The sequence below is a fragment of the Falco cherrug genome, chromosome 8, assembly GCF_023634085.1.
Source record: "Falco cherrug isolate bFalChe1 chromosome 8, bFalChe1.pri, whole genome shotgun sequence".
Taxonomy (NCBI): domain Eukaryota; kingdom Metazoa; phylum Chordata; class Aves; order Falconiformes; family Falconidae; genus Falco; species Falco cherrug.
In genome coordinates, this window is record NC_073704.1 from 37,085,713 (window position 1) to 37,157,801 (window position 72,089).

Consider the following 72,089-nt stretch of genomic DNA (forward strand, 5'->3'; position numbering starts at 1 on the left):
GAAAAGATCTCAAGTCTTGTTTCCTGGGAAGTAACGTCGGCTATAACAGAAGATACAAACCTGACCAATACTAGAAGATCTAAGCAAACATCTTAGTGACTTTAAGTGGTGGTGGTGGGGTTTGGCCATTTTTTATTTCAGGGCTAATTTAAATAACCTCCAAGTCTCATATTTCACTATTCTCTTTCTTGCCGATTTGGAACCAATTATAATGTATCACCTTCCAGGAAGATCACCAGCTTATGTGGAGCTGTTAAGATAAGGTAGCCAAAGCTTAATTGACTGCATAATGATGAAAGAGTCATGTACTGTCTGGGAATGAGGCAAGAGAATAGAGAAAACGGGATTTGCATCCGAGGGGGCTAAAATGTAGAGCTGCCAAGGGCAGATGCGCAGGGTGATGACTGAAGCACGAGATGCTAGTCTGGGATCAGGCTGCTAAGAAAACTGCCTTGTTTCCCAATGGCAGTTCAAGGTCAGAGGGGCAGGATGAGCGGTGGAATGTCAGACATTTTGCACAGCTTTTGCACAGTTGTGGCCAAACGGCGTTGTGGCAGTGCTTGCCTGCCGCAGTCAGCTTGTGTCCCGTGGTGTCCTGGGCTCAACCTCTGGGCAGGAGTCCCCAGCCCTGCCTGCTGCCGAGCCAAGGGACCGTGGTCCTCCTGTGTGCCGGCCCAGCGCTTCCCGCATCGCTCCTTTCCCTGTGGCTGGGAAAGGCAGCTGAGCCTTTTGGCTTAAGCAGAGAAATGCTTAGCGTAGTTCAGCTTCCCGTGGCTGGGTGAGGAATCATGGATATGTGTTTTTCATGGGACTCTTTAATGTATTTTCTTCACCCTAACTAGTGGTTTTTTTTCTCTGCTTTAATCTGAGGGCAGAACCAGGGAGAAGTGTCAGTAATGCAGCCAACTGTGTCAAACAGTTTCAGTACCATCAAACGGGAAGGTGCTGATACCTTTTGTGGTCTTGTTTTAGAGTTCTGCCACTCTTTATGTAGGTAGAAATTTTTTTCTTTGCAGTAAACTGTTTCACCCTGAATGTAATTGCTTTTTAATTGAGCTGCAGCTGGTGCTGGGTTTGTGCTGAGTTGGAGACTTAATTACATCTTTGGAAAAGCATTTTTTTTTTGTCATTTACACCCCGCCCCCCCCTTAAAATTTAGTCTGAGTGAGGTTCTTCCTTGAGAGTACCAGCAACTGGAGGCTTGCTGCTGAAAACCCGCAGATATTTTGGAGAGCTGGGATGTGGCGGATGGCAGCAGTCCTGGTAGGCAGGTGCTGCCACACCGTGCCGCTGGCAGCATCCCGTGCAGTATCCGTCATTTCTGATGGCACATCTGAGCAGGCTTTGCAGACCCGTGCTCAGTGACCCTCCAAGTGAGGCGTGGCCTGATGGAAGTGGGATGTTTCATGACAACTCAACTCTTCTGTAAAACCAGTCCCTTGGATCCCTCTGTTGTGGAGCCAGCGTGTTCCTTGCACGTGCACTGAGCTGGGCTACGTAGGCAATAGGGAGCTGCCTGGTGAGATGTGGTTTAACTTCACTGGCTCCAGAGACCTGAATCCACCAGGGCTGTGACATAAATCTGCGATGTTTGTTTTTGTAGACCTGTTGAGGGGGTTACTCTAGCTCCTGGACTTTTGTCTAACATGGTACAGGTGATAGCCTGTAAGTACAGCTTAGTGCCAGTTGCCAATATGTGAGAACTGTCACTTTATTTGCTAGTTTTAAAACAAAAAAGGAAGCAGCTTCCAACGGATGCTTGCAAGAGAGATGGAATGGTAAAGTCTAGTTTTTCAGATGAGACACGCTGCAGCTAAAAATCTACTTGATTGATGTGTGTTTTATTGAGCTACTTAGTATATTGTGACTTGTTACCATCTCTTCAACTGTGCATATTTGAATAGGGACAGTGGTAATGACAAATCATTATTATACTATAAATAAAACATTACCCAGATTATGCTGGTCAACAGAGCATAAAACAAATAGCAAATTCTAATGTCCTTGAATTACATTTTTTAAAAAAAAAAAAAAGGCAGCACAGGATGCAGATTCGCATTGAACACCTTTGCCCAGTTGCTATGAGAGTTTTTCCGGTTGCAACAAGATTATGCAGGGCTTTGCTCTTCCAGTACTGCCTAGAAAACTTCCCCTAAAAAGAAAATGTAGCACCCCCAGGGAGCTCAGAGCAAACAATGCTCAGCTTTTGGCTTTTTTCGGTCTTGCTCGCTGCCGTAGTACAGCATGGCTGGTTGATGTAAGAGCTTGGGAATTGCCGGGCGGGCGGGGAGCCCCGGGTCCCAGTGCAATATCACCAGCGCCATGATGATGGAGAGGCTGCGGAGCTCATGGCAGGATCTGACCACTGGCTAGCGCTATGAGATGGAAAGGCCGAGGATCCAAAGGATGAAATTCTTGAGGGGAAAAGGAAAAGGAAAAAAACCAAACGGAGTTACTTCCCTGTTCAAGTTGAAATGATGACAAGAGAAAAATACTGACTGCTGGTTCCCGCAGCACCGTACAGTGTGCTGTCTGGAGGAGAAAATCTGATGCTTATTTGTATAATGGATTAGCTTTTTATTGGGATTTTTTTAATATGTATATCCATGGGATGGGGAGAACAACGGCAAGTGTATTTAAGGAGCTTAAAAACGTATTTGCATTGATATAAATGCATACGAAACTATAATGTTGAGATTTGGATTGAAGTATGTCTATTTTAGATTAAGGTGCTGTGGTCATAAGTCATTATTGCCCATTTGGGGCACTTTCAAGAAACAGTATTTCATCTTCAAAATTTTTTATTTTAAAATCTTTTGAATAAGAGTCCTGAGAGGAAACACCATGGAAATTTGAAATTTGTCTAAAAATAGTCAGCTTTTACACAGGACTTTTTTTTTTTTAAATATGGCCTGTTCTGTGTGAAATTATATCAAATTTAGTTCTCTTTACATGGCCAGTGTGAAATTTGACCTAACAAAGTGTGTCACTTTGGGTCATTGAATTGTATTTGGCTTACCTTGCTAGGTGTAAATAACTTATTAATCTGTTTTTTGATTGTGCTAAGACTGTAAACACTTTTTTTTTTTTTGCAGTGACTTTCTCAAAACTGATCTGAGAAAAGCCCAGCATAATGCTTTCAAGCTAATTTTTAACATATTGTGACTGGAACAAGCGCAGCGGCAAGTTCTGTGGCATGGTGGGTTTGGGTGCCGAGCGTCCCTCCTGCTCCGGGGGGTGGGCAGGAGGAGGGTGCTGCGAGCTTCTCCCATCGCCCCGGCATCAAAGCATGGGAATGCTGGTCAGACGCTGGTGCCGGGGGTTAGCTTCCCCCTGGGAAAACACTCGGACCGTGTTAAAGCAGCCGCTGAGTCTCCTTGGGCTTTCGCTGAGCCGTCCCATGTCGGCCAGGCATGGAGTGAGCCAGGCGGCTTCTCCATTGTTAGGTTTGGGGGCAGGGAAGCTCCTTGGTGGGACTTACTGGTGAGAGATGGCAGCTCTTCCCACTGCTCTGCCAGTTGGAGCTGTGTCCAGGGCAGGATGGGTATGGTCTGGCTTAACCCTCTCCTCCTCCTGCCGTCACAGGCTCCGTTCCTCCGCTGCTCCCCGTACCCAGCGCTGCAGCCATGGCGTGCTGGCACCAGCCCCAGCATCGCTCAAAGAGCCCGAGTGTTGTTTTAAGCCAAAAGCTGCCGGCTGGATGCATGTCTTCGCAGTGTCCAAGAAGCTCAGGTGCTAAACCTGTTGAAATACTTGTCCCTTGATTCATAACAGCTTTTCCATCTGAATCCCCAGGTGGCCCAGGCTCCGAGTGTTTCCAGAGCAACGTTTGGTAGCTCAAGGCCCTGGTTTGTCTTCCTGAGGTCTGGAAACCTCAGCCTGGGCCCTGGCTGGGCCTGGCGCCTGTTGTGCTGAGGAACTGAGCGAAGGCAGGATCGGCAGCAGGCTGCGCGTCTCCCAGCATCTTCCTGCTTGGAAACGTTTTCTAATTTGGAGTAACCTCTTTACTTTAAATGCACCTTGCGTAATTATTAAACAGTTTATGATTCTCAAAACATGTACTTCATTTCTCAGATATCGTGAAACTCCCTTGAACCTGTCCTGCCTGGGCTTGTAGCACACCTCAACATGGTGCGTGCTTAAATATCTCCTAGAAAAAACAAATTCCAGCTGAGGAAAAACGTTCAGTGGTGTGTTGCAGTGCCTTCGTTTTACTTTGTGTCTTTATATAGACAACATTTAAAAAAACCAACCAATATGCTACAAGCAAGTGCCAGATTTAGCAAACTCTCTTTATTTACATACAAATACATGTACACATATATTCTGTATATGTACACATATTTAAGTGTATATACATACATGATTTCCACATACTCTACAATAAATAGCATGTAGGGTTTTCTTTTAATTGCCTACAGTGCTGAGTAAAAATACATGGCAATAAAATCATGGCTTACAGCTAAGTTACAAAAGCACCAACCACTGAACTCATAGCAATAAATCCAAGCTTATATACAGCCAGAACGAGGACACGCTATACAGAATACAAAGTAGACCATCTTGTAGGAATCAACAGTAATAGACAAACTAAAAAACATCATTTAGACCAGGAGAGACTCTGTGTAAAATAAGATGAGGGAAAATATTTAGATTATTGATCAAACTAAACCACACATTAGAATTTGTCACCTAAAAAGAAAAACAAATTAGCCAGTTACTTGTATATTTTTAACAAGAGTAATTTTTTTGTATGACTCTTCACCAAGGAAATCAGAATTAATCTCATGAGTGAGTCCTTCTGAGCAATCATGGTCATTTGTCTGGGTGCACACCCCTGGAACAGAGTATTTTAATAGTACTTTGCTTAAGCTGTAACTTCCTGGACCCTGCACGTAAGTTTGATTGGAGGCAATATAAAGCACTTCCTCAGCCAGCTTCTCCCATGGGACCTGCGACATCAAACTGTCACAAAGGACTGTGACAGCAAATGGGCGGCAGCAGCAGCAGAATCAATACCCAACGAAAGCGTGGGGCGTTGATGCTTGAAGCGGCGGTGCTGGAGCTAACCACCGTGGGCTGTGGTGGGAGCGGCATCTGTCCTCTCGAAGCCAAACCCCAGCTGGACCCTCTGTTGTTACAAGTAAGGGTGGTGGAGGGTTCCTATTCTGTGCCTAGGGGAGAGGCTGGCTGAATATTTTAATATTGATAGTAGTTGTTGAAATCTGCTTTATGAGGCGAAGCTGCACAGATTTGTAGATTTTTGTTCTCTTTATCATTGCTTCTGTTTTGACTTAAGGTGTGCAATGCAGTACTGAGGAGGACAACCGGGTGCCGTTAAGCAGAAAGCCTGTTGTTCAGGTAGCATCCTTATGCTGGCACGTGTTTTTCTTGCTGCAATACAGTGCTAAGAGGGCTAGATAGCAAAATAATTACTTGCTTTTGCTGAAGCTAGACCGTGCTAAAATTCTCAGACTTAAACAGAGATTATCTTTTTTCCAAGGTATATATATTCTCTATCACTGTAAAACTAGTACCAGTGTATACGTAAACATTTGAGAAAAATCAAAACCAGTGGTGACCACAGAAGGAAGAAACGTACACCAAACCTGCTCACCTGGTGGGGCTAATGAACTAAAGCTCATCAATGTCTAATTACATCATTGCATATCCACGGGTAAGAAGTCTGAAGGAAGAACTACTCACTCCTCACTTCAATGAATACGTACAACTACTACAAGTCAAAAATGCAGATTCCTTTTTTTATTTCTGTCCTAGATATAGCACTTTCTCTTCGTGTTTGGACTTGATTCCTTGAGCCCTGTGTGTCTAACATTTTTTAGGAAACTAGTGGAAGAGCTGTTTTATTTGGATTTCGTATATAAGCACCTGGGATTCCACTTCATCATTTGTTCTTTAGATTGTCATCTAAAGTTCCCAGTAAGAAATAGGATCCTGCTAAGTGCTGCCGAATTCAAGTAAGACAACCTCTCTGCCATTGAGTCTAGTGTAAAAAAACCCTGATTTTCAAGATTGATGTTCATTACAGACATAATTTTGTTTGATTTTTGTTATGCATCTGCCTAGTAGTTCCCTTATTGATGACAAGAGTGCTAAAATGCAATGGTCTCAAATGAAAATGATCATTACAGAAATAGTTTGATTATTTACGATACAGCACAAACACAGCTACAGTTTTTAAAGACTTTTTAACCTGATAGGAAAACATATTCTTCTCCAAAAGGTTAATGGAAATGCTTATTTTTGTGACTGATGCTGTATCTCTACCATTACCCACGATCATATCAGCCAGAGGACAAGTATGGAGTCTCACTATGGTAATTATAATCAGGACAGACCTTTTGCACCAGTTTGTAGTCTACACTGTAAAAAGCAATGTAAATGCAGATGACTTTAAATGGTTTGGAACACAACCAGGAGACATGGCTTTGGGTCTGCTCTTGATAGCAGATCTTTGAAGGGTCAAAATTGCACAAGGCAGTTTTTTTAGCGCGGTCTGTTTTTTCGTACTCGATTCGGCAATTGAAGGACTTGGATTCCTTGGTCTCCAGTGTTGACTGTGGGGATGATTCAAACTCAACCACCTTGGAAGGTGGCACCAGGCTTACAGAAACATTGCCCAGACCTGTGGAGTTATGTCGGAAATAAACACTGAAGGTCCCGTTGCCGTGATCAACGATTTTCCCTGTGATCAGGAGGTTCAGCTTAACAGTTTTGATGTTAGAGTGGAAGTCGCCCCATCCAAACATTTTCTTGAATTTCCCAGTTTTTACTATAGGTCTACGTTTAGTTCGTGCGAGAGATTCCTGAACCTCCGTGATGTTGGACAACCAATCCCAAAAGTTTTCTATGCTGTCTGAGTAGGACACTTGGCCGTGTTTCAGTACTGGAGATGGCTTAACAAACAGGCGTAAAGGATTGATGATCCTGGAATGGACCACGTTGTCAACCAGTGTCTCTGCAGCATCCTTGTCTTCCCAATCCAGCACGTCTGTGGCTTGTACGACTTGATTAGCGTCACAAAATACCTGTTTCAAAACAGAAGGAAAGAGTTGTATAAAGTGTGAAAATAAAACAGTCAAGATACAAAAGGAGCCATTAATATTTATTCTCACACCAATAGGGTCTGAACCAGTCCAGTCATGTGGACTACTCTAGTGCGTAATTGCTGCCCCACGAAAGCTCAAGGACTTTACTCAAAATGGCTTGTAGAGAATGCAAAAAGCTCAGTGGAAGCCATCCACTGGGACAAATGGGTAGACCTCTGGTCAGGGGCTGTGATGTGCGAGGGCAGACGGGCACCCTTTGCTCACGGGTGTGTTAGATGAAAACATGCTGAAGTAAGCTGGAAAACCTGAAGAGCAAAGTGGCACCACTGCTAAAAGACGGAGTGAAATAGAGTAGCAGAATTTTCCATTCCCCTTTGTTTTTTTGCCCCACTTAACCTCCCAACTGGTTTAGGCTTGAAAACCCTGTCTTACCTAGCTGCTTCTGGTGGTGTAATTGTGCACCAAAATGTTTATTACACATTTGCCTTTTCGGGTGTTGTCTTTTCCTTTTTTTCCACACTTGGCACACCCATTTGTGCTGTTAGTTTGAGATGGATGATGAAAATGACCATATTTTTGGTGTGTTGGTTTCAGTAGCTAAACTGCCTTCCTAGAAGGCCCAGCCTTCAAGAAGTGCTGAGTGATCCCAGCTGTGCAGCCCATCTCATTTTTCAGAAACATGGCTAGGCTGAGCTAAGTCTAATGCAAAATTGGCTGTAATCAGAAAGCAAGTAACTACTTCTGGTAGTGACAGAATGGTGTTAGTTTCAGAATCAAACGCGCAGGTCTCAGTAAGTAGCAATTTCCAATTTAATGTGGAGAAGCCCATGTGCATTCTAACTGTATGCTCAGAGATGTCCCGTTGAAAATGCAGAACTTGAGTGTATGCGCAAGGTCAGAAGCAGGATCCCTGTTTCAACAGACTAGAAATGATCATCTAACTTTTTCTTGTTAGGTCCTTTAAAGCTTGAATGTAAGTTTTAGAGAACGTGTTTTTAGGCTTTGTTCTGTTCAGGACTGTCTTATGCTATCACCCTAATGTACAAAGAAAAACTTTTCCAGCTGCAATTATTCTTATAAAATGTGTGAACAGAATGGTGCTTAAAGTGGAAAGAATAACGAGCGGTGCTGTGCTGCCCTCCCACCCAGCAAAAACCAGCTGCTGCCTCTTCCTCCTGGCAAAACGCTGCTCCCGCTTCACCATCGAGCTTGCGGTGCCAGGACCCGGGTGGTCGGCTCCCAGCATTACTGCCATGCAGGATGATGTGTTGACTACCCAGGAGGCAACCGCAGCCAGGCTACGGGGAGGGAGTTTGCCTAAAGCAGCTGAAACACCAGGCACTGACACTGAATTCATGGGGTGGGATTCTGTGCTGCTTGTCTCACTAGGGAAACTGCAGCGCTGGGCTTGCTTTTCCCTCTGCTACTGCTCCCAAAGGCGTCTTTCATGCCCTAGCAGTACTTAGTTTCTACAATATTCAATTGTTACTTCTGTAGTTTTTGATTTTTCGTTTCCTCATCTGGCAAAGATCAGAAACTCTAAAGCCTTTATCTTCCAGCGATAGGCTCCAAACGCGAACCCAAACCCACTCACCGCATCTTCTTCCTCATTAACCCTAATGTGGTAATTAAGATCCAATGTTGAAAGGCGGCCACCACGGCAACGGGCACACCTCAAATGTTGAAAGGCAGCCACGGCTATCGCTAAATCAATCGGCAGCTGGATGGGAATGTAGTGGTCAGGTGTGTCTCTGCAGAAATACGTTAGTTTCTTTTTCAGATTAGAAAGAGGGGGAAAAAAGACAGCAGTGATCAGTCTCAGCCCGAGACCTTGCACGTCAGCTCCCTGCCTCCACGCTGCATTTTTTATGGCTGAGCTATGAACCCAGAAAAATAGGAGAATCTAATGGAAACAGTGACAGATGTTTATCTGTACCAGCACAAATAGCGCTGTCATAACGATGCTGGGGGAAGCATCGTTTCCGCTGTGATGGAAAGCTCCTGGTGAAGCAATGTCATGTTTATGCATGGTTCTTCAGCCACTTCTGAGCCTGCTCGCAAGCTCAAAATCAGCTGGGTGATGCTAGGAACAGCTGGCCATCGCCACTGCCAGACATACAGCTCCCCTGCTGCGGAGAAGTCACTCTGTTCAGATGAAACAAGAACTGATGCACACATTCACCCATCCTTCACCCCAAAACTGACCTGAGGCCTTCAGAATCACAAAAAAAAGAGGCTTTGCTGCTGCGTTTCTAGATCCTAGCTGGGACCGGGGGCCTGGCAGTGCTGAAATAGCAGAAACTTTTCTCTGTGTTTGCATGGCTAAATGCTGTGCTGCTGGAAATGCCAAGGACCGTTCAAAACCGTGGGCACCTATAGTCAGTACTGCTGTTAGCCACTGAGCCTGGGGCAAATGGCGACTGGAAATTTTAAGGAGAAATCCATAGAAATCAAGCTGGTTCACAGGGGGTTCTGACTTTTCTTGTGTCTGCACCCAGCTCTGCCTGTCCTCTGGCAAGGGCACAGGAGCGCACACACACACAATTGTCCTTCTGGGCTACTTTTCTTTTGCAATGTTTATTGAAATCCGTGCAATGGCTCTTTGGCTTTTCTCCCCTCTCCTTTTATGAAGAGATCTAGAGGGCATTGAGTCATGTGTTACTGGTAATACTCAACGTATGTCTCTTCAGGGGGCTTTCACTCCAAATGAGATAGCAGAGCATTGCATTCTGAACTGCTTTTTTCAGAAGGCTCTGATATAAAAAGAAGAAATATGTAGGTATAACGTTCGGGATGGCTGAAGGGTGGGAAACAAACGCACGCTGGAACTGGGTGGGCTGATTGCATTGATAAGGTATTAGGGCACAACTATTTCAAAACCACGATGGTGGAACTGCAGAGTTGCATCATGCTAAACTACTACTTTTAATTATCTATGTGTTATACCGAACGAGGTGTACTCACAAGATAATGAAATGTCCCGGAGCTACAGTGATGTGAACTATTTGCGTGGTGACGAAACAACTTTCATAATATGGGAACATGAAATCATTAATATGTTGAATTATAAAGTTGTAATATTCCTGTTTATGGCTTCGACAGCAATCACTAGCCACTGTTGAAAGTTGTATCCTACGCTCAACCTGAGCAATTTTTTCCTCCTCCTCTTTGAAATGGTTTGCAGACTGTAGGATGCTCGTCTTGTGCAGCCTTAATTCTTGACTCTGCTTCATCCTACCGCTGTCTTGTTTCACTGACTTCATTATAGGAATGGGATCCAGAGGCTGACAGCATTGCCAGCTCAGTCGGTTGCAGGGAAGGGGACTTTACAGGCTCCGGGTAGTACATTTGTTGTGTTTTGCAAATGTTCAGTGAAATGGTACCTAACAAAGAACCACCTGGTTCTGCTCAGTGCCCAGCGCAGGAGCAGGAATGAGGGTGCATTGTTCAGAAATGTGAATAATATTTGTGCTTTTTTAATGTAAAACCTTTTTTGTGCACGTGCAGATTTGATTTTTTTTTCTTTTTGTATTTTGAATAAAGCTGTCTGCAACATAAGAGAATTGAACTCCAACGCTTCATTTTTCTCTGTACCTTGCAAAGGCCCTTTCCTTGATGACAGCTTTTTGCTATTAGCAAGGATGGGCCGATGCTCTTTGTTCAGCTGTTTATTCATGTTGGTTAGCAATTTCCGGGCAATAAAAAAATCTGTATTAAAAGAATGCAGCACATGCTGGAAAAAAATTACTTCCTCAGCATCTTTCTATTTCACTATAATGCTTCTCTATAGTGGAAAATATTGCTAGCATGGTATTTGAAAAATACTAGCTTAGGGAAGTTAGTGTATACATTTAAATGGATGGCTATTGCTGTAGTTCTTCTCTGCTGCACCTGCATTTTCCCATTCCCTCCAAACCATCAATTTCCAAACAGAAGAAATCACCTAATCTTTTTGCATATTGCAGAGGCTGTAAAATGTCACCCCGTTACCCTAAAGTTTCCATTCGGCTGTAGATATTTTCCAGTAAAAAGCATAATCCTGGACCTGTTGAGAAGTACGGGATCCATGACGTGCCTTGTTGTTTCCTTTTGCTACGTTAACCACAAGCACAGCTCAAACCAAGGATACTGGCGTTTATATTTATGGAGTTTTAAACTTCAAACCATTGGTTCTTCCTGCACGCTCCTCTGAAAGATGCTGATGGCCCTTCAAAACCTTTCTCTTCCATGGGTGATCCTGACCGTGGTAGGACAGAATAAGCTTAAATAACGTTCCCTGTGAAGTATTTTTGAGAAATGAGCCTGCCTTGATGAGACACCGGTGTCACTAAATGTGATATTTTCTCTAATTGCCCAAATAAATTTGGGTTCATCTGGAAGTTGCTCCCGTGCCTTTCTCTGTGGGCAAGGCAGTAAATAAAAGCAGGTGTACCTGTGCAGGAGTTAATTGTTTTGATGCTTTGAGAATTTTATCCAGGTTATTCATCAATCACCAGCAATCATTTCTATAGCTTCACCCCTGCCAGGAATCATTTAAAAACTCTCGGCAATTAGCTGAAATAAATAGGTCTGGTGGGATAAACAGCTCTGAAGCACCATGTAGCCACTCCCTGGTGCTGCTGTGAGCCTTTTATCCCACCAGTGGGGCGGAAGGGGTGGCAGGAGCGAGGTAGTACCCAGTAACCTCCTCCAGCCCCCAGTTTCACCAGTGAAAAACTCATACTGGGGGAGGCTTCCAGTGGTCCCGCTTTCTGCTACTTCTATCCCTCAGGCTGTATCTCATGGGTTTATGTTTGTGTCACCGCTGCAGCAGCCCAGGATACTTCTCTGGCTTCCTTGTGCTAATTTCAGCTCCTTACAAGCTGTGTGCTGCACGGATAACGCAGCATCATTGAGCAGCTGCACAAAAACCTCAGTCTGAAGGGGGGGGGGGGGGGCAGGGGCGGCAAGAGAAATAGCTCTGCTTTGTCTGTTTGAAAATTCAACGATTTCAACACATTTATCAAATTTTAAATAATTTATGCCTTGACAGCCCTTACCAATTTTGCAAAGCACACACATTAACCGGATACAATGATCTCATATTAGCTTTTTCAGCATCTTACACTGGAGCTCAGAAAGATTAATAAAAACTCAGCCCATCATCAATTAAATGGAAAAACATAAAATTGTGTTCCATTATAGCCTTTTTTTTTTTTTTTCCCAGAAAATGATGACAGGTTCTAATAATTCATCACAACAAGCTGAGCTTGAACTTTACTGATTATTAAATACGTTTTTCCCAAAGGCAGAGGCCATGATGGGTTTTATGGCAGCAGATGTGATCGCTGTCAGGAATGCTTCAAGGAATTCAGGAATTAAGCAACATCTTCTTTCAGCAGGACTGTATAAAAGAGCCGTGTTTGTTCCATCTAGTCACAGCCTTATTTTTCAGGATAAGCCCGTTTGCTTTCATAATTGTAAGGTGGATTAACTTTCATTTAGCACTGCAGCTTTTCCTGGGAATGAAAGCTGTGAATTAACAACTTGGGGTACCACACACAAAAATCCTTAAGGATGCCTCGATCTTCAGCTGCCCAAACACAAGCTCAGGTTTTTGCTTGGAAACTCTTGGGGTTTGATCCCTTCTCCCAAGCTTTTGGATTTCCCTTGAGGAAACAAAATGGTGCAGGTCAGCCTGCCCCAAGAAACAAGGCATTGCTTTGCACTGAATCAAAAAGAGTTTCATTTCCAGACAGGTCCTGGCACTTGCATTGATTCTGGCTCCCCCTGACCTTGCAGTCAGCTGCAGCCCCCAGCCCCCTCGTGCCAGGGTGAATTAGATGGCAGTAGCTGCAGCAGGTGAAAATGGGGTGTGCTCTGCTTTTAGGCAGCGTGCAACATCCTGCCACGGTTTGGAGTTTGTGGCTTTTCTCAGAAGGTGTATTTTAAATAAGATAAATACAGAGGAGTTGATATAAGCTACTTATGAGAAATTGTTTTTGTAAGGTAAAAAGTGTCTGTGAATACCTGAAGGCCTGACAGCAGGGTAGGTGGCTCTCATACTGGGAAAATAACGAGCTCCAAAGAAATACGACTTCTGTATTTTATTTCAGTTGTGAAGAAAGTGGAACAATGACTTGAGATATTTGAGATGAAGGTGCTGCTAAAACATATTTGGCTGTTTGCTTTACTTCCTGAGCTGAATTCTTCTGCCGTGGTTATGGTGCAGTTGATGAAGGACCCTGAGGTGCTCAGGGTGACTGTCCCCTTCCCGGTGGGTGGCCAACTCCCAGCCAGCCCAGGGGGCTGCAGGCTGCCGAGGATGCTCCTGGTGATGCCACCTGCGTGGCAGCCCAGGCTGACCCGTGAGGGGTCTGTGAGCCTTCCATGTGGCACTAAGCTGGTGGGAGGGAACAGGGATTTACTTTTGCCAAACTTCAAGAAATGAAAGAAATGACAAAAGACATCTAGACATCTCAGCTGGAGGTTGAGAGCAGAGTCTTTGTGTCCTACATGGCTCTGAAGCAGCGCTTGCAGTTTGCAGCCTGGAAGAAAGGAGAGGTGCGAGCAGCACATGGGCAAAAGCAGGACCTGAATATTACTGAAGGTCCTGCCCATTAGCTTGATTAGTTGAACAGCCCCAGTTTCATTATGCATTTGTCAAAAGCTGGGAATTAATTATTTCTCCATGTAAATGAAGAGGCTACACAGAAATTGCCGTCACCATTTACCCATGCTAATGGGGACAGTGGGATTTGAGTATTTGGAAGAGCGGCTGAACCTTGTAATGGAGAGTGCCCTTGCTCTCCAGGCACCCGAAACACTTTCCTACAGTTGTACAACCTCTCCCTTGCTAAACTGTAAATAAATAAATACAGCTCGTTGTTGTGCCTGGCTTTCTCTCTCCTGTGGGTAATGACAGACACTTTGAAATACTCTGGTGCAAAGATAAAATTATATTGGAAACTCAGAGTTCACCTCCTTGATTTCTGTCTCATTTTAAAATGGATCCTCAAGAAAGGCTATGGGGTTCTGCCTGCTGATCGCAGCAAAGATATCCTTTATGGGGGGAACTGCAGAGCAGGGAGTGTGTTGTCAGAAGCACTGCTGATCTCTAGCTGGACGGTGGCAGTGTACCCCGACTTCTCAAAATCCCTCTATCATGTGAGGGAGGCTGCAATTTGTAAAGTTTTAAAGGATCAAACAGCTGTTGCTACTTTCTTTCACTCAGGAAAGGTGGACAGAAATCCCCTGTTCAATAGCTAATATAATTGAATTGCTTTAACAATTTTGTCCTGTCTCCTGTAGTTGAAACGAAAATGACAAGCTGCTTCAGCAGACAAAAAAAGCCTTCATGATCGAACCTTACAGCCCATTAAATTTTCTGCTTGTAAATGTATCCCACAAAGAAATTCCCCCCCTGCAGAGGGATGCTGTACTAGAAGGGGAGTGATCGTTGCTGTACCGCTACATCCTGCCATCAGTGACTGGTGATGGGGCTTCCTCCAAAGCCATCGTGCTTCAGCATCACCGGGAAAGCACCCAAGCGGTGCAAGTGGAAAATGACAGAAAGAAAATGAGGAATGGCAGACTAAAACTATTTATCAATATATTAATTGTGAATATTAATACTTTCTGACATATCATTGTCTGAAAGTCAACTAATCCTGCTAAACACAAGTACACACTTAAAATACCTGAAAAAGAAGTGACAATAAGGGTAAGGTTGAAGCTTTCACTGATGTTTTAGCCTTTCACCTTTCAGGAGTTTCAGACTGTCACAGAAGGCAAGTCAGAAAACACAAATTGGAAACATGAAAGCCAATATGCGACTCAGCACTATTTTTCCATCCTATAACATGGCAAATTCCTCTTCTGCTCTCACGGCAGGTGCGCAGGAAGCTAATGAAGTGTGGTTCACGGCACACCGCTGAAAGGTGCTTTGCCATTTTTCCTCAAAAGATCTGAGAGAGGAAGATCTCTATCTACATCTGTACATACCTAAAGGCTAGGCAAGGTGACAGGTAGAAATCTTTAATGAGAGTATGAGATGATAACATCCAAATAACCCACAGACAAAAATATGAATCTAAAATGCAGGGTATGTTGGGAGAAGTTCCAATTCAGGAGATGATTTCATTGCATATTTTTCAACAAAAGATACTTCAAACTCAGTAGAATATTTTACAGGGGGAAAAAGCACTTTAAAATTCTCCAATTTGTGTGAGAAAGCGAAAAAGTATTTTACTAAAGCAGCACTTTAGTAAAGAAAAAAATTGGGAGGAAGAAGAAGCAGACAAGAAAAGAGTGAAAATTTAAAATAAAGCCTGCAAAGATTTCCTTTTTGAAAAATATATTTGTGGAAAGCATGTGCCATCTTTCCCACAAACCCGACAAGTAGTTTTAGCTTATCTGAAGTGTTCTCTCTCACCTCAATTGGATAAATTGCTTAGAGCATAGATAGTTTTTAAATTATATCCATGCATTGAATTGATCTACCTTTTTGCTGAGAGAACAGAAAATTTGTTCTGAGAAATGCTTCTTGCCAAAAAATGTACACCAGTTCTATTCTGGAAGACTTCACTTCTTTCTACCTGTTTGTTTTTTTCCCCCCTAAATTTAAAAAAGAGATCTTCCAGATGAAAAATAGGTATCTTATTTGTATGTTTGTAGAGGAACAACTCTTATAAACTTGTCTGATATTATCAAGTAGTTTTTCTCTTTGCTGTATGTGAGGCATCCAGCTCCTCTTGAAGGGTGGAGAAGTAACATATATGTAAGCCATTCCGTGAATGATCTGAAAAAAACTGTTGTACAAAAATACCTAATTAAGTTATGATAGATATAAAATGCTTAGGTTTATATATATATATATATGAAAATGTATTAAATTTTAGAGAATATTTTTTGGTGCATAACAGGACAGGCAAGGAAATGCTGTCGTGGAGTGGGGCAGTGACCTATCTAACTGGCTAACCGTGTCTTGAACCGTGTTAGAGATCAACTGTCCTTCAGCAAGTACAATAAAAAGGTCATTGAGTCTATGCCATACTAATGGAATAATCTCGATAGGGGGGACTTCTGAAGGACTTCTGCAGACAGATGGCTAAAAGCTGAAACTCTGACTTCAAAAATCAATGTGCGTTTATTTCAAGAACAGTTTCTAAGCCCTGTAACTGGAAGGGGTAAGATGAAACCTGAGCTGAGCCTGTGGGTTCCTGTTTGGCAATGGCTTGTGTCTTCTGGCTGTCCGAGCGCGTGTCAAGGCTGTGGTGTGAGGGACGTTGCTTTTGGCAGGGGTCTTCAAGCAGGTACCTCTAGGTTTTTGTTTCTGCTCTACACACAACCCTCTCCCTAGACCTGGTATGACCATGGTGCCCGATGCAAATGAGATCAAGGTAATTGTCCATCTTTAAGAAGAAAACGCAATTCATGTTCTGACAACACATATAAAGGAACTGATTTTCAGGTGGTTTTTGAGTCAATGGCTACATTTCCTTGACATTTAAGCTGCACCCTTGGTATCTATTTTGCACTAAGCTTCACTGGTGCTATGGACATGTATTGTCTTATGAGACTGAAAATGGTGCTTTTGGGATGAAGAGCTGGCATTTAGTTATTTTTAGAAGACATTCCTGTTCTCCTGGAAAGCTTGTGAGATGTCCCAGATGTTTTAAATCTCGCCATCCCACTTGCAGACGCTGCTCATAGAATCATAGAATCATTTAGGTTGGAAAAGACCTTTGAGATCACCGAGTCCAACGATAAACCTTACGCTACGAAGTCCACCACTCAACCACGTCCCTAAGAACAGTAGCATCTTGCATGACCAAAATCTGAGCAAGCCTCCTTTTACTGCAAATTGAAACATGAAAACTCAACTCCTTCGCCAAGACAGCACCTGCTGACCATCCGTCTGTTGAACTTTACAGTTAATAATTTTCCCTTCTGCTTATTTCTTTAATGCCTGGGAGATTTCGCTTTACGTTTGCTAAGATCAGTTCATTAAAATACTAATTTCAAGCTGTAATTATCTGTTGGTGAGCACTGCCGCTTGAACCAGCGGTAGCACTCTGTCGTGGCTTAACCCCAGCCGGCGTCTAAGTGCCATGCTCGCACACCCCTTGGTGAGATGAGGAGGAGAACTGGGAAAAAGGTAAAATCTGTCATTGAGATAAGAAGAGTTTAATAATTGTAATTAAATAAAATATACTACTATTACTACTACTACTACTACTAATGATGATAATACTAAAAGGAAAAGGGAGACCACAAAAAGAGAGAGAGAAATAAAACCTAAGGAAGAGGAGTGATGCACAGTGCAGTTGCTCACCGCCCGCTGACCGATGCCCAGCCAGTCCCCGAGCTGGCAGCCCCCAGCCAACCCCCCCAGTTCATACCCTGGCCATGACGGTCTGTGGGATGGAACATCCCTCTGGCTGGGTCGGGGCAGCTGTCCTGGCCACGCTCCCTCCCGGCTTCTCGTGCCCCTCCTGGCTGGCAGAGGTGGGACACTGAAAGTCCTTGACTCAGGGTGAGCACCGCTCAGCAACAGCTACAACCCAGCGTGGTGTTATCCCCATCCCAAACCCAAACACAGCCTGTGCCAGCCACTGGGAAGAAAATTAACTCTATCCCGGCTGAAACCAGGACACGCTGATACGGTCTCATGCCAGGAGAGTTCACAGTTGCTTGGGTCCCTTGGCATTCCTGGCAGGCGTCACTGCGCACTTGGCTAGAGGCAGGCTGGCAAGGATTTTTTGGGGGGAATGTTTTAAGAATCACAGTTAACCACCGAGACTATTTTATGTGGTAGGGAAAGCACATTAACAGAAAACTGCTGTATCCATTAGAAATGAACCTGATCTTACTGAAGTTGTCATCGAGGTTTTGTGTGCCTTGTAAATTTTAAATTAAAAATCAATTATGGAACAGCCCTTAATCTCCTCTTCAGAGCTGATTCATATTTGGATACCAGCTCTGAGACCCTGCGTGACCTCCCTCCCCGCTAAGTACGACACAGCAAAGGCTGATTTTTCTATCTTCCTACTCACGTGCCATTATTCAATTTTTTACTGCATTATGAAGAAGAGTTTTAATAATCGAGCCAGATTAAATGCATAAAAGGATGCTTCTGACAAGTTAGAAACAGAGAAGCTGTGCATTTCTAGCAGATTTCAAGCTCTGTATTATCACAAAGCGTAAGAGATGATTAACAAAGAAAAATATTACAGTTATCTACTCCCTTTGAGAGTCTAACTAATGAACCTCTAACAGCTGCTGTTGAAAAATCAGTAACACTATCACTATCAATTTCAAGACAAAGCACAGCTGACAGATGTTTGAAGTGATAAATCAGGCTGCACGAGGATTAAAATAACAAGCCCCAAATGGCCTTTAAAAGACAAAGGTGCTGCAGCAAACTATTTTCAGCCACTTTGGATACTGTCAAAAGTTAGATCACTGATACAATTATCTTGCAAAACAGTAATGTTATGAAAAAATCTAACAATGGTGATACTTGAGCCAAGTTTTGAAAAGAACAGGTTTTATAGTCATTTGTGGTTTTAATGGCAGAACTGAGAATGCCGTGCTGCCCTGAATATTACTTCTGGGAGTTATGAAAAGTATGCGCTGGGCTGAAGCATAAAATGTAACTGAATTGCATTCTTGTACATTTTAATTAATCCTATTTTAAAGCAAGAAGTTACATTTTAATAGGCAATGAACACCATTATTTAAATAAGGCGTAAGAATTTTACATTGCTTCACTGCAGGCTGCGTTTCCTAACAACCTGTCACTGATGGGATGGAGATAAAGAGCCCATTCCTGGGAGGTACCGGGTGCTTGCAGACTCTGCTGCCTTTAATGGGAGACAACTGGAGCGAGGGGAGAGCGAGCCAAAACAAATTTCAAGTTTCTGAACTTTATCTCCGCTTTCACTGTGAAGTGCACCTTGTCAGAGCGTGCGTAACTCTCTGCTGGGGCAGAGAGGAAACGCTCAGTTCAAAAAATAGAAAAATGCAGATATTTTCCTGGTACGGCTCCTGGTTTAGGTGGGGTGCTGCGGGAGGGGTGGTAGGACGGGCAGCGATGCCGTGCGGTGCCAAGCTGGTGGGAGGTGATACCCACGCGGAGCTGCCACCTCCCTGGCTGAGCATCACGCTCACACCACGGTTTAAGCACAGTTTAGGGACACCACAGAGATCAGCAGGCAGAGCTCCCAGTGTGAAAGAGCTGCCACAAGCGCTTTCTGTGTGCTGATACCTTGGGAGAGCTGTGGTCAGCCCACGTCCCTGGGCAGCAGCCCTCTGCTGAAGAACCTGTTAACTGGGGCTATTCGGTGACTCTTGGTGATTCCTCCTCCAAGAAGAACGTGTGTGGATGTATCCAAGAGTCCATCAGCTGGGCAGGGATTTGAGGGTGTTGGCTGGTAATCTCACGTTCAAAGCTTTCTTCCAGAAAAACACATTTTGTTGTTTACTTCAAGCATGACGTTCCTTCCAGGAATTCCTACTTCCCACGTGCACTGTTAGCGCCCGGGGAGGGGGACAGTCAGCCCCAAGCCAGCGCAAACTGTGGGAGCTGCTCGGTACATTCTTGGCATGTCCCTAAGAAAAATATTTCTGCTTAAAAGCTTTGCGATAGAAACACGTGGGAATTACAGGAATACACTGGATTGCTGCTGATATAGAGGAAAAAAGTGAGCTAGCGCTCTGCAAGAAGTGTGACATGTTGGGGGTTAGGTGACACCTGGCAGGGATTTGGGATGAAGGCAGGGCTGAAGTCCCTCTTCCTCCTCACCAGGCAGCCGGGTGGAAGCTGGGGCTGTGCTGGGAGCTGCGTGCCCGGTGCCTGCCAGGGGAGCACGTGCTGCCGCACAGCTTTGCTCCTCCCCGCAGTATGCATGGAAGACCATGGCAGTTTTCTAAATTAAATTAAAATCTTTTTCCTTTTCAAACCACTTAGCATGAGGTAGCACACTGGGGCACTTTGAGATATTTTATTGCTGCCTACACACATGCATGCATGCTGCTTTCTTAAATGAATTACTCTTTTAAAGAAGGAAGAATCACTGACTGAGCTGCCTTATTATTAAGTTTTAAGGTGAAACAATATTAGCCTTTGCCTAGCAGCAGCCAGCCATGCCTGCAGCCATTGTGTGCTGTATAATGGTATAGTAACAGTGACATCATACTGTAAGGTCCTATAGAAACCCAATTTTGATCCCTTTTAATTTATTCAGCCATGTTTTCTGTCCTCAAGGAGAGGGAAACCAGAATTCCTTTCAGCCTGAACTTGTTTGCACTTTGAGGATTTGGAGAACAGTTTGAGATTAGTTGGTCACATCTTTGCTAAATTAAAAGCTTTCTAAAATAGAAACATTTTCCTTAGCATTTTTTTTTTTTTTAGCTATTTATCAGTATAAAAACCAGGTTGTTTTGAGTCATTTTTAAAACAGACAAACAAACTGCAATTGGTCCCATTCGAGACCAGTGCTAGGTACATGAAATGTTAATTATAAAATGAAATTATTGATATGTTTGAGAACCTTTAAAAATTACAAGGTCTGAATCTGAAATCCAGTCACCATGTAAGTTTTAACAGGGCTTAATCAGAAGTTAGTTAGTCATCTGTCCTGATATAATAAATCCATGATTTGGTTTAAAAAAGGAGAAGCGGTGAGTTCAATATCTAGTTCAACTAGAAGAGTGTCACATGTGCCTGGCTTGTTCCCTTTCAGTAATTTACGGAGATATTTAATATCTAAGACCTTTCAGAAAGAAAGGCTTACATCAGATGAAAACGCTACATTCTAGCACAATAGGAGTTAATACAAATTGCTGTCATTTGCATATAAAAATATAATTTCAAACCTATTTGCTCCACATATGCTGTATCTGTATCAAACAAAAAGGGAATGCGTTCAACACATCTTTACATCTTTCAATCTTTCTTTTACTGTGAATTACTGCGCACATAACCACAAGTATTAACTTGGTCTCATCCCATGATTTATTTGATGTATTTCAATTGGCATATAAAGAATAACATTTTCAGGTTATATAAAAGAACTGTACTAGCAGGGTGCTTGCAGTTGGTGGAACAAACATTAAAGGCAGACAAATCACCTGCGGGAGGACTGGGGGTGGGGGAAATAGGACTCTAGCACATTGCTTTCAAGGCATATGTCTAAAACATAACCCTAGAAAATGTACAGTCCTAGAAACAAGACAGTAGGAAGCGTTCTCTTCAGATGCATACTAAAGGTGTTTTGGAGGAAAAGCTGTATAAAAGCAGAACCTTAACAAGCCCTCCCTGTGTTAGCATGAATAGTGCAAAGTGAAATGCAAATATCAGTGGAGAAGTGCTGTAATAGCCAAAGGATCCCAAACCTTTGACTGCAAAACCTTGAAAAGTCTGAATATGAGGTCAGTTTAGACAAGCATTCAGTGAGAAATCTCAGCTCTGTTAACTTGTTTGTCTTCACTCACAGCAGACTTTCTTTTCCCCAGAAGTTTAGGTGATGTCTACGTTACCCACATTCCTCTAACAGCCCCTTTGACTCTCTTCCCTGCTCCTGGACTTGACTATGCATGGTAACAAAACCAAAGTGTTCCTTTTGCACCTTGGTATTAAAATTTCTTTGGGGATTCTTCTTTTTTTCGTTCCCCACTGTCTTGACCTCCTTGGCAGATAATGAATTTGCTTCCAAAATGGATTTTGCCAATTTAAAATCTACTCTGAAAACAGCCATTCTGCAGTAATCAGTTTTCCCTACTTTTTAAAAAGGAGAACAAACCATTCAGAAGGATCCATAATTGCAAGGAAGACTTACAGGTCACTGCTTAATTCATGCACTGTCTGAAAAGGTTTAGTATAATTTTTTTTTTTTTCATTAAAAAGCCAAATTCTGAGTCTGTATAATAAACTAACCACAATTTATAAGTGAGTTTGGGACTGAATGTTAACAAGTGCCATGAGTAATCTCGAACCCCGAAGAAATCAGGGTTAGGAAGAACAGGTTTTTAAAGCAAGAGATATGAGAAGTAAGCTGATAAGCAGAAGGTACAAGAACTGGTGATACGTAAGTGAAGCCAGGCTTCTTAAAAAGTCATGCATTCCTTCTTGTTTCTAATGCAGGTTTTCATACAGATTGTGGAGATCAAAGAAGGAAATAAATCCAAATGTAACTGCTGCCTAGACCAAAGTTGGTAATAAGCATATGACAGACAAAAAAGCAACTCTGCTGTAAATGTTTTAAACTGCCTCCTGTGGATACAAAAGGTGGTTCTACAGGGACAGGAAGAAATCCCTTGTATTAAAATTGAATGTGCTGCCCTACGTGATCAATTACAAAGATTTGCTGAAGTCTATAAATATGTATGTGCATGACTGAATCGGTAATAAAACTGCGATTTTATAAATCTCTGAGTCTCTACGATCAGGCCAATAAACTGTGTTACATCAAATAACATTACAACTTCTGATCTGTATGAAAGTGCCAGTTGCTCCTGATGAACCGTTTCAGGAAGGGCTTCTTGGTTTGCCCCACCTGCTCACGATGCTGCAGGGATAAGGATGTGAGGACCACAGCCCCATGCCAGTTCCCCATGTGCCTGCACCACCTGCCATTAAACTTAATTGGGACCAGGCATGACCATCAAATTAGACAGAGTATGTGCATGGTAGTGTGCTACAGATTTTAGTTCAGAAATCTGTAAATAAATCTGGTTTCCCTGTTCTTCTTGGCTGGGGTTGAAGCAGGGAACCTTCCAGCTCCTGTTTGAGGTGCAGCAGCTCCTTCTGTCCACAAGCCAGGCGCAGAGGAGAGCAGGACGGCTGGGCTCGCAGTGAGAAACAAGGATTATCACTTACACTCAGAGAACAGGAAGCCTGAATACATTACTTCACCGAACAGAGAGCTGATGTTTCCAAATCGTGTTCCAGAAAAGAAAATCTTGGCAGATCTCCTTCCAGTCAGCAAAGGGCAACACCTTATTAATGTAGATAAGATGTATGTGGCTCATGTTAGATGTTGCTTAGGGCTCTGCTGGCTTTCAGCAAAAAATCTGGGTAGTTGAATATGGATCAAAATGTTTAAACAATTCTGATGTGCACTTCATTGCTGCTCAGTACTTGGGAAGAGAGGTCTTCTCAAGGGTGCCAACAGCATGCTTCACTTAGCTGCTTCTTCTCCCTTTGCCTTCATGGTCATTACAAAGGATAAACGTAGCACAGATTGGAGGGAGGAAGAGAGGTCGCTACACTGCTGCATTGCTCCTCTCTTTGGTTTGGGATGCTGCTTGCCTGGCCCCGTAGCCAGACTGTGATGCTGCTACCACTGTCCCTCTATTCTTAAGGTGCGAGCGCTGCTCCTGCTTCCCTGGTCATTGTATTTGTCCGTGGTACCATCCTGCCGGGTGCTGTACGTTGGGAGCACGTCCCTAATTACTTTGCATTAAAGACAGCCAGTCTTCTCTTCTGTGTCCTGGCTTGTCCTGGAAACCCTCTCCTTCCCCGCTATCGGAGAACGGGCGGTCAGGCATGCACGCACAGAGCCAAGAGAAAGCATTGCATTTGGAAGAATGTTAGTACTGAAAGGTTAGATAAAGTCTGATGTTCTACATTGAAAGATGTACCTGATTTCCTACATGGTAAGTCCAAAGCTAAATGTACTATACATCTGGGTCATTCTTTGTAATAAATATGTTGCATTTTGCATGACTGTAGGAAGAAAAGATTCCCTACCACAAGTCAGCCCCATGCAGCCATCCACAAGTTTCAATAACAAGCAACTGCAAACCATGTTGGCTGCAGATTTAAATTCTCCTGTCTGATAGCTACAGGCTACATGCAAATAACTGATATGTGTGATTGTGACAAAAGTGAGTTATAACACCAGGTAGTCCTGAGAGACTATGCTCTGTTGCAGGTCAGGAATGGCTAACCACTGCCTTTGGGTTTCAATATTTATATATATTACGTGATAAATGAATGAACAAGATACATGTGTTTTTTAATGCTCCACCCATGACTTCAACCTCTCGAAGGACCAGCGTTCTGAATATAGCATCTCTTATTTTTTGCTGTGGCTAATACTACAGTTCTACCTTGGTATACAGTCTGGGAATTTATAAAACAACCTTGTCAGCTGTGCTACACAAAATACTTCTTAGAGAACCATTCCTTTTCTGATTTCCTTCATGTCTACATTATTTACAGAGCAAACAAACAGAGGGAATCAAATCACACAACCTACAAAAAGAGTGAAAAACAGGGCCTCACTTGCTCCCAGTAGTGAAGAAATGTAGCGTTAAGACTTGAAACTCATTTCCAATTTTCTGCGTTCCTAACACTGTCTCTAAACAGTGCATTATCTCACATACCAGATGTGCGGCAGTATCTAGGTACAACAGGGTGCGATAAGTATGGAATTTCAGCCCTATTTCTTCTTTTATGTTTTAAGTCAGATCCTTACTCTGATTTTAATTTAGTTTTTTGTCTTGTTTTCTGTGTGCTTTGGGGGGTGGGAGACAAGTGGGGAGTTTGGCATTCAATTATAGAAATGGAAAAAGAAATCATCTGGGACTCAAAATACCTTAAGTTAAGAACACAAGAGAAATCAACATCCAAACCTCTGATTTTATTTAAATGGTGTAAAACCAGAGTATAGAAACAACTTATGCTGATTTGATTAACTCCTCTTAAGTGGAATTTGCCCCCGAGACAGCAGTCTCTTGGCTGACACAACAAGCTGCAGCTGGAACTGAAATAAAGCGGAGACGTCTTGAAAGTTATTTGAACTGCTGTCAAATGCTATTCTGAAAATACTATTTGGATATTAAGTAATTGAACATATTTCAATAAATACCTCGGTTGCTTTTGTGTTACTATGAGGTTCACTACTACTACTACTACTACTACCACTACTACTACTGCTATGTTCTGTCTCAGCTGAGAGATGGTGACCTTGTAAAGCAGTTAGATGGTGTTGCAAGAGCATGTTTTTCATGTATAAGTAGTCCTCCTGAAAATAGAGGACATAAAACTTTGCAGCAGGATGAATATAAAACTTGGATTACAGCATGCTAATCTTCTGGTATGTTAGTAGTATTTGGGAGCTGGAAGGTGGGAGTTTGAGCTCAAGGGAAAAGAAACCACAGTGGGGGAACACGAGCTTTATTCTTCAAGGCACATTTTTGTCTTGCTGTTTCTCCAGGAAGATTCCTTTGCCTGCAAGGAGTCATCAAGTGGATTCAAAGGAAACTTCTTGCTGGTTTCCGTGGGCTTTGACTGGTCCTCTATGCCTGATCATCACCTTGGTGCTCATGGCCCTGTAGGTGCGAAGATGGTTTCTGTGGAAGTTGAAAAGGTTTGGTTCTTTGCAGGATCAAATGGCTGCACACCTTTAAAGAAGCCGAGCATGATGCGCAGTGCTTCCAGTCACCACAAATGAATGAGCTAATTAAATTATTTTTTTTGCTTGGTATACTGCATAGTCCAATTAAGAATGCTAAGCCAATCATCTTGAAATAAATCAACCATATTGTTACATAATTCTTTTTAATAAACAGAGATATCATCATATGAACTAGGTTCTAAGGGTGCCAGATGCTCCTAAAAAGGGAGTCTAATTTATTTCATTGATTTTAAGTAGCAACCCATTCATGTGTGATAGCTTTTATCATCCAAAATGCTAATTTTTATCTGAGTTTAAAGTAGTTTTCTGTCTTTCTCATACATAAATGAGAGCACAGAGGAGCTAAATAAGGACCTTCCTTAATTCCCCATCACACAATCACATAAAACTGTTATCCCAAAACGCTGAATAAACGTCCCTTTTAACATAGTTAATAGGATTGCAATAGAAAAGAGGCCAAAAACCTCTCTTAAAATTATTGTACCCAACATGAAGAAAAAACGTACGACCTCCAAGAAGAAAGGTTTTTTCTGAAGAAAGAGCACATGCTGGAGGGTTAGGAGTCTGTAATGAGAAAAGGGGGATGAATTGGATTTATTGCCAGCCCACGGTGCTGCCCAGTAATTGTGCTCAACCCTGGAGGAGAGCAGAGCGTGCCACAGCTGGGGGGAACTGCAACACGCTTGGAGTCTCAGACAGACTGGGAAACCTAGTTCCCTTTGTGAAAAAAAAAAAAAAAAGGGCAAGAAAAAAAAAAAGCTTCCAGGCTTTAGTTGGATTAACATTTTAAGGATACTGTTGAAGGAGATGGGAAGTAGAGATGTTCCTTTCAAATACTGTCAATGACGTAGACTCCCCCAGAGGAAAGCATAAGGCGTACATCTAACCCGGTAATCAAGCAAGACTGTTTTTAGCTTTCTGCCCTTGCTTTATGCTTTTTTCTCCCCTAGAGAAGATTACACAAAACAAAAAATGTTTTGGCTGGTTTTTGATAGCTTCATTGGAGGGTTAAATGAGTCATACAGATGTCAAGGTGTGCAAAGGAGCTTTAGTGGATAGTCCTCTTCTAACCCACCAGCAACTGCTTCCCGAAGAAATTGCTACTGAACATTCATAATCTGCACCCCTCAAAGATGCAGGCCATTGGAACATAAAGGAGAAGAAAGAAATGGGATAACTGAATATTTTTGGTGCACCTGTACCTACCACTCTGATTCATTCCTGTTTATTTTGGATCTCAACAAAACAGCTTTTGCTTTGTACTTGTACCTGGACAGTGATTATTGAAAGCTCTTTCTCTGGATGAAAGTTGAAGGAAACCCCCCTGTGGTTTCCATTTGGACATTAGAGGGTTGATGTGTTTTGCTGTCACATTCTATTTTTAAATGCATGACACGGCACAGGTGTTCAGACTCCAAATCCTTAGCTAAATCTGTCATGTCTCTGCAGCTTGTCAGTACATCAGCTAACAAACCGAGGGGAGAATGAAGTTCCCATATAGTAGAAAACGGCAAATGCTTGACAGTAGTTCACAATAATTTCTCTCCATAGCTGAAAAATATCACTACACTTGATAAATTTTCAGGTGTTATAATTGCCTTGAGGTTCATTTGCCTATCTAGATTTTCTTGATTTAATAATTTACTTACAAGCCCTAAACATGTAGGACACAAACTAACAGATGATTAAAAATGTAAATTGTTTTTGAAGGAGCAAAACTTGTTAGTCTGCCTTGAAATGCAGGCTGGCAGTTTTACCTCTGTGCTTGCTATCCGTAAAAGACTGGCTGAATTCAGAAAGATGAGATTTAAAAAAATTACAAATCATCTTCCTGTGTCTGCTTTAAGCATCTATTTATGCATATATTTCAGCATATATAGTTTTAAGCTATATCTGTGGGTATTGCTAAAATGTAACACAGCAAAGAATATATTTTAAGCAAGCTGGTCTTGAGTTTTTACTCCAAAAATGAGGTTAGCCCACACTAATGCTGTTCTCAAAATTTTTGCTGCATATTACACATTGCTGATGCAGACTTGAGGGAAAAGTATACCATGCGGAAACTATATAGGGATAGAGAAAGATGGAGGAATGAAGCAGTTCTTACAGAACTGGTGCTCCAGTCACCAAGAGAGTGCACCTTGCTGCTCCCCTCTGGAGCATACTCACATGCAGGGAACGTTTCCTTCTGCCTCTACAAGGCCATTCTCTGTTGCAGTGCTGGAGGACCAAACTCAGGACCTAACCTTGCAAGTCAAGCTTAGATCTCCTAAAGAGACCTGAAGTGAACCATCATGTCCTTCTAGTTAATGTACAGGAAAAAAAGGTGAATGACAACTATTCCTTTGCAGATGATTATTTACATTTTGGCTTAATGATCTTTTAGCACCTGTCGCTAAACGAAAACAGTGGTGTCTATCTCTGTGATATAGTATTGAACCCCAAGGGATGCACTTGATTCTTGCACAACTAAGTGCAACTAATTCAAGACCCCTGAAGTTTTGATTCTATTCCCTATGTAATCCTTACTATCTGGCACAGAAGGGAATTGAGTCAGGGATCCCCTGAGTAATCTGAACCCATAGGTAGTCCACAGGGACGAATAGGTATCATTCAAGGGTACTGAAAGAGCTGGCTGATGTTCTTATGAGGCTCTTCACTATCAAGTTGGAAAAGTTTTGGAGATGGGGGAGGTCCCTGATGACCAGGAAAAACCCAAATGTAGCGACCGTTTTCAAAAAAGGCTAAAAACAATCTGGGAGATTACCAGCTGCTCAGACTCACTTCAGCCCCTGGGGAAATCACAGAGAAAATCCTTTCTAAAGTCATATCTGGGCACATGAAGGGGAAGATGATGACTGGTAATAGCCAGCATAGATTTACTGTGGATTTACTAAATTTACCATGTTTGACTAAACTGATTGCCAAATATTTATCAAAAAACTAGATCTGTGGGTGAGGAGAGAGCAGAGGAATGTCATCTACTCTACCGAAGCTTTTGACGCAGTCTCCCAGGCATCTCTGTCTCTAAGTCGGGATGTTGCTGCCTTGCGAGTGGACTGCTGTTTGGGTGAAAAAGCAGCCGGACTTGGGCTCAGAAGGTAGTGGTTAATGAATTGTACTCTGTCTGAAGGTCAGTAACAATGGAGTCCTGTTCTTCTTTAAGACTATAGACTGAATTCACACAGTGATTTTGTAGGCTTAAATTTTCATAATCACTGTCCTTATTGAAAAGTTTTGACGTAGTTTGCTGGAAAAGAGAGTATAAATAAAAGTAACACCCCCTACCCTCCCAACTAATCTTCCCAAAGAACATGATTTAAACAATTTTGTTTGCTTCAAATTTCATTATAAAGTTATTTTTAAAATATGTTGTCAAAAGTTGTAGCTGTTGGGTTTGAAGAATCTGAAGGAGGGGTGTTATTAAACATGCAGATTTTACACATTAAGGAAAATATAACTTTCGATTCAACAGGCAGTGCTGGGTGCTGAGTATTTAAGTCAGCTCCTTCCTCTCACTATTAGCAGTGTGCTTCTACCCCTCAGGGCCAATATTTGTGCCAGCAGTGCAACATCACCAGGGGGGCGGACTTCCTTCACCAGGTTAAGCAAACATGGGTAGCAGAAGAGACACTGCTACTGCCTTCCTCCACTCTTCCAGTACACTATCTTTCCTTCATCAGAGAAATGCTTGTGCCAAAATGCAGGATACGATCCATTTTTAGAAAAAAAAAAAAAAAATCCTAGCAGCTTTATTTTTTAAATATGATGACTCAAAGTTGGTTATCTGAGCTACAGGCTTGGAATGGCAACACGTAAATTCATTTAGCAATTAATTTCCCTTGTTTCAAATGTACACATTCCTTGAAACAGAAGTCGTATTTGCATGGTGTGGTAGACTTCAAGGACAGCTTTCATTTGCTAACTTCGCAGGACATCGTCTTACAGATATATATACTGAATGTGTCATAGGATCAGATGTTCTTCCTTGCTCGGTAATACAGCTAGACACAGACTGCGTCCTATTTGAGTGGTCCATAAGACAGTGAACTTCTTGAATAAATGACCTAAAAGTGTTTTGAAGAAAACGGAGGGGTTTTTTTTGCCTGATAAGACTTAAAAGTATCCCAGTGCAGACATACGATTAGAACCATGTCAAAGAAGAATGTATCTCAAAACAATTTTTGAGAATTGTATTTACATCTACGAGGATAAAAAAAGATTAATTGTGATCTACTGACTTAATCTTTCACCCTGCAGATGGATGCAGTATTGCAGACCCCACTGCTTCCACACCACAGAGAGGACTCAATCAGCTGGCCCCAAAATTGAGAATGCAATCAGAAAATGAGCAACCAGATTGGAAAAAGACACACATTTATGTACTTTCATGAGTTACATCAATCACTTGCACTTATTTACACTGTCTTACAGAACATTAGTAAATGCATAGAACATTAATATATTTTTACAGCAGTGTAATTTATAAAAGGAAAAAATAGGTACATCTCTGATGCTTCTACTATTAAATTTTGGCTGAGGGAGATGAGACTGTTAAACTACTCACCTTGCATACACTACTTAAAATTGACAAAGTACAGCCTAGGAAAGTTATTCCGGATCTTATCCTCCAGGGTCAATAATTCTATACTTGGAGCCTTCTCTGAACTGATTTGTCTGTATTTCAGATAGGAACACACCTTGATGTTTCTAACCAAATTGATGAATTTCTCCCACACATTTATTGTTCTTATTTCTGACTACTGCAAGAAAAACTAGCACCTTGTCTGGCTCTTAATGGGAAGTTTATCTATTAAAGATGATGACTTGTATGAGAAACAGGTGGTGGTTCCAAATAAAAGGACTGTTTTACAACTACTCCAAATGGATTTCTTCAAGGAGTAGGAAATATGAAGCAATATCAGGTTTATGTCAAAAGAACATGTGATTTTTTTTTTTTTTGTAGCATCTTTCAACAGAAGCTTTCCTTACACTGACAGCTACAAAGGTTGTCGCTGCTTGCAAAGAAACGCGTCCCTCAGGAATTTGTGGGGTATTTCTTTAATCAGAAATTAGAGACTGAGAAAACTACTTTGGTATACAATCTGTTTATGCGTAATTCCTGCTGTTATTTTTCTTTTCAGCTACTACTGTATTTCTCAGAGCACCAATGTGTGCTCAGCCCTGTACACAAAACAGAAGGCACCCTTGAAGAGCTTGCAATGGAAGTAATATGTCAGGGAGACTGGTAATGTTTCTAGCTAGATACAAGAATGTTCTCCCTGAGCTCTGCGCTGATCAAAGTCTCATAACTGTACTTGTCCTACCTTTTGGTGTTATGCTTGTTAACTTGTGCATAGTTCTAATACAGTCATGTAGTTCACATTTTCAGAATATACACACAGCGTCCCATCCTCATGGGCTAACTGCCGACATATGAAAAAGAAAAACAAACCTGCCTAGATAGCATGCCCAGAGGTGGATAAAAAAAATGGCTGTGAAAGCATTGCAGTTTGAAGCAGAAAGAATTTTCCAAGAGAATTATTCAGAACATAATATCTTCCTCCTGTACACAGCTCATTTTCTTCATCTGCAACACTGCCAAGCTCTCTGAGAGTCCTCTATCCTTCGGTGGTGTCTTTTAACCCTAACAAGTTGAGTCAGCGCTGTGGATATCTTTCCATTAAGATGTTCTATGAAAATCAACAGGACAGAGGGAAGAAAAAAAGATGTAAGCTACTACAAACAAACATGACCGATAGAAAAGATCAATGAAGAGGCAAAACTTGCTGTGACATAATGCTAACATGGTAGTTCCTTGAGAAAAAGGTCCCCAGGAACAGGCAAATAATGCCATCTATAGCGAAGTGTCTCAAGAGTGATAGAAAAGAAGATAGCTAAGCATAACAGGAAGGAATTAAGAAAACTTTGTGTATTATATTAGGAAAAACCTACATCACAGGAAGATATTGATAGCTTTTCCTGGTAGCCATCTGCTAAAGAAAAGAACAAAAGAGCAGGGAGAGCTTGAGAGACGGTAAGTACGCTTTTTCCACAGGTATATAAGAGATGCTTAGGTCCTAAACCCCTAACCTCTAAAACCACCGTGAGGGACATACGACCCAAGTAGCCCTTACATTTTAAAAACACAAATTCCCCTGATTTTGCTTTGGATCATGCCTCGCTAAGCTCCTGATCCACGTACAGGCTGTCTTGGGATACAAGTCAAGGCATTCCTTCATTGATTTCTGATGAAGGATCCAGTCCAGGATGTGGTTTTCATGCACCTTTGACTAAGGTCCCAGAAAGAAGAAAAAATGCTTGCAACGATGCCTCCACTGCTTTTTATTTTAATTTAGTTTCTAGTTTCTTTAATCCAGTCTCTCCTTGCAGAAGCAACTACATCTTTTAGTAGGTGTGAGAGAAAAGTCGCTTACCTGCTTGCACTGAATTTGAACATATATGTCCCACCTCCCACCAAAAAAAACAACAACAAAAACCCCACAAATTTGTACTTATTCTCTCTCTTCCTCCAAAAGGTAGATCCAGGCAGCTTTCAGTCCCTTTGAGGGCAGGGAATGAGCACCCTCCTGTAGAATACTGTCTACCTTGATAAATACGATACTGTCCTGAAAGATGCAGTCTCACTTTCTCTCCTGCTGCACTAATTAGGGGATAAGCTCCGACTTATCTGCACAGAGAGAATGGAGATATTATCACCTATTTATTCATTAGTCATTAAAAGCTGCTCTACCTGAGGCTAACCAGCTTCCCTTAAAAACGCCTGCTAGCCTACTTGAAAGAAGGCATCCCTGCAACCCAGAGGAAGACTGAAGTTTCTGAGAGGGATACATTTGAAGCTGCTGCTCCGTTCTTCTTGGACCTTGCTAGGTATCTCCCTTGCTTCTGCATGGGGAGCTTGTCTCGTCCTCAGGCACCATGTGCAAACCAGTTGTTTAATTCCAAGCTGTGATATAAAGAACTTCTGTACTATCTTTTAATGACTTTGAATTTTCCAGAAATGTAGAAAAATTCCTGGCCACGTTTAATTAAGATGTTTTTCTCAACTGAAGAAATAAGAAAAAAAACCCCACCTTTATTTGTGTAGGTTTTCTTGCCCAGCTAAAATTGATTACTATTTCTTTTCCAGTTGAGTATTTTGAAGATGAGCCTGAACCAAATTAATTATACGGTAGCCCATGTTTTCATTACAGCCAAGGGTAGATTAAGATGTCTTTTGTAGCCTCTACGTGTCTATATAATAACAACCAAAACCCCGAAATGTGACCACCCCAGGAAGTCTTGGTGAACTTCTGATTGGAGTGCAGGTGTGTTTTGGCTTTCGGACACATTTCTGCTTCAAATATTATTTTAGCCCATTTCCTAAGAAAATCAAGCTCCCTATGATGCTGTGGCCCATTAGCTGTACATCAGTCCCACTCATATAATTGTTCAACCATTCTGTGCATTGCAGTTGGATCTGACAGAGCTGCTGACCTCAAGGATAATTAGATTCCTATTAAATAATTGTAGTGGGTAAGAAAGAAATTGGGACATCGGGCACATATTCATAGCAGAGCAGGCTTTAGTAATACCTGCTCACAGACCAGTTTATCTCAATATTCCCGAAATGCACAGAAGGATATTGATATCACTGGTATCGAATAAGTCGGTTAAGTCACCATTGGTTTGCGTTATCAGGACTAGTTTTATTATCTAAATAGAACATAAAGTTGAATCTCCTTCACAGTTACAAGCTTTATTGACATCAATTAAAAATAAATCTAGGAGATAATAGGAACTGGAAAAGACAATCCAATCCATCAAAACCCAAGAAAGATACAATACCTATTACATTTGTATTTTTCACCACATTAATATTGTTATTCCACAAAAAATATAACTGTGCTGTTCATTGAAAGAATATTGCAAACTCACCAGAAGGCAAATTTCTGCAGAATGGAGTTCTTAGTCATCATAAATACAAAGCAAGCTATTTTAAATTCACTCCTTCCCCATTGTTCAATATTGAGTATTAAAACCTGCAACGCTGAACCTTCAGTCTAAGCAAGCAGAGTAACAGATCCCATCCAACATCCACAAAAAGGTTTTGTTAAATAAAATGTGGAGTTTAAATTCCCTAGTTACAGCACTGTTAGGCTGTCCATTGCTGATAATACATAGGTCATGCATATCTGAATAAAAGGATTATGGGGTAAATACCATAAAATGGATCTGACTATGAGGTATGTCATGTTTTCATTCTTACATTTAGAGGCATTTATTTTAAATCAAATAGGTCCTAACTCAACAATTAATTTATTCTCCTGTCAGACACTCAACTGCCTCGGTATTAAGTTAGTTTCAGTTAGGTGCCAGGAACTAGATACTGAATGTTGGTGAGAAGAAAAATACGAAGAGGCTTGAAAAGTGAGATGGGTGAGGATGGCTTTCCCTCTTTTTAAGAACTTTAAGGAAAAACATCAGCTGTGATTTCACCAGAGCTGTTGTAGAAAAAAATATCTGAGATTTTGAGTTCCAGAGGGAAGGAGAAAAAGTGTAAAGAAACAAAACCCCTTCTGTGCCCCCAGAAAAGCAGCTGTATCTCTTGGTCTTCATCTAAATTTTACACACCAGAGCTCACTGCCACAGCAAGACCTTGATAGGAAGAGGGTGTCAGAAGGGAAAAATATGCTTTTTAGAAGAATAGTGTAGCATCTATAGCATCTGTAGTTCTGTAAAACTTACTTGTTTAATAAAAAAAAAAGTATGACAGCCCCCACATCATTTCTTCATTTTCTTTTGCTTTAACATTAGATATCCACTCAGATATTGCCTTGTAACAAATGAGTTTAAAAATGGACAGGTTTAAATGGAAACACTCTAGAAGTACATTATACAACCTAGGGCTCAAAGCCGATAAAGCCTTTGGGTTGATCTACTACCAGAGAGCTTGGACAGACAGCTGTCAGCAAGGGGTACACTAATGGCTATTAACAGATTCTGGAAAGGTAACTCCATCTATTTAATGTTTGCTGTACAAATGCAGTATGTTTTGCTTTAAGTAAAAAAAAAATAAAATTGAAAGCTGGTCAGTAGAAAGGAAGGTTGTCTTTCTACCTGCTCCTGTACCTTGGATCAGGTAGGCATCTCCAGGAGGAACAGAAAAGCAAGGAAGCTGCTGCTTCTCCTGGAGGAACTGAGCATCCTCTGCTTGAAAGAAACTTCAGGAGGATGAAGCAAGGAGGGAGGGAGGAAAAGAGGTGGCAAGCAGCAGCTCATGGCAGAGTGCAGCTCAGAGAAGCTCCCTGAAGGGCCAGAGCCTTCCTTGCAGCAGAGAGCAGACCCAAGCCATGGGAACATGAAGACTGATGGATTTGTCATTAAGCACAGAAGACTGTGCAGTTTGATTAAAAAATGGTTGTTTCCAGTACTCGTAGACTAATTCAATGACTGTAAACTACACAGCAGAAGCAGAATCTGGCATGCAACTGCAGCTGTATCACAGGATTTGTCCCAGCCTGACAAGGAGCTTAACATCAGTATTTTCCTTGCCTTGAATGATGAGAGAATTGAAAGTAGCCAATGGACAAAATTTAATCTGCTTTAAAAGCAAGTGAGGTGCAATTTAGTGAGTGATTCTCAAGTAAGTGGCCCAGGCTAACACACCTGATAACACTTCAGTGGTGCCACAGGGACAGAAGTAACATTATCTGCTACGAATCTTTCCATAAAGCTGATTAGCATTTTGTTAGTTTAATGAGTGGAAAACAACACAAGCTTTAGCCTTCTCCCTGGCACAGTTTGCTCAAGAAACTGAAGGACTGGGCTTTGCTTCTCCCTTGCTCCACGTTATGTCACTGCAAAAATGTCTCTGTCGCTGGTCAATTAAGATCAGATTCAGTGGCCCTTTTCAGCTGCTACAGTGCTTGATCTTATAAAAAAAAAAGTTTGAAGGCTTGACTGTAATTTAAAAGACAAAAATTTCGTCTTTGAATTATTTAAGACATTGCTTCCCAACTTCTTCTATTCTATTGTTTCTGAATATCTTAGAGAGATTTTTATTTGCTTTTAAACCAAGGAGGCTCCAAACTAAAAGCATATTTTAAGAATCCATAACAGAATAAAGTACAAGAAGAATATTTTATAATTATCCCCAAATTATGCATTTTAATGCATAAAATAAGGATTTTAGTTTCTCACATGCAATACTAACTTTCTGACACACATCTACATGACCTAAAACCAGTAGTTGTACAGTTGTTTCTCCTGCATTTAAACCTGGAGGCTGTTCAGACATATGTAGATTTAAACCTTGCCAGTCTGGTCTCTCGGCAAGATTTAGTGGCATTGGCTTGTGCTGCCACATTTGGCTTCCAGACTGGAGTTGGGTTGAACTCTGTGAACCAAGCAAGGAGTACAGTGGAGTTTCCATGTGCTTATGTAGACCGTTGCCTTGTCATGCAACCTCTGTCCTGTAGGATATGAAATAAATATATTTTGTCCTAAAAATATATTGAAATGTATTGTAAAGATGCTCAAAAAGGTTCTTTTTATATTTTATGTTTTCCTCCTCACTTAAGGGTAGGGATAAAATTATTTCTTTGTCATTCACATAATCTCTTTAGTACAAACCTTGAATTTCCTCAACTTCCAAATACGTGGCTCTGAGATGACCAGAACCCACATATTATTTATTTTACTTTAAATACATACTCTTAATTATATGTTTTCTTGTCTTTTGGAGACAAAAGAACCCAAACTACTGCATTATTGCATTAAAAACATAGATATATTAGAATTTTATCTGAGGAAAGCATGTGGTACAGCACTGAAATTTAATTCGAAAATGTGTACACTGCCACCTGAAAAGTAATGGGTTAAAATCCTAAGTGATAAACTATATGAATCAGCATATGGTCATTCACCAGGGCTGCAAACACCTCACAGAAGCCAGCTTCTCCTCTGACAAAGCTCATCCTTGCCTCTGTCTTTGTATCAAGATAGGCCAGTGAAGGAGAGGGTCAGCTCCACAGAATATGCATCTGGTCCACTGGAGATGAAGTTGAGAAATGTGCCCTGAGGCTCTATTTTGTCACATTGAGCCAGCCTTTGTTCCTTTGGTTTCCCAAAATAATGACGGCACATGTGTAACACATCTAGACTATACAGTACCATAAAGTCCAACTACAGAGTACTGTAAAATTACTGTTATGCACCTATTCCTGTACTGCAATTTCTGAAGGTTTCTTCTTCTAACAACCACCCAACTGCTTGGAGTACGGAGAAAGTTCAACTTGGGAATACCTTGTATGATTAGGGCTGCTGTCGGAGGAACACTCACACTCTCAGCCAAAGGCTCGAGAACAAATCACTGGCCATGAGACCATCTAAGCCCCATGGGGAACAGCACTTGCAACTTTACAAACACATGTAATAAACAACAGGAAGCAATCAGCAGGTGCTTGTAAGAAGAAAAGAGCCAGGCAGCCTCTGAGGAAAAAAAATCCTCAAGGTCCCACGTTTTCCCCTCCTGGGATGCTAAGCCTTGTGGTTCCCCATCCCTCTTTGCGGGATGAAAACAGTAGCAGGACCCAGAACTGCTCACGGCAATCACCAGGTTCTTGCACTTGTACAGCCAAAGAGACAGACTGAGTGAGAGCTCAGATCTTCCTTCTTTGCTTGGTTGGAAAAATCCTACTTCCAAATACTCTCCAGTGGGAAGAATAACAGCAGAAGGGACCCACCACGGCCTCTAACATGCAGAATTTGGTGTTACTGTGGGAATATTCCTTGTCACTGTCAATCTGTCCATCCCCCTCCTCCTGCAATAACTGCCCAGGCTCAATCCACCTGCCCACAGAGCTGTTTTATTTCCATCATCTTCCTCTTTCTCATATGCAACCTCTTACTCCCTCCACAAAGTCCCAGTGCTTCCTTTTTTTTTCTTCAGGTCATCCTCAAGCACAGCCAATTCCTTCTCCATCAGAACCATACAAAGCCCTTAAATCTACATCATAACAGAACAAATATAGAAGCACTTCTATGCACAGTGTTTTATTTTCCTAGATAATAGGTACAGTAAGATGAAATTAAGGTTGTGTTTATCCCCATGATTCATGGTATTATAAATACCTGGTCATCACCAAAAAAAGTCAGGAAATTCTCAACTGATCATAAACATGAACCAAACATGATGGATCTAGAGAAGCAGAATTTGGGCATTTAGAGTAGCCTCAGCTCTGCACTGTAATGACACAATAACCATAATTGGTCCCAATGCACATAAAAACTGATTTTTGAGACATTAGATTCTTAGTTTTATTTTTTATTTCTCCCTATTCTTTCATTTTCGCTTCCCTGCTAATAATAGCTTCTATTACTACCAATCGTTTGGAACAAAGAGAAAACCTATCTCAAGAACTACAGCTCTTAAATTCTACCTTAAATTACAGTCAAGTCGTTCAAATTCTGTATTTACCGTAAGCACTGCCATTCCAGGGAGAGCAAAGCATCATACCAGCATTGAAATATCTGCTGCAAGGACAAAACTACTTAAGTCTTAACTGCAGATCCATCTTCATAGCCCTTTATTTCCTCTCTACTCTTAATTTGTTTCCTTGAACCTCTTAACTGCGACTGAGCTTACAGCTGACACAGAACACGAGCCCACAAGAAGATTCCCTACAGAGAAGGCATTGTCTTCCAAATCCTGACCTGCAGACATCATAGGTTTTGTGTAAGATTCATCCAGAAATTCATCCCACCCCCATCCTATCCCCTGCTCACCTGGCAGAGTGCTGACAACTCCCGTATTTCCACATGGGACCCGTAGCTTTTCCAGCACCCCAAGTGCCTGGTATGTGGAGTCTGGGAGCAGGTAAACATTACGGCTCCAGCCCATGCTCCGTGCTGCGAGGAGTCCTGCCAGAAGGTGCAGACTCCTGGGCTGCAGCCTTATGCTGAGGATCCTCCATCACTTCATTTAGTGTAGGGTGTATCCCAAGAGCATGACTCGACCATGTTGCATGACTCTTCTGCACAGATGCCAGCACATTTTCAGCGCTGTGACTGTACAGTAAAAGTTTCTGAAGTATGAACCACAAGGAAACAACTGATAGTTTAGACGTATATTGATAATCAGAGAAAACCTGCAAGTGTGAGAAGCGCTAAATTGGGGGAAATGCACTCTAAAAGGGTGAAATGTGATTCTCATGGACTTAACAGTAGTGATGCTCTGCTGGAAGCAGAACCTACCTAGCAGGTCCATCCATCATTTTCATTAACTCTGATTCTTCAGCTACCTAAACAAACTACATAAACTACAGCTACAAACATGGGGGGAAACTGAGAATGAAAATGGAATGGGAACAATGAAGGAAGTCAGGGAAATACACACAAACATTTTTAAGATTTAAACTGAAAGGCCAAAGCTGCCCCAAAATAGGATGTTTGGAAATCAAGTTCAGGATGAATTTATAATAGTCACATGAATAGGAACATTCACTTTCCTCTTTTCCAGTTCTGCAAGACTTGATCCAGTAAAACTTCAGGGCCAGTATTTTTGCTTTATAACGGGTAAATGAGCACTAGAAGACAGATTAACATAGCAAATGCACCATCATGCGAGGTACTCATCGCAGCAAAACTCCTCCTTTTCACCTTGCTGCATTTTGTTTTGATACATTGACAAGTATGTGTGAAAGACTCAATGTGACAGTGTCCCCTGAGCACCAGAACAGTTTGCTCTGTTTCTGAGGAAGGTGCAACCCACACCTATGGAATTACAGCTTTTGTCTTAAAACCATTCAGGGTAGACTAGCACTGGTCTTTTCTTATTGCAACTATTTACCAGAAATGCCCAAGAATTACCATGTCTTACTCAGCGTTTGAGCCATGTAGTTTTACACCGCACCCACAGACCACAGGCACCACAGTGACAGTTACTACCCTGTGCTCATTTCCCACCCCGTGCCACAACAAGCAGCCTTTGCTTCTCATACATTTTTGTTTGCTAAGCATTGATTAAAGGTACAACTTTCAACAGCGTAGGAGGAATTTGGTGCACCTAGAGCAGATGTGCACCTCTCTGACACCCTGAATGTCCAGACCAGCAAGTGGTTTCTGCTGCTCCCTTTTGACTCCCATATCCCGGGTTCCTTTCTTGCCGAAACCAAGGCTCAGGAAGCAAAACAGAAAGGTGGGACCGATCAGCGCATCCCAGTTTAGTGTTTGGGCTCAACTGATCTGTTTCAGTTCCCTGTCCATCAGACTGCGCTACCAGTAAAGAGAAGCACTTACAGCACATCTCTGACATGTAGCTCTCAAAACAGTTTACTCTGGCAGAAAATTACTTCCCATGTTACAGATGGGAAGATGTAGATTTGGATTTTACCTGCCATGTGCTAGGGAACCCCGAGGTATCTAGCAGTCTACTGGACATCAGTCAAACAGACTTGCTGTACAGATTTTAAATAGGTTCTATAGCCTTTCTGTGCCCCAGTCAACCTACAAATAAACAAAAATACCAGTTACCAGTTCCACAGAACTAGGTCAAAAGATGTGATGTAAGGACAAGTTGAGTTTAGTGTTGTGTGGGAGCCTCCTATGTAAACTAAACCTAGCCCTATCTGCCTTTAAGACATAACTCCTCATTCAGGATAATAAATTCCCAAAATGCTGAAACCAGCATTTGTTGAGCTGTCTTCAACTTCAAACTGCCTGCATTCCTTGGGTTACTTATATTACTTTATTACACAAGAACAAGATGTAGGTTTACAATGCCTACAGCATCAAGAAAAATACCAAAATAAACCAAATGAAATGTTGGCCCCAATATATTTCATGACAAAGTTCTCCCTGAAATTAAGGGGGATGGAATTTCATCTGTGTGCTTCAAGATGACCAGAGGGAAGCATTTACCTTTCCAAAACAGACTTGAGAGTTTTGCAAGTTGCCCGTTTCTGATTCTCACTGCAAGGGCATGTTACGCAGACTACATTTACAAGGCTACGAAGACAAAATTAAAGTAGCCAGGAGGAACACACCTCTGTGTTTCTGTGCCTCACATGGTATACATATTTAAATGGAAATGCAGCTTTATTTCAGTTCTCAAGCTATTTCTGCTTATGAAGCAGTATCTGGTACAATAATTTACAAGTTATAAATACTCTTTTCAGCTCGAGTTGTGAAGAACCTTAAATTTTGAGTTTAAAAAAAAATAAAACCCTGTAAAAATTCTGGCTTCATTGACAAACTGTTTTTCATTATTGTTAAAAATTTCAGTCCTTGAGAAGTCCAAGATGAAGAAATTGTCATTGAATTTCATTCATAAGAAATGCTATACGTAAGTCTGGGTAGAGAAAAAAATCTTAAAATATCATATTCGTCTTTTTTCCTAATTATTTCTCCATCTATACAAACACTATTGGGAAAAAAAGAACTGCTTTTGGGGTTTGTGAAATAATTGAATCCTATGGTGATGTTAAAGAGAGCTTCTTGATAGGAACGCTGATGCAACTTTATGTAGCACTCGAAAATACTGCTGTAATCCCCTCTTAATTTCAGACTGCAAAGATACAAGAATAAACAAACAGTTAAGGTGCCCGATTGCTCTGCAGAACTACAGGGCCTGTCTGTGAGTGTTTGTCTGTAACTATACCTTGCCAAGACAAAGGGAAAGTACCAGCTATCCATAGCTGAAGCAAACTCTGCTTCTTGATCCAAAACCAATATACAACCCCCTTTATCTTCCCTCTTTCTTTCTTAAAGGAAAGGCGGAAATGTCATAAATTTTGAAGATGCCATATAAGCTATTTTAAACAATGTTATGAAACATGACATTTCAAAGGTGCAAATTAATAACACAAAAAGAAAATGATGGATACTGATGGCATTTTTTATTAAACAAAATTTCTTTAAAATGACAAGTAATATTCCCAGGGAAGTAGCTGCAGCCCCCTCCCTCTAAGACATTTAAAGCTAACTCAACAAAAAACATTAGCAGGCATAATATAAACCCTATAATCCCAATACTTCAGTCTTTTCAATTTCCTACATGCAGAACTCCATTATTCATAAAGAGATAACTAACAGGGCATTCAGCAATTATGTGACAATTGAAAAAGCTTACTGAAAATTAATAGTAAAGCAAGAGTACCTACTAATGATAATACAACACAATAAAAAAATTTTTGGTCTTCTTATCAATAACAGCACAGACATGTACTGACTGTGCATTGCAAATTAGTGTTTTGATCTATATTGACAATATAAGGTAAACCCAACTTTATAAATAAATACATTTATACAGAAGCAAGTTAGCCCTTAGCCTGAACTCAACAGCAGGCTGTTTAATATACCCAAATGTGCAAAGTAGTTTAAGAAATATACGCGTGCTTATCCTGCATGCATACTGGTACACAATCTATTAATCAAAATAACAATCCAGGAACATGCTACAAAAATTCATCTATATTCTTATTAAGTTAGTACTAAACATGAACTTCTGATTGAATAATATTAGACATAGCATTTAAACAATCACCTAACTAACGCTGCTTTCAGAAATTCAGTGAGATTGCCTGTCATAATCTTTAGCAACTCCTCAAATTTGTGAAGTTTTACAGTTTTTATCCTACATTTACGTATCTTGAAGAAGCAGGTAAGTAGATAGTATTTGAAAGCCAAGCAAGTGTTTTTAAGTCAAATCTAATTTGAAAAAGTACTTCTATCTTCACTAAAATACAGTGTCAAAATATTTTGCATTCTAATGTCTCTGATTTCATAAAAAATTAATATTGCACCATCAGGAAGGGTTTGATGGTAGCATTTCTTGGTTACTAGAATGTTGCTGTACTGCAACGCTGAAAGACACAATTTTTTCTTTCTTGGCTGAAATGCTGAGCCTTTAGTGTTGTATTAATATTAACCACATTGATCTTTGGTTTAACACACACACACACACAAAAGTCAAGAATTAGTACCACCACTGCCTGCCTGCTAAAACTGCTAATTAGATTCCAGGAAGCCACCAGTCCCTCCAAATACCAGCCAGAGAACAAAGAATAACACAGAGACTTGCATTCAATGCATAACCAGCAGCATGAAATATTTCTCAACTCAATCTGTAATAAGCTGTAACTTTAACCAGATGTTAACCAGATGTTCTGGTAACAGTATGCCAAAATGTATTTACACAACTTGTTAGTAAGAGATTAGTATTAAAAATCATACCTAAAATGCCTCTAAAATCTCATACATTCTCATTTTGCTTCAATTAATTTAAACTAATTTATGTAAGCTGTAAAACTAGTTGACTACAAAACTCTGCTGGTTTGTATACAAAGAATGCAGAAAAAAATGAATACTCCTGGGTGAGCTGAGTGCCACAAGCATCTGAACACCTGCACTGGCTCCGCATGATTTTTGTTTGATTCAAGGCAGCAATTTAGGGTTTTTTTAAGCAGCCTTCACTCAAGGCACGTAAAACCACAGCAAGCAACTTCCCAACATCATCCGTAAAAGATTGTGTAACAGACCTGATCCCTGTTGATACAAGTTTCAATCAATCCCTTTGATATCTGTTTAAAAAAAATAAACAGGAGGGCCTGAGTGAGGTTGTAGGTGTGAGGAGGGAGGGTTTTTATTTCGTTCCCTTCTGCTCAGCAACTTTGTAATCCATTTACCGCTGTCCTTTCCCATCTCTCACCCCTGCGCCTTGTTTAGCTGGAAACTGGGCTGCAAGAATGTGAAGAATGTAAACAGGCTTTTATTGTCCAAAAGGATAGGAGTGTGAAAGAAATGTGTGCCTTATCGCAGGACTGCAGCTCGCGACTTCATTGCTATGATAAAGTGCTGGAGCAAAAAACATTACACGACAAGCACAATCCAAAACCGGATTAGAATTTGACATAAGCTTCCTCAAAAACTAATCAATCAACTCACACTGTAATATTAGACTCCAGTTCTTAAGGAGGGTGTTTAATCCTTTCAAGGTTTATTACACACTCCCTATTGACTACAGTGACAAACTTTCAGATGCAAGGCAATTGGGGAAGAGAGGCATAACTTTTGCCGCACGAATCGGGGGTAATTATGGGAGTAAAACCAAAACTTCCCCACACACAATAATGTCGATATAATACTTTAATAATATTTGCTCAAGTGAAGATTGCCAAACTCCTTTGCAAATACCGGGCTTTTTCCCCTCCCTGACCACATTAGCAGGAGCTTAGGCCGCTCGTTTGCCCGGCCGCGCCCCGGGGCAAGGCGGCGGCGGCGGGGAGCGCCCCCCGCACCCACCCACCGGCTGCGCTGCGCTCCCCTGCGCTCCTCGGCCGCCTGCGTCCCGCATCCCGCATCCTCATCCCACCTGCACCCCGCGCTGCCCCGCTGCCCCCACAGCAATGCGTAGCCCAACACAGCCGTGTGCGGCAGTTTATTAGCAAAATGAAGCAAGCGCCCTCGCAAGCCAAACTGCCGGGGGGGCTTTCAAAGCGCAGGTGGCTCTGCTTGCGCAGCCGGCTGCGGCGTGCGCACGGGAGGAGGCACTGGCGGACGGCAGAAAACTTTCCGGGAACGGACAGTGGCACCCGCCCGCCCGCGGGACACGGCTCCCGGCACGTCCCCCGGGCCGGCTCCCGGCTCGTCCCCCCCGGGCTGGTTCTCGGCGCATCCCCCTCGGCGCGTCCCCCCTCGGGCCCGGCCCCCGGGGCCGCTCGCTGCCCGGGTACCTGCGTGCCCCGCCACCCCGAGCCCCCGCGGAGCAGCAAACGCGCGGGAGCCCACAGACCCCCTTAAATAAGACCCGAACCACCCGAACCGACCCAGGAACCGGCGGCGGCGGCGGGCGCGGCGCGGGCTGCTCCAGTCAGCCCTGCCTCAGCCTGCGGAGCGGACCGCGCCTGCCGCTCGCCCCGCGGGAAGGGCGCCGGGGCCCCCGGGTCCTGCGGCGGGGCCCGGGGGCGCGGGGCAGGGCACTTACGAGGTGGAGGACGCCCTGGACCACGACGAGGGGCAGGGGCCGCAGGTGCACCATCCTGGCTGCCGGTCTAGGAGGCGACTCCCCTCGCGCGGGTCTCGCACATCTCCGCTCCGGGGAGGAGAGGGGGGCAGGACTGAGCGCAGGGACACGCCGCCCCGCTTGTCCCCCCTCACGGGGCGCTGGCAGGCAGCGGCCAGACCCCGGCACTGCCGCGCCGCTCCGCTCCGCGCCGCTCGGCTCCGCGGGCGGCCATGGCGGGCGGGAGGCGGGAAGAAAGCGGCGGGAGGGCGGGAGGCGGCGGCGGCGCTGCCGGGCCGGGTGGCCGCGGCACCCCCCGCGGGGCGGAGGGGGGACCCCTCACAGCCCGCCGCTGACCGGCGTGGCGGCGGCATGCCGGCGGCCGGAGCCCCCTACCCCGCCGCCTGCCATGGTGCTGCCGGGGCGAAGGAGCCGCCCGGCCGAGCGAAGTTGAGGAGAGCTGTTGCGAGGGGCGGCGCGTCCCCGCCGGGCGCTGAGGAGACCCCGCTGCCCCGGGCGGGGCGGCCCTTCCCGGCAAGTTTAAAGACGCGGCGGCCCCTCCTCCGCCCGCCGCCACCCCCCGCCGCCCTGCCCGGAGGGGAATGGCGCTCGGCGGGGCCACAGCCCGGCAGCGCCGCGGGGTTCGCGCCCCTGCCCGTGCCTTCCCTCAGGGAGCTGCCGCCCGGCCCTGCCGCCGGCCTCCCGCCCTGGTGTAAAAGCAGAGACACAGGTGGAGATTCACCCCACACTCGCCGCCCGGGGCCGCTTTCGTGGGGAGCCGCCGCGGGTGGGTCTGGCTCCCTCAGCCGGGCGGGCGGGCGGGCAGCCGCGGCCCGTGTGGGCGCCCTGGGCGTGCTGCGGCCCAGCCGTGAGTGAGGGGCACAGCGGGGCCGCCGGGCCCTGCAGCCCGCCACGGCACCCGCCCGCCCTCGGGCTGCCCTGGGGCACCAGCCAGCTGCGGACGCAGTCCCCTCCAGCGGGTGCAGGGACAGGGTCAGGTTCAAGTGGGCTCCTTGTGTGGGGCCTGAGTGGGGAAGAGCCACCGCGGAGCAAGCTGAGGCGCGGGTAATGGCCTCTGGGCAAGCTGGCAGCCCAGAGGGCGGGGGAATCCGTCTTCAAAGAAGTCACTCAGAGTTCCATCCATTTTAACAACGTGAATTAATTAATACACTCTAGACCCATTTTTGAGATGGGCATGAGAAGCCTGAAACTTTTGTTCATGTGCTTTCCAGCTGCAGGAGTGATGATGACCCTGTAAGACGGCAGCCTCTGAGAGGGAAATGCGGTTCTGAGTGCAGGAGGAGGCCGGGTGGGCCAGAACAGCCAGCCATGGCCAGCACACCTGCCTCCACACAGCCAGGACTGGTGCTGTGGCACCCTTACCGTAACGGATACACCTGCATCGGGTCTGGCGGTGCCGGCATTTGCAAATCGGTAATGCACATGTGATGTGATGGGCAAGCTCTCTGCCACTGGGCTGAAGCGGAGGTAGTGGTTTCCATTTCCAACCCCTGTCTGCCATTTGCAGATCAGTTTCCTCTTAATTGTCAGTTGCTCCATCTCATCTTCTTACCAGCTCTGTGTTCGGGTTACATTTTGACTACCTTTGTGTTTTCGATTGCTAAAATCCTTGCCAGTTTGAACAGTCTTGCAACCCGTTCATTGCACTTGAGGGCAGCCATGATTTTACCAGATAACGATTGTGGTTATTCAATTGTTACATCCTACTGGTTCCTTTCCTAGCTCTGCTGCCATGTGTCTCATGGAATGTATCATGTGGATGCAATCGAGCCACAAATTGCGTTCTCTCATTTGGGTTCAGAAAAGATGCTTGATCTATAGCAAAGCAAACTACATATGAACTGAACAACTCTAAAATGGGTTCATTTGCAGATTCAGAGAAACAGAACTGAATATTGACTTAGTCAATACATTATAATGTAATTCATGCAGTTACTTTTTGTAGCAGTATTTAAAAGTTCTTAAAGTGTTTATCTTAGTGGTCTTGAACCTGTTGTGCTATCATTTGAATTTATTTTTAATATAGAATGATCCGCACGAAATAGGTTAGGATTTACCTATTAGAATTTAAGTCCAAAAGTTTTCTTCACATCCTGGATAAAAAATAGTTAAACGCTGCTATGCGTATGTTTAGTATCGAAACCCTGTATTTTCTATGGCACTGAAATTGCGGTTTTGCACATGTAAATGAACCAGTTGTTGGCTTAACGGTGAGGAAGCCCAGCTGGGCTGGGCAAGGCTTTTGTCCCGAGCACCCTGTGCTGGGCTGAGCGGGGCAGGCAGGGTGTGTCCGGCACGGCGGCGGTCCGGTGCCGGTGCCGGGGCCTTATAATCAATGGAAACATCTTGAGCGCGACCTACTGGTCGCAGGCGGTACTGCCGCCGGGGCCGCGCGAAGGTTTTATTTCCTCGTGACGAATTGCATTATGCAGCTGGGTGAAAAGACTGTTATGCAATTAGTTAGAATTATGAAGACTAAATTCGGATGAAGTATTTAGATAGATCTTTTTTTAAAATGAAAAGCTGTGCTCTATAAATTCAAGGAAAGCTGAATTTCTGTAATTGGCTTTTAATGGAACAATAGTGTTTAAACTAAAGTACTGTAGTTCTATCCTATTAAACACAAACAGACTCGATTTAAATGACATTAACTTTGTCACACAAGCTATCAGAAGCTGGCCTTAAATCATACTTTTTCCAGATTAACTAGCAGTAAATATTTGTAAAGTGCTTTGAAGATGAAAAGCACTGTGCGCAGTAAGTGATAAGTATTATTGTTATTTGTATTACTTCCCAGAAAAGTCACAGTAGTATTGGTTAAGAACAGAATGTAAGGCTTGAGCTTTGCATTCCCTTGCTTTGGCGTGTTACCATGATCTTCAAACGTCATTTAAATAGGGAAGAGAAAATTTTCTGGCCTAATTTTAAGGCACAATAACAAATAGTTGGTTAATCTCAGGAAATAACAGTTGTATGCTGCAGGAAGTAATCCTAATCTCTCTAGAAATGGATTGATGAGCCAGCTGTGGAAAAATTAAACTAAGAATTCAAGGTCCTACTAAACCATCTTGGCTGCTACAAGACAGTGAAAAATATCTGATTAACACATGATCTCTCATGCTTGTGCACAAAGTCAATAGTAACTTTTATCCCTTTATCAAGTGACTTATAAGCACGAAGAAGTAAAACCTGTAGTTAGCATCAAACCCATCTGTCATTCAAGCGCAATTCCATTCCCAAATCTCATTCCTCTGAGTTAATTTAAAATACTGACATCAACCTTTGCTCTTCTTAGCCCTAAGACTCCTGTTTCCAAATATTAGGAACGCTGGACTGGAAAGAGCAGCCGGTGTCATTCAGTCCATCTCTTTTGACTGCAGACAGCGCAGTGTAGGTTCTTTTTGGAAATTCTTCAACGTCGATTATTAAATTAACTAGTTAGGATTGGGGGGAGTCCCACGCCGCATTAGGAAGCTGTTCCAGAAATTCACTCCTCTGGCAGTTGAAAACCTAACTGCTGGATTCCACATTTACTGTGTTTGATACCTGGTTTTATACACACTTGTTCTTTTACAGTCACTGCTTTATCTTAATGAGCTCCTTTTCCTCCTTCTGACAATGCATAGCCCAAAAAATTTATAAGGTGCAGATTGCCTCTCAAATTTTATTAATTATGTGAGCCAGGCAGTCTCTCTCAGGCAATAGAACTCCATTTCCTGTGTCAGTCTAGTAAAACTTTTCTTTTGTCTATTCCCATTGGAATTAATCTTTTTTGAATGTGGGTGAATATCCAAATTTAGAAGTTAGTAGCCTTGTGGAACATTATTAATGCCTAATCTATCTCTGTTGGAAATATACTCTCTGATCCATGGTGTTACTGTATTTTCCTTTTCAAGAATATATCATCACAACCACATTTTCTCTCTATCATTCCAGTTGCTCCAATATGTTATCCAGATCCTTCACACTGCTGACTGCCTACCGGTTCTGTGTCAGCACCATATTTCAATAGCAAGGTCCTAAATTTTATGCTGGAATTGCTAATTAATTTATTGAATAGTAGTGGTCCCAAGACCAATCTTTGATGAACCTATTATTTAGTTCCTTCCAGACCTTGAATACAACCTGTTAAACCATACCTTACCCTCTTCACAACTTTTTCCTAATCATCTTCGCCAGCCCATCTAATTTTTTCCCACATGACATCCAATCACGTTTTGATTGAACTCCTGATAGATAACTCTATTTCATTTGTCTAGAAAATTAGTTACCTAATCAAAGGCAGGTAATGAAATATTCATCATAGTAGAATGATAGATTATTCTAAAAAAGAAACCATACCAAAACAAAACGCGAACATTGTTTCCAAGACTTTTTTCCTCCTTCAGATTGCTTTCAGCAGCTTTGCATATTTCTAAAGCTCATGTTTGCTGATACTGTGTTTCTGTTCCTTTCTGTAGTCTCAGGGGTAAGAACTGCATTTGCTGTTCTACATGTATACCATTCCTGATTTTACAGATTTATTACAAATATCTTCTACCTGACCTGCAGTTTCCCGTGTTGGTTATTTCAGAATTCTGGAGTGAAGATTGTCTGCCACTGCTTCTGCATCTACGCTTGTCTGAATATATCAACCTTTGGACTTCAGTATTACCATGGGTGTTATAACTTTCACTTCCATTTTCTCTTGCCCTTCGTGTTAGTTATATTTGCCCTAATATTCAGCGTCTTCATTCATATCGAAACCTAAAGCAGGAGATTCATTTGAGGGCACACCTAGACTATCTTTAGTTCTTTTTTCATCCCAAAGAGAAAGTGTCTTCATTTTCTTTCTCTCCGTATACTTTTGTATGAGTCTGAAGAATCTTGGCTACTTTTTCATGTGAATTTTTATGATTCTTACTTTATCACATTTTCTGACCTCTAATAAACACATTAACTTTGGTTATCAATATCTTTGCCATTTTTTGTGGTCTGTGCTTATCTTTAAATATTAATTTTTATCTAGTCATGCCTAGCACACTTGACACTGAGACATTAGGAACTTAAGTTGCAAGCATATTTTTATTTATCCATTAATTTCATTTGAACTATGTGAAGTTTTTTTAAAGATTGTGACAAGTTGATTTTCTGCGATTGGTTTCTCTAAGTATCCTAGCTACACAAATAAGCCTGTTTCAGCTTCCCATTTTTTTGTTATTCCAATACCTAATTGTTTTCATCTAGTCCATGCAGGAATATTAGTACCATTGTTTCCCCAAGCAGGATTTGGCAAGCTGACATATTCTGCATCAGTACTCCCAGGTCCTCCTGTTCTTCAGAATCCATGCATCGCTGCCAGAACATTTTAGTTTGTTCTCTTGCTATATGTAATACTTTCACACAATTTTAAAATCTTAATTGTGTTACTTTGTTCTCTAAAGCTGCATTAACAGCAGCACTTTCTGTCTCTGCTATCCATCCTTTTATCTTCTTGGGGTTTTTTGTTCATTGTTCCCTCATTTATCTGAGGTGCTCAGTTAAGTTGACCTGTAAGCTTGGCTTGAAACAGGTTGCCTCTCCACTGGAATTTTTGATCACATTGGTTAATTTGGCTTCCACACACAGTCTTTTTCTCAGTGCAGCTAGTGTACTGGATTTCTCTGTGGTCACTCTGAATAGAGAGTAATACTCGCTACTGCTATTTACTACTCCTGCACTCTAGTTCAGATCCTCAGAGGAGTTCATTACACATTTATATTTAATGATTGGTTTTAGAAGGTTATGTGGGACCACATGGTTATGTGGTTATGAGGTTTTAGAAGGTAATGAGGAATTGAGCTATTTTTCTTCTGTACCCTTTAACTTGATTTTGCTCTTGAAAACCATTTGAAAGAGAGATTAGTCACCAGTACTTACTAACTCCTTTTGAGTTCCTAGAGTTTACATATATTAAGAGAGGTTTAAAAATCCAAGCAAGTGAATTATAACTGTTTACCAATAAGAACAGACACAAAGGCACCTCCAGATCTAATTCTATGGACAAATAGAACCTTTCAATCAAGCAAAACTTTTAGTAGACATGCTGGCAATACAGGAAGAAGACTGGTGAAAGCAGATACTAATTAAAACTGAGAGGTATGCAGCAGTGGTAACAATACATTTTAAACCTTTTTGTGAATAAAAAGAGGCATCTTCAAATCAGTAATCGTTAGTCAAAGTCTAATGCTGGGCAAAATACTTGAGCAAATATTAAAGTGATTGATATAACAAGACCTAGAAGACAGTTTGGTGGCTGATCTTCCTGTTTTTACAAAAAGACTAGACCAAACTTAACATTCCAGCATTATTTTTTTTCCTGATTACATATATTTTCATTAATAATAATATTTTATTATGTGAGGAAGAATTTGCAGGTTTTCAGCTGTAAAAGTCACAAGAAATGCATGTTATTTGTGTGCTGGGTTTTGTTTTGTTTTGGGCTTTTTTGATTATGTATTTATTTATGTATTTAGTTTTGTGAATCAAATGTTTTTTGGTGTTGAGCAGTTCTCATTTAGGGAAGCGCTGCAGCCTGTATTGAAGTCCTTTTCAAGAAAGCATTTCAGCATCTGCCAGACTTCACTGACTTTAGTCACCTGTAAACATTTTCAAACAGAGAAACTTTAACGAGCCATACGAGTGACTGTGTCAGGTGATCACATTATCTATTTACTCTACTGTATCCCTATGACATATGTTCCTATGTCAAAGTGCAGGGGATACTCTAGGCATAGATTAATTCTGATATAAGATAGTGCTTTACACTTGGTAGAAATTTAAAATTGTTTAAATTATCTGCATTTTTTATTTTAAAATCTACTAGATATAATATGATTTACTAGAATCATTAAACTTCCAAAGTTTATAAACTATGGCTAGACACGTCAAAACAGGAACATGGAAAATATTTTGGAAGATATCATAATGAGAAAAAGTAATGATGAAAAATCTGCTTTAAAGGAAAATGAGTTCTCTGTAACTAGGTAAAAAGAGCTATTAAATAAAATTGAGTTTAGCAGTCATGCTAGCTAGAGTTACTGCAACACTAAATATTCACATAGTGCAATCACAGCATTTGAGGGCAGAGTGTCCTGGCATTAATACTCTCAGGTGGCTGGTTTTTTTCCCTACCTTCAGAATCTTTAATATATTTTCCTCATCATAAATGGATATATTGTTTCATTAGTTATTTTTTTGCAAAGGAATATTTTATCATTTAGAATGGACCCTGGTGTGAGATTTATTTATGCTGTGGCTACCTTGCTTACTTTAGCTCTAAGTTCTAAAATTGTTTTATCTTCGAAGATCTTTTTTTGAGCATTTTAATTTTTTAACTATTCTTTTCCATAGGATATGAATAAACTAAATCAGCACACATGTACCATGTGGTTTATGTTTGACCCAGGAGACAAGCAAATCTTCATTATGACAAAAAATATTTGCTGTGTAATTCTGCTAAAAAATATCCAACTTAATATTACGGGGAAAAAAAAAGTACAGAGCCATGCTCTGTGATGATGACTGACTTCAGAGATTAGAATTTGCTATTTCATTCATTTAGTATTGAAAAAAGTTTCAGTGAACACTTCCAAATCCACTTCACTTCCACTTTTATTACACTTCTAAGTCACAATCTCTTTCATAAAAAGATGTAATTTTTTTACTGTCAACTTTCATATGAGGAGTGATAAGAAAAAATCTGTATAGATCATGCACAATTACTCAGTATCAAGGTGAACTCTGGCTAGTTCTAAGAGACAACACAAATATAATATTTTAAATGTTTTTTAGAGTTTTAGCAAGTCAGGGATATAAGTAGCTTAAAGAGATGATAACATGCCCAAGTTAACTTTTTCAAAGATAGAGAAAAACATCTCTCTTTTTCCCTCAAAGAGGTCCCATGTAGTTTTTTAAAGTATCATTTTTCTGACCAAATTGACCAAAATGGGTATCTCTTTATTTACATAATTTCCAACTTAAGCAGTGACTTGAATCTCTGATCAAGACATTGTGCTCTGCATTTTTTTTCTTTTTTTAATTTTCCCTCTGTTGTTTTAAACATCTACTCCTTTTACAGATGCGGTAGCCCCTGGAGCAAGCATCAACCCACTACATTCACTTTTAAATTGTGACCCAGCTGGGTTCATAGCTGCTGGGGGAGGAGGGAGGTACCTTGAGAAGGGCAGTACAGGACTGGGGAAATCAACACAACCCTCCTGTTTTATTTTAGAGCCCAGACCAGAACCACTAAGGAGCTTTGGATGAAGCTATGTTTTGACCCTCTGGAGAAACAGCTTCCCTCAGTGGACGAAGAGAATAAGAAAGGCAGAATCTAATTTCCAGCACGGTTATTTTGGAGAAGTGGCAAAGCCTGCTGTGAAGGTGCTCAGTTTGTTCCACATTGAAATAAATCAGAGGGCCTAAGGAGTCTTCCCTGAAACAAGGTATTTTATTTTGTTGCTTTTTGTTTTTCATTTGCTGGGATTTTGTTTGAAAAATCCGTGACCTCTGGAGACCAGGTGCTTGAAATTCAAACAAAAGTGGAGAAAAAAAGAAGCCTGGCTGGAAGAAATTGTTTGTTTGCTGGACCAGAAGCCCAGGGCCACAGCCATGGGTTTGCAATTAAGTTTGCCACATATTACAGTCAATGACGTTTAGCTTTGCCTCTTGCTTTGAAAAACCTGTCTCAATAAGCTGTCTAAAAATGGTATATTGAGACCAGTTGGCTTATCAAAGGATAGGAGCAATAATTTATGACTGACCTATTAACATTTCCTGTACAAGGTCACACAGCAATTTGTTCTGTGTTGACCTCGGATTTTACTCTACCATCTAGCTCAGGGGATAGATACTTGCATGAAAACTGTAATACAGCAGTGAATATTATGTTACCTTTGAGAGATCTGGAACAGACTAAGATTCCTGTTCTAGAAAGTGCGGAGCAATTAGTTTCGATGGTCTTGAGGAGGAGCTTAAAATTACGTCACTGGATATCATAAATATCATTAGGTCTGATACTGCTGGACTGAAAAGGAGATATTATCCCTCTGCTCACAGGGAGACAAAGCTGTAAACCTGGTGTGACTGGAAGATGAGGAACCAAGTGTTCTTGCTGGTAACTGAAGAGGTTTTCTTTCACTTACAGTTGAAAGAGGCATACATGTGTCTTGTTACATTCATTTTTATCCACCAAGTCTTTAGCAAATGTCACAACTCATTTTTCTTGCTTGCAGAGTTCTGTCAACTTTCTATGGTTGTAAGACTAAGTTGAAAAGACCCATGAAAGCCTCTGCCATCTTTAAAAGTCTCAGAATTAGATAAAGATTTGACAGATTAATTTTTCTTTTCCTTTCAGAGTGGAATCAGGAGGGAGGAAGAAACGAAAATGCCCAGGTGGATGAGAAAGTTAGGTTTCTCAAATCAGAAGACATTTTTCACAAGTGTTACCCAAATTACAACCTTAACAGCCGCCTTTGATCTGATGATTAGTGGAGGTAAGTACTACTGTAACTTTTTAATCAGCAAATTTCATCAATAAAGTAATGAATCCAGGGAAATATGCTTTGTAGGATTAATAATTCATAAAAGATAGCTTGGGATTTCATGCAATCATGTAGTTCCTTCTTTATTCTCAGATCACATAAGGCACATTGTAGCCAGATTGTGAAAAGTTTAGTGTAGCAAGTAGAAATCTCAATAGTGTGTTCAGTATTGGAAGGCCTACAGTGCAAAACTCATTTTAGGAGTCAAAACCATTCGTACAAACAGATAATGCTCCGTGCTTTGTTGTCGGTATCAATGCTTCCAGTCATTTCAAAGCAATAGTGGACATAGGTTTAGGAAGGTGTTATCTGACATATATAGACTCCTTTAAAATTACTTCAGAAAACTTCTAAGCAATCAGGAATTTCTGTTTATTATTTGCGATTTCCACAAGCTTGCAGCATTTGTAACAGTTTTCTAGAAACACTTACCATAGTTAATTTTCTAGGACAACCAATATTCAAGATGAAATCTGTCGATACTAGTGCTTAATACAATGTGTTTGGCAAGACAAACCTTACCGTAAGGACTGAAAGGACACTGGGGCATTAAAAAAATGAAAAATTGTTACAGTGAGGTGGCTTACATCTGCTGTATTTGCCATTTTCCGTCTCTTCACAGGGGTTGAAGTGGCTTTGAAAATGCTTAACTACTTTTACTGCAGGCTTCTTCTCCCCTCTGTGTGTGTGAATACGCAGACCCAAGCTTAGGCCAAATGGTCTAGTTCAGTGTCTGACCTGTAATCCTGAGGTTAATTTATTCCTCTTTAGTGATCAAGAAGAACTGGGAAAAAAATGCTAATGATAAGTTGGTTTACATTTACAGTATTGGAATATTGGAACACTTTTAAAGGTCTGCCAACTGAGAAAAGGTGGAAAACACCAATTTAGCTATTCCACTTAATAAAGCAGTGGGTTTATGCAGTTAGATGTGATTACACAGTAAGACATGGAAATTTTTTCATCTCACAAAAGAGGCAGAGTGCCACAGGTAAGGCTATTATATTAATTGTGCCTTTTTGTTTCTTCCTGTGTTTACCCTGCAGTGTCACATCTGGTGCATGTTGCATAGGCTGCTTATACACAGCAACATTTCCTATGGTGATGCCTTCCCAGAGTGTGCAGGTTCTTATCGATGAGGCCTGACAGTGGTTTATCCTGCAATTGCTCACCAGGGCAGAGACAGTTAGCTACTGCCTCTTTTCCTTCCACTTGTGACTGCCTAATGAGACTCAAAATATGATCAGTCACTCTGCAGTATGTGTTCAGTATTAAAAGAAAATCACTGACTGTAGGCAGGAGGTCATTCAGCATTGCCACTAACAGCTTTTGATATTTCTGCATTAAAACCCAAGCCAAACATTATAGGCACTGAACCATCTGCAGGCATAAGTAGGCTTATTGTTGCTTAACTTCTTAGTGCAAACGAAGAGTCTGTTATGTACTTATATCTGCTTTTGTGTGATCAGTGCTCCTAAACAATGAATCCTCTGCTGCTTTCACTGCTGTGTCAGAGTTGAATGAGATGCAAAGAGGTTCCTTTATTTTATTAAGTGTGTGTTGTTGCTCTCTGCGCCCTCGCAGCAACATGATCTGACAATAAAAGAGACAGCTTTTCATAAGATAATGACAATAGTTTTTTCCAGAACAGCCTGTCATACCTGTAACCCTCCTCCCAGCAGTTCAGCTGTCTGTGATCCAAGACCCAGCTTGCACACAGCATGCTTGTGTAACACTGGCTTAGACTTCTGAGAAACCTGCTAAACCGATAGAAAGAGCTGCAAAGCCTGCATAGAGCCATGCAAAACAAAAAAAGGTGAAACTGCAGAGATAAGGTTGATGAGAAGGGTATGGTTGGCAGTTCAAGGATTCAAAAGGAAAAACAAACATGGAAAGGCACATGATCCTAAGTAGAAAACAAGGAGGCCAAGGATGGCAACTCTGCGGCACTGAGAATCAGCCTGTCCCAAGGACAAAAAAAGAAAAGCTCACATGATTTGCCTGCCAGGCAAATGTTCATTGGATGTCATCTACGGAGTGGTGAACTTCTCAACCATTGGATTGGTAGCTCGTTAATCCTACCAATCATTTGTGTGTATTTGACTAATTAATTGGTCTGTATTTTTACATGGTGTGTACCCTACTTCCAGAATCTCTTTGTGCATGTTAGAAGTTGCCTGAAGTGACCCAGAGCAGGAGCGTTACATACACAAGAATTTGCCTGCAGGGGAAACCACATCAAATCATGCCTTCTCTTTGCCTGAGTGTGGCTTATATCCTCAGCTGATCATGTGCCCACATTTTTCTTTCTCTGTCCTAATTCCTGCTTCTCCTTCAGGGTGAGGCCAGGTTATTAAAAAAACCCTTCAGACCTTTTCTGCTTAGGCTTTTGAAGTTCAACTGTAGTTTCACCAGTCAGAGCTTCACCCGTGCATCACAGATGGCTTCTGTAGCTGTACTGCCTCTTCGCAATCTAGGTCTGATTTTCATGACTTGGCTTCAGTTCCAAAGCATTGGTGCATACAAGGAAAGAACAAGGAGGACAGATACTTATCTGAAACTTTTCTGGCAGTCTTAGAACTGAGAAATTGTTTTATAAACAGTGACGTGAAACAGTTTTGTGGGAACTTACATAAAGTCAAGGGCTGCCTAATGCAGGCAATATTAGAAAATACGCTATGAAAGACTGGATGAAATCTGAGACATTTTATTTAGCAGTAAAATTATGAAGGATTAAACAGAGTGAAGTATTTTCTCTTTAATGGTGGAGCAGTTCTAAACTTCTAGCTGTGGTGATGCTGGTTATATAGTGCATAACGTGTGAACTGTTTCTACCTCCAGCAGCCTACCACATAAACCAGATTTCCAATAATTTGCCAAAGTTAATGGTTGCCTGGGGCTTCTGTGTTTGTAACGGAGACTTCATCAGAACAGCATGTACTACTGAATCTGGTTGGATTGCTGAACTCAAGGCTGCTTCATTGCCATAATCTTCCACTGATGGCATTTGGCACAGCTGTGGAACCTTGCTGAAGAGGTGGTACACAGTTTACGTTATTAACCTAGAAAAATTACGAGGACAGCAGAGCTAAGGGATGCTTAGAAATTAGCAGTCACATAATCTGTCTCGGGTGAGCCCCCCTGCAACATAATATCAGCATGTCTGAGAAAAAATTCAGGGAACTTTTTAATGATATAAAACTGCTTTTGCTGAAGGTTTGAAGGAAGACTGGGAGATACAGTCACAGCAGGCTGCCAGAGAGCATTTTGTCCCAGGTGGGTATACAAGACAAGACTAAATCCTTTTCAGACACTGAATCAATCAAGAAAAACGGTACATATGGTAGCCTGGAAAAGCTGAAGGCGAAAACTAGAAGTTGCACATCCACATGAACACAGACAAAATTCAGTATCCAGATTCTTTGTATCCATACACTTATCTAGAAATTCATTCTTTTTCTAATTTGTAGACCCTATTTTTGCTTCCTAATAGTGGGGGTAAGGAGTGAGATTGTGGTTCCCCATAGATTTCGATTTGTTGTTTTCTAACTGCATTTAGGTGTCAATTAACCTAAACATTTGAAGCTGTCTAGATCAGGTATTATTAGCCGCAACTCAATGGCTGTTCTGTTAGCTGGAGGCAGCACAATTATATTCTTGCCTCTGCTAAACTGTGCCTTAATTTCTTGCATGTTTCTAGGTATGGAACTATTTCCCATGTATGACTCAATTGAAGTCAAAATCTGCTTGTTTTTTATGGTATCATAGTTCATTCATACATAAAATATTATTTTTGTATCTACACTGAATGTAATCTTTAATTTTCTAAGTCTACAGAACAACGTATTTCTGAAAGCAGACAAATTAGAGCTCCAGTTCTAGTGGAGCAAATTTTGTGTTCCTTTTGTGCTGAGATACGTTACAACAGAGGTTAAACTGGGCTATAATGTGAGGAGACAGAAAGCTGGCTTGTACTTTAGGGACAGCTGGTGAATTCTGGCATGCCTGCTCATGCACTATTAGCACTATTTAAATATATAATGACATTAGATCCTGTTGCCCCTCTTTTAACCTTATGTTTTTAAGTGCTACTTCAGAGAAGATTCCTCCCTCCCGCCCATATTATGATACATCAAATTTATTAAGACCTGAAGAAATAGAGGAGGAAACACTGGGAAAAGGAAGTCAGGGAGAACATAGAGATTAATGATCATACGGAAAAAGAAGTCATAAAAAAAGAAGTCAGAGGACGAGAAGAGTATTTATCAGAGATAAAGAACTGTGTCATCAGTTGCCATGCTGAATATAAGGTGTGCTTAGAAACTTGAGAAGCAATTGTTGCGAGTAGAATACATTAGGGCAGAGTTAGAAGCTGAAGAAAAGGAAAATCTGTTAGCCTGTGTTTACAGTATTAGGTTGATGCAGACCTTTTACTGCCATTCATCACTATAATTGTTACCATTTAAATTGTCATTACCTTGGGCGGTCTTTAAATCCCATCATCATTTTACTCCATTAATACTATTCATATTTTTACATACTTCTTTGCAGTTCATCTGTTTCAACTCAAAGCAGGCAGAATTTCAAAGGCATATTGAAATTTGGACTTTCTGAGATGGTCTGTAGCAATAACTGCCTGGTGATGCTCTTCAGGAATGAGCAGCTGTTTTCAACTTCTGCTCCTTGACAGATGGACTTCTAGAGACTAAATAATCCAAGGAGCTGCAAGGAGAAGCTTGGGGGAGCACATGCTCCTCCTGACAGGCACTGTCAGTGGGAGCTGGGTAGGGAGAGGCCATGATCTGGGTGCCCAGACCTCAGAGGCTTGAAGAACCCTGTGGCTCTAGCACATGAACCCACCAGGAGCATAGGTTTCATAGTGTTTCCATTGATGCTGTGCACTCCGGCTATCATACCTCTGGTGTGGGAACCATCCAAACTACCCTTACAAGCCCAAACCAAATGGACTTGCTGCTTTAAAAACATGCTTTCAAATGTTAGAAGGTGCTCCTGAGGCATTGTTTTATTAAGATCAATTGTGTGTGGTATGTTGTAATATAAAAACTATATTGTTTGACAGAAGGGTTTTCTTTCACTAGAGTACTGAAGCAGCTGCTACTTGCAGCATGGAGAAAGTGGAATTTTAGCTGCTGCTGAAGGACAGAAGGTGGCTAATGAGGTCATTCCAGGTAAGAAAAAAACGTTAACAATCCAAACCAGATTTTTGTTCCCTTAACGTTTATTTTGAAATGGCCAAGTCATTCTGGCTGTAGCACCAACATGACACTGAGGGTGCATGAGCTGGTTGTTGACTCTTGGCACTTTTATAAAATTACCAGTCAAATAGACTGTTAAGCTGCTATATTGTCAGAAAGTGAAAAAGATATATCCAGGCTCCGTTAATAGGGGTAGGAGAAAGAAGGGTGCCTATACACTGTGAAAACTGTTATAAACACACCCTAAACTTCCTAACCTGAAAGAACCATGTCATATGAATTGAAATAAGCCTTTCCATAGAAGGGCAAGAAAAAATGCACTTTTGTTGTCCACAGCATTTGATATAATTGCTTACTCCTAGGAGCAAACCATGGACTACAAGTGCAAATAGCAGTGCTCATAATCTCAGACCCATTTTGGTTTTGAAAATGCAAAGAATTAGAATTGAGAATGACTGAAATCTATACAAGCTACATACTTGAGTTTTGTTTCTGTTAAAATTATCATATGAAAACCACAGAGTAGTAAAATTTTGGAATTCATTATTTTAAATTTGTTAGGTGTATACTCATAGATATACTGCGGTTGCCTTTTATACAGGTAGGAAGGGAAGAAATTGTTACGTATGTGTGTATATTGTTTGATAGCAGGAAAACATCTTGCGTGGTCAAGAATTCTGAAGAGGCAGGATAGAAGAGCTGGTTCTGTTGCTCGAAATGATGCCCTGAACTGTAGATACAGGGTTGGAATTCTAAATTTACAAACCTTTGAGTATCTGTACCAAGAGATTTCATTCAGCTTATCTCTGCTTTCCAGAAATCTTTTAACTTCTGCAAAACATTAGTTCGAAAAAACCCAACCCAACAAAAAACCCACAGCACAAAAACTGCAAACCCAAACAACAGACCAAGAATCAAGGAAAACTTCACTCTTTGACTCAGCCCCTGAAGGGCTTCTAAGAGACATGCCTACAGTATTTTGCCGTGAGAGAATACTTCGGGATGTGGGTTTACAGACAGCTGCTCGTTTCTGCCTGAAAGTTCCTTTCCTCAGTCGCGTGTTGCACAGAGCCGGTACGGGCTACGCAGCCACATGCTGCCATCTACTGCCAAAAGGCGCCATAGGTACCCCGGAACAAACCTAACAAATGCCATCAAATTTCTTTTCATAACTTTGCCTTTTAAATGATACGCTGTAGAAGACAACTCAGTAATTGAAATACAAAGTTGAGCAAAAAAAATCCCATCTGTTCAGAATCAAAAAATTGCAATGAAAATGAGTGAAACAAGTGTTATAAATCAGAATAGTATGAAAGTCATCAATATGCAGTACGTAAAATTCGTGTTTCACGTTAAAGGGAAGATAAACCATTTCTTTATGAATAAGTTTCATCTTTTGGTGGGTTGACCCTGGCTGGAGGCCAGGTGCCCATCATGGCTGCTCTCACTCCCCTCCTCAACTGGACAGGGCAGAGAAATTATAATGAAAGGCTCATGGGTCGAGATAAGGACAGGGAGAGATCACTCCCAATTACTGTCATGGGCAAAACAGAGTCGACTTAGAGAAAAATTAATTTATTGCCAATCAAATCAGAGTAGGGTAATGAGAAATGAAAACTAAATCTTAAACCATATTCCCCCTACCCCCCCCTCTTCCTGGGCTCAACATCACTCCAGATTTTCTCTACCTGCTCCCACCCAAGCAGCACAGGAAGATGGGGAATGAGGGTTACAGTCACTTCATCACATGTCGTCTTGGACTCTTCTTTCCCCTCCAGGGGAAGGCTCCTTACACTTCCCCTGCTTCAGTGTGGGGTTCCTTCCACAGGAGACAGCCCTCCACGAACTGCTCCAACATGAGTCCTTCCCATGGGCTGCAGTTCTTCATGCACTGCCCCAGCAGGGCGCACTCCCGTGGGTCACAAGGCCTGCCAGCAAACCTGCTCCAGCCAGGGCTCCTCCCTTCACAGGGCCACAGGTTCTGCCAGGAGCCTGCTCCAGCATGGGCTTCCCACAGGGCCACAGCCTCCTTCAGGCATCCCTCTGCCCCGTCGTGGGGTCTTCCGTGGGCTTCAGGTGGATATCTGCTCCACCGTGGACCTCCAGGGGCGGAGGGGGACAGCCTGCCTCAGCATGGTCTTCACCCCAGGCTGCCAGGGAATCTCTGCTCCAGCACCTGGAGCACCTGCTGCCCTCCTCCTGCACCGACTTGGGTGTCTGCGGAGTTGTTGCACTCCCTCCGTCTGGCTGCGTTGCCATTCTGTAGTTTTTCCCTGCCTTCTTAAATATGTTGTTCCAGAGTCACTACCAACGTCGCTGATGGGCTTAGCCTTGGCCAGCAGCAGATTCATCTTGGAGCTGGCTGGCATTGCCTCCATTGGACATAGAGGAAGCTCTAGCACCTTCTCACAGAAGCTGCCCCTGTAGCACCACAGCTACCAAAACCTTGCCACCCAAACCCAATCCATCTCTTTCCCCACATGCTGAAAACAAGAGAAACATGCAGCATTTCCCTCAAGTAAGATACTTGAGAATGAAATGGCTCTACAGATCTGAAAGCTAAAGACTGTGCAGCCAAAGGGGACTGTTGGGTGAACGTGTGCAGTAAACAGTACTTAGCGTGAAAGAGATTCAGTTGCAAAAATGACATTTGTAATCCCTTCTGAACCTATCTGACTTCACATACTTGAATGAGTAATGTGTCTTACCACTTTTAACTCTCTCACTCAGTCTCTTGGGACCATGTCTGTAAGGCATGAGGGCTTGTATATGTGCAGTCAACACATCACCTGGGGAGAATGTATAAGCAAAAAGCATTCTTCAGTGATTTTAATGAATTGTTCTGAAAACTGTTTGTCAATGCATGATCTGTTTTGGTTTCCCAGAATGCTATACAACACACTAAGAGGGGCGGCAGGGGGAAAGATACTGTGGTTCTATGAAAATTGCCGGCTAAATTTTCCTAAATAATTTGCATATGAATGAAGAAATATATGCAATTCTTCCTGCATTCTGATGAAAAAGAGACCCACATACAAAATCCTGACAACTTGGTCATATATCTGGCTGTTGACCATAGAGTAAAATAATTCTATTTTTGACCAAGCTTACCATCTGCTGTTAGTGAGTTGATGTATTTGCATTTGCAGAAGAGGTTATGGAGCTGGTGCCAGGGGGGGTTCCTCCCTTTTTGGTGTCTTTCTCTTCCATCCTTGTTCGACTAAAGAAGAAGAACAATTCCTGTATGATTTCTTATATATTCCCATGGAAACTCAAGGCTACTATGATGGACCAGTTATCCATGGCTGTGTCCTGAACCAGCTTGTGGAGTATAATTGCACAGGACATATGCAGCGGTCAGCAAGCTAACTTGGCTACTACCCCTGTGGATTTCTTTCTATGTGTTTCTGTTTGGAGGTTAAAGAATTTGGCTCAGTGATGTCTAAATGGTGGCAACCTGCTGCCCTCAGACAGCAGAAGTGCATGAACTACCACGGCGCAAAAAGACCAAGCAACCAACAGCCTATTTTCCTTCTCCACCACTTTGGTTCATGGCTTTTCCTACTAGAATTTGACTGTGGGAGTGCCCTGTATAAAGTTCATCACTCTATTCAGACTTTCAGGATAAGGATGAGGGCATGGGAGTATCTGTCCCTACTCTTTGAGTGAAGTCCAAAATCAGACGGCACCTGTTTTCTAGATCTGGATGGGCTACAATCCAAGTTATTTGAAATGTCATGAACAGCTGATCTTGAAGCAAGGACTGTCAAAACACTCATGTTTTACAATCTGAAGTCCAAACAAATAATAATGTTCTGATATACTGAAGCAACAGAAAACTTCCTTTTTTTTTTCCCCTGTTGTTTTGTCTTGAAATGCTGTTGTGAACAGTATCAAATACTGCTGCTTTCAAATTTCCAGTGTATGTTCTGGTTCAGCCATAAAATCAAGCCTTGACTCTGAACCTGCCCTACACCTGAATCCAGATCTGATTACTGCCTCCTGAGGCTATCTCTAATGAAAAAAATGGTAGGAGGTGAGATATGAAAAAGATACAAGCTTGTTCTAAATTAACCTCCAACTAAAGAACATTCTGAAAGAAGCTAAAACCAAAACCTTGTAAGGATACATACATATTTTATGAGTCTTCTGTATGGCAAGATTTGTGTCAGTCTTGCCATAAGGTACAGATCAGCCAGATACAGAAACATACAAGGTTTTAATGCTGTGACCAGCCCTAAATAATTTAAACACAACTTTGTCCTGTATTAGGACCTGTGCTCTCTCATGCTAAATATTCCCTCAGTTTTTGTACATGGCCTCATGGGAAAAAAAGGACATGCAATGGTACTGAAGATTTTATAGAAGTGTTGCTATCCTTTCTGATTTGTGTAGGCAGTCTCTTTGGATCCTGGGTTGGGGGGCTATCTCTGGTAAGAAAGCAAGTTCCTTCTAGCTTTTAATCAGCTTTTAAGCTGAGGGTTTGGCTAAATTTATGGGGCAGAGTATTTTATTGATAGAAGAGCTTGCTAGACCTCTTTGGCAACACTCTCTTTTTCACTTAAAGACCTTGGTGTAAATCTTTTTAATGGTTCAGCTACAAAAAATTTCAAAGAATCTTTCCCCACTTCTTACCATTGCACTATCATCTGTGTAAATCATCTTGCTTACTCATTCTCTTAGCTACTTTAGATTGTTAGTCTTAATGACAGGATTGCAGTAAAAGTGGAAAAAAAGTATTTTAAACTGTCATTAGTCCATAAAACTTTGATCATTTATAGTAAGTGGGAATTAATCTTGGACTTTTAAGAGAAGGGAGAGGTCAGTCAGACCATCCCTACTCAGCATGCACCCATGTGATAAAGCACAACTCAAGGGAAAAATAGAAGGTGGAAATCTAAGTATTAAATGTTCTGAGACTTGAATACAGTTAGTCTGTAAGTTATAAAATACGATATGATAAGAACAAGTACTGAGGGCTTTTTCCTTGAACTTTTCCTGTACTTTACTTCAATGTTGCATATTTTAGAGTAAAAGTTGTTTTAGTGGCACAAAGTTTGATTGCAGTAAATCATTGTCACCATTCAGCAGTTCCTGACATGTAAATGCCATGCTTATTGTAGTACCGAAAAAGGACTTTTTGTTATATATTCTGTATTTGCATTTGTTTTTAATAACTGTGACCATGTGTGGGAAACTTTTCCAGAGTAAATCATAGAATTATAGAATGGTTTGGGTTGGAAGGGACCTTAAAGACCATCTAGTTCCAACCCCCTGCCCCAGGCAGGGACACCTTCCACCAGCCCAGGCTGCTCCCAGCCCCATCCAGCCTGGCCTGGAGCACTGCCAGGGATGGGGCATCCACAGCTGCTCACCACCCTCACAGTAAAGAATTTCTTCCTTATATCTAATCTAAACCTATCCTTTTCCAGCTTAAAGCCATTCCCCTTGTCCTATCATTTCATGCTCTTTTTCAAGGCTCGTCTCCAGCTTTGAGTGTCCAGTGCAGAGAAATCTTCCAATATCATTAGCATTTTTATAGTTAAATCTTTATAAAAGGTTTTACTGAGACAAAAAAATTTTCCTTGGGACTTTGTGCTATATTAATATGAACCTCAACCACATCCTCTGTGTTTGCCAAGCTTTATTGGTATTGATAAACTGGAATGCATGACCAGACCTTACATATTCTAAACCCAGGCTTTTGATGTAATTTTAAAGATATATCATTTGACAGATTAAGAGTCAGTCACTTGAAATGTCAATACTTTGCATATGAATTCTCTTTGAACTTTAAGATGAATTTTGGATTATCTGAAAATACAAGTACTGCTGAAGTGTGCAGATTTCATTCAAAACATTTATTTAAAAAACTCCACAGAGTTCAAAGTGCTGCATAAGTATATGGGAATTTGTCTCTTAAAACAGACAGAGATGTATTGTGATCATTAATGAATATAAGTTGTTTTGTGCACATAAGCATTGGGCTAGTAATGCGTGTGGGTTTTGTTGGGTTTCTTTGTTTGAATATATGTATTTTATAGCACATCTGAAGATTCCTTCCTGCCATTCTGTCAAGCATCATTCCAGTTCACTCAGGGACTTCCCTCCCCAGCTCTTTCCAAACTTATGCAAAACCCATTTAGACTCTATTTTTATTGTGCTTAGTTTCAATAAAACCAGATAATTGTGGTAAGAATTTGATCAAAATCTGACTGTCCATTTTAAATGAGTAGAATATAAAAAATACACTGTTCTGCCTCCTACATAGAATAGTCAGGCTGATTTTAGAATACCCTTGCACTTTGCGTAGTTGGTGGATTTGTGAAGTAGTGCGGTGTGCTATTTCGTTGTTCTGAACTCATGCTTTTGTTTTGCTGTTCCTCTTACATGAAAAACAACAAGCTTTAACAGGAGTAACCATCTATGCAAATGGAACAAAATAGCACATGGACTACTTTCCTTAAACATGCTTACATCTTTCAGGCAAATGCAAAAATTGTTCTGAGCAGAAATTGTACAGGGTGTGTACTGTGCTGAAGAGGTTTGCCACATTTTCTCTTTCCCTGGTAATTTATATAAACTCAGGTTGCATAAAAGAAGAGGTAAACACTGGGTAAATATCTTTATTGAATTTCAACCTCGATTATGAATAATGATTTTGAAGTCATAGAACTCAGCTTACAATATATGCATTTCAGAAGGGCTTGTTCCTAGCTTGCTTTGTTTAGCAGCCTTGCAAATAGGTTTTTATTATTGATTTTTGTTGTTGTGTTTTCCTACAAGATTTACTAGATGTACTGGAGGTGTCCTTTGTACAATTTCATTTTCTTTTATTGGTTCCCTTAGGACATCATTATCCTTTGAATAAGCACAGAAAAACTCTGTTCTCCTCCTGTTTGGATTTCTTCCATACTCTTTATTTCTATTTGAACAACAACATTGGTCAGGGAATTCAGAATTAAGACTGTGTTTCACATTCTCTTCCTTGCCTAACTGTATTGCAACTAATATTGTCCTCAGGGTATTTAATAAAATGAAACAGGAATGCATCCTGACAAAACAGTAGGGCCATGTGTAAGCGGCTGGAATGCATAAGATCACGTATTATGTGAAGGTGTTCTTAAACTCAAAGGAGCTGATAAGAAAAGGTTTGCAGTCAGAATTAGTCTGAGAAAGAAGAATAGGTCAGAATTAAAATAAAGGATCCATAAAGTAGGAGAAAACTCTTTTGAAGTTTATTAGTCTTGTGGATCTCTTCTTCTTTTCTGCCCCTGTCTATCTCCTGCTTTCCATTTGTTAAGAAAATGCCTTTAAAATGAAGTTATAACCCAGTGGTGCAAGCAATTTTGCTTCAGTCATGGCAAAGAGAACAGAAATAAGTCTTTTAGCTTGTTTATTGCATAGGGATGGATGGTTTCTGCTGTGGTTTCAGGAAAAAGAGATATTTAATGGAACATTTTCTACTGACCCTAAGTCAAAGAATTAAAAAAAAAATAAAAAAGAGAACACAAAAATCTTTAAATTAAAAAGCTCAGTGAGAAGATTTTTTCATCCTCATTGTATTTGTTCTCTAAAGGTTTGACTGCTGGAAAGGGAAAAAAACAATCAAAATTTCAGCTGGAGTAGGAATGAGAGAGAAAAGCGTCAGGCCTTTCCAAAAAAACCCAAACGCAAGCTGAAATGCATCCTCTTAGTGCAGGTTGTAAGGGATAAATTCTGCCTTAATTGCAAGGATGCAAAAAGTCAGAAAACTGCAGAGCTGCTTGAAGTTGATGCATCGCATCATGTAATAGCAGTCAGAATGTGCTGTTGCAAAGGGTCTTTTCTTTGTTTTTCATTTTATTGTTTTTTAATGTAAACCCAATTTACCTCTATTTAATTGTATGCTGCTAGTCCTGGTGTAAGCCATGAACTCTTCACTCTACTAGAAGCACCACAGAAAGACTGAAGTGAGAAGCACTTTCAGTAAAACTATTCCCGTTCCTCTGTTTTGGTATCATGTCAAACCCTTAATGTTTACTTCTTTATTATGCATTTGAGTTTGAATGAGCAGCTTAGTGAGGTTCCATCTGCTCAGTTCTGGTAGAGTCCAGGAGGATGTGAAGGATTGGGTTACAGTGTTTGAATAGCAGTAGATAACTCCAGTACTGTGGCCAACGCTTCTTTCCCTCACTTCATAGCTCTGCAGATCAACTGGCATTAATGCAAGCATTCACAGCTGCACATGGAATATTACAGAAAACATGATGGCTCCATGTTTGCTTGCATATGCTCATTTGCCTACAAATAGGTATAGAGTCTTGTTCTGGTTTTCTTTTTTTTTCTTTTATATTTTCTCTCTTGAGAAAGTTTACAAGCACGGCAAAAGCTATTTTGGTCAGCGTACAGGACTGTTATTTCTGTTTCCATTTGTTTGCATTAAATAAAACCTTTTTAAGTGTTTTCTAAAGACTCACTATGGAGGTCAGACTAATGAATTTGTAGTTCCCAAGTTATTCCATTCAACTTTTTAAAACACAACAGCGTATTTTATCTTTTCAAGACTGAATTTCTCAGATTTATTAGACAAATCAGGTTATCAGACTTTCTTTATTAATGATGACTGTTGGGCATATTCAAGTTGAGAACATCAAGCTTTACTTTTACTTTGGATTCAGTTGCATCTGTTCCTCAACCTCATTGCAGTTAGCTGTTTCGTCTGTACTGAAAGCTTGAGAGTAGTCACCTTGGTAAGTATTCAGTGACTAACTTTGGTGTCTCAATCTAAAAGCCTAAACTGGGAACACAGTTGTCCCATATGATTTAGTGGCAGGATCTAGAATTTTGAAGTTTTAGTCACAGGTAGATTACTTTTAATTTATGCCTGACCACAGTTTATTGCATCCCTGATCCCTATCTCCCTGTTCTCTTACATATTGCTGAAGAACACTTACGTTCTAAATTTTGCTGCAGATTCTCATCCTGTGTTTGATAGCTTTCACCTTTTTCTCTTGGATCTTGAGATCACATTTGATCCTGAAAAGGAAGTAGCTTTCTTTGCTGAATGTTCTTATTTTCATTTTTATTCCCTGTAGCCTCTGCATATTTATAACACCTTTCTGGGGTAGATTTAGCTCAGTGTGAAACTCGTTTTTACCAGCTTTTAATCTTTACTTGAAACACAAGTGCCAGGTATATTTTGAATTTAAAAACCTTCTAAACCTAAAAGATATTTTTGGCCCAGTAATAGCTAGTATTTTCAAAAGGTTAAGCTGCATGGAAAATGTGACAAGATGTACTTATAAAATTAGTGATGAATCTAGCCTGTATAAATTCAGGTTTTTGATGTACATTTTAAATATATCACATTATACAATTTTAAATCAATCGTCTATGTTGGCATATACAACTGGCAGAGATGACAGGCAGCTGCTGGGTCCAGATCTTGTTTGTGATTCTGCAGCCTTTACAGAAATGTCATGGCTGGATATGGTATTTTGTTGTATTAACACCGATGTAAATTTCAAAGAACCCTTCTTCCACTGAAAGAAGGCATGAAGAATATCTCAAAATAAAGTTGATTTTACTATTTTGGACCAGATTCAGACTTAACTGCTGTGATACCTGCCTGAGTCTTCAGCTAGTCTGAAACAGTCAGTGTTGTGACCTACAATATTGAGGGATCTTGGTTGCTACCAACCCAACGATCCTCTACGTGCTACTTTTATTCTGGCAGCTTAATTCAGTTCTTCCTCGGTGAGGAGGATCACAGTCCTCTTTCCTCCCTCTCTGCTCCTGAAGGACAGAGCCACCACGGTGGCCATCAGTGGGGAATCACTGCCCTTGTATGGTCCTAAGGCACTGCAGGTATGTGAGTGCTGGCTTTAACAGAGAAACAGGAATTCAAGTGACAGTTACCTGATTTCATCCTTTGACTAACTTGGCTTTGTCTCATAACACAAGGAGAGCCAGCAAAGTGTAGTTTTGCAGCACGCTGGGACACAATCTAATTTTGGATGGATTCTGTGTACTGCTGCAGGGAGCTACTGAATTGTTGTGCTATCCCTAGTTATATTATTTTGCTTGAGGATGTGCTCAGATTCTGCTTAAACAATAATTAAATTTCATTTGTAGGGGATGACTGAACGTGTAGAAAGACAGATAAAATAATCAAGAACACAATTATTCACAAAATCAATAGAAATTCTAATAATCTTATAAAGTAGCACTTCATTTCTTTCATAAAACTGCTGGGTTGTTTGTATTTCACATTTTTCTTATGTACAGGTCAATTCAATTTGAGGTAATTAAATACACTTTTTCATTCTTATTTGCCTTCAAAGGCTACTGTACGTCACCAATTTATATAAACCACACACACATATTTTTAACTTTCCATACTTGAACAAAGTGTTTTCTATTGAGATTTACAGGGTCACACCCGTGTATATTACTGAATAATAGCCAATTTGTTGTTCTAATCTGTTATGTGCTTTACACTTTTGATTGACCTACAACCCAAATAAGTTAATCTTACTTAAAGATACTCTTGCTGGAAGATTAGAGGCTTGTGTTAAGAAATCAGATTTTTTTCCTATAACTCACAAATGCCTGACAGTCTTTAGAGGAAGTATCACTATTCTAATCTTTTGAGACTTTTTAAACACTGAACTTTATTTAGAATTGTAACACCTCCATATATAGGAAAATCTAAACCAGAGAAGCTCTTAAGTTAGCAATATTAAACCTCCATAGTTTCACTGCAGTAGAACAGATTAAAACTTATCTTTATGGATGTGCTAATGGCACTTAATTATCAGATACCTGCTGATATTGTCTTCATTCACTGAAAGTGAATGTCTAAATGGATTATAGAATATATAAATATTTTCAGGCCATCTATTCATCTATGAATTCATTTCTTTCCACAGGTCTGCTTGCCAGACGAAAACAGGCACAAAAATAAAAGCACATAATGTGATTTCTGCATTTTAATTATGTATCCAATTATAAAACACAGACTTATACAAAGATGAACATATACAAATATATGTATTTTTTTAAAATGAGTTATTAAGCGCCAACTTCTTTAATGAAATGTTGGGGTATGAAGATGAGCAGAATGAATAGTCCAACTAAGGCAATAGACTGTAGCACTGCTGTTACTGTCAGTCACAAGTTTAAAATACTCCTGATCACAAGCCTTTCTGTCAGCAACCTTGAATTAAATTCCACAAAGATCCTAATTAATACAGAAATATACAGTAACCTCGTGAAATTGGAGGTTTGTTACTGTACAAGGGACTTGCTAAATCTTACATTAATTTAAAGATGAACACCCAAAGTTAATAGCTGCAAGTTAGTGTCCATATTGTTATTCATATTATATTATATGCACTAAAATTATTTATTTTGCCAGGGTAAAAAGTAAGACAAACAAAATGAGCCCCAACAAAACTGGATGCATTTATATATTATTTCCTAGATTTCTAACAAGCATCGAAGAGCCATCTGCAGAGGGCTCAGGCATCTTAGAATATTGAATGCTTCAATTTCCTCTCCGTTACTACATCACAGTGCTCAAGGCCACTTCAGTGCCTATTTGTCATGCTTGTAAGCACCTGAAATCTGATTTTTCTTACTCACTGTGCAGCATACACAAACACCAATATAGAAAGATCCATAATGGGATTCTAAGGTTTAGTCAACGTGACACTTAATCAGTACCATGAAACTTTTTTTAGCTATACTTTCATATACAATCAAAACAAGAGATACTATCTTAATTTTCCAGGTGAGACAGAGCTATTAGAAACTGAAACCTATCCTTAAATGTTGAGGCAAATGGAGCTGTAGGTTTCATTTCTGCCCAAAATAGGAGCATAATGGAGTACCAATCTTGAAAAAAAATGTGACTCGGACATTATCTAATGTAATATTCCAATTCTGCGTGACAGATTGACTTGTCAGAGATTCACAAGAAAGCTCAAACCATGTACCATATGTCATCAAGTAGCCACACAGAAGGGGTTTTATTATTTTTCCCTGGTCAGCACGGAGCTCTCCCTTTTTCTTCTAGGCCTGTATGTTGTTCAGCTGCTCTGCTGACATTTGGTTGTGGAACAGCAGTTGTGCGTTCAGGGACCCTCTCAGTGGAGATTGCAGAATATGCTCTTTTGAGTGAAGTTGCTGAAAAGTGTATTTCAATTCTATGTCTTTGGACTGGAAAAAGGAACAGACATACTGAGCAGATCATCTTGGTTCCTGACTCCTCTTCTCCGTGACCTGGTTGCATGGCTGGTGCCTGTTCAGCAGGGATGGAATATACATCTATCAGTATCTTTATGGAAGTAAGCTGGGGGCAGCCACACAGAGGTCATACACTCTGTTCATCACTTCTTAGCTTATGTTCTCCCCTATACATTATTCTTCATTAATTTGATCATGTTCTCAATTTGGAATACACAAAGCTGGTCTCTTACAGTCCTGCTCATTTCAACGCTGGTCAGTTTTAGTGCACTGTTGGTCTAGAAGTACGTACACTGAAGCGTGTCAGGATGTATTTAGTTGTTAAATGCTCGTATGTATTGTCATTTTTATTCAGCATCTGAGTACTGGCAATTTTTCTGTCGATAAAAAGCTTAAGTTCATTTTCAAAGACCCAAGTCTTGTTGAAATTGAAATTAATTTGGGTATTGACAGGTAAGTTCCAGCAATTCCTGACTGTACAGTTTTAGAAGCTGTTTCCCCACCTGCATGTCTTTTCTTGTGGCAGAGTAAATGGCTAGCAGAGCTGGCAAAAGGAACTGGATCTTTAACCACCACAA

General features: G+C 41.3%; 1 protein-coding gene across 1 annotated transcript; it reads right to left on the reverse strand.

Moving 5' to 3' along the window:
* Positions 1 to 4,271: 4,271 nt before the first annotated feature.
* NXPH2 (neurexophilin 2) lies at positions 4,272 to 45,001 on the reverse strand. Its single transcript, XM_055719116.1, has 2 exons — positions 44,463 to 45,001; positions 4,272 to 7,049 (listed from the first exon to the last, which is right to left on the reverse strand). The coding sequence occupies exons 1-2, from the start codon at positions 44,514 to 44,516 to the stop codon at positions 6,306 to 6,308; spliced, it is 798 nt and encodes a 265-aa protein (XP_055575091.1). The 5' UTR covers positions 44,517 to 45,001; the 3' UTR covers positions 4,272 to 6,305.
* Between the last annotated feature and the right edge of the window lie 27,088 nt (positions 45,002 to 72,089).

Excerpts from the sequence above, each read along its gene's own strand:
- NXPH2 (XM_055719116.1), bottom strand. The coding sequence starts at position 44,516 with ATGGTGCACCTGCGGCCCCTGCCCCTCGTCGTGGTCCAGGGCGTCCTC. Across the intron at positions 7,050-44,462 it reads TCCAGGGCGTCCTCCACCTC|GTATTTTGTGACGCTAATCA; the intron begins GTAAGTGCCCTG and ends GTTTTGAAACAG.